This window comes from Panthera tigris, chromosome A2 (genome assembly GCF_018350195.1).
Source record: "Panthera tigris isolate Pti1 chromosome A2, P.tigris_Pti1_mat1.1, whole genome shotgun sequence".
NCBI lineage: Eukaryota > Metazoa > Chordata > Mammalia > Carnivora > Felidae > Panthera > Panthera tigris.
Window position 1 is genome coordinate 121,238,291 of NC_056661.1, and position 70,878 is coordinate 121,309,168.

The window sequence follows — 70,878 nt, forward strand, 5'->3', positions numbered from 1 at the left end:
AGCAAGAGGGACCAAGAAATGTCCCTGCTGGGTGGGCACACATGTGCCAGCTAAAACTCTGTCTCAGTGGAGGGAGATAGGGGGAGACAGTCGTCCCCTGCAGAGGGGAAAGCCATCCAGACCATTCTGGTAGTCTGATGGGGGCCTGAGCCGGTGTGTTCCCACTGTGTCCCCAGAGCCTAGCACTGAGTAGGAGCCCAGCAGGTGTTTGTTTGATAGAAGAATAAAGAATGCATGGACAAAGGCGGGGGGTGGGTTACCCTTGGAGACTGAGAGCCTTGCTACAGGTAAGGGGGGGGTGTCAAGAGGAAGGGCTGTCCCTGCCCCTCCTCTGCCACTGGACCCACGGGACTCATGCCTTCCTTTCTCTCTAGCCTGTAGACACCTTGGGGCTGCCCAGCGCTGCTCTGAGTAGGAGGCGAGCAGTGCTGGCCTGAGCCTCCTTCCGGATTGACAAGCGTCATGGCCAGCATCTTGCAGGCCTCTCTGGCTGCCTTCCTCCTGCTGCCTGTGGTAAGAGCCCAGGACCCTCCCCTCTGTGATCATTTGAAGCCCCAGGCTCATCTGAACCCTCATCCCAGAGAAGAAGCTGCGTCTTTTGTATGCCCTTAGCCAAGCTCAGTTCACCTGGCTGGTATCTCTGCCTGAACCCCCACTGGGCCATTCAGTGCCTTTGTGTGAATTACAAAGGGTGCCCCTTCCTCAAGACCCTGTACTCATTTGGCCAGAAATTGTGACACAATTTATAAATCTATTATGTTGGTGACATGTGTGGCAACCTTTAGGGTTGTGAAGTGTACAACCTGCTTGACTGTATGCAGGGGCCCTAGTCACAGCGGCAGAAAGTATTTTGATCCCAGTCCCCAGCCCATGAGTCTCTGCTAGGTTAGAGCTCAGAAGCCTGCTCTTTGCTCATGCCTCTTCCTGAACACGGGAAGGGTCAGGGAGGAAGGTTCCTAGGCATTGGCTTCTGCCTCTCAACCTGGGAATTTAGACCAGCAGTGGATGTGCTGTTTTCGGAGCCCTGGATGCCAGTCCTGCCTCTTTCCTGCCTTACTGCGTGACCACGGAGAAACTTGCCTCTCTCCCTGGAAGCCTGCACATCTGTGAATAGTCAAGACTAGACTGGATCCCTCAACATGTCTTGTGCCTGCCTCCGTATTTGCAGACATCCTTTTGAAGAACCATCCCTGCCCCAGAGTTTTAAGTTAAAGTGATAGCATTAGAACACAGCTGTCATGATAGTAATGCATGGGCTTTGAAGTTACTTGGTCCTATGCTTAAATGTAGTACCTGCCGTTAGCTGGCTGTGTGACCTTGGGCAGGAACTTTTTAATATTCTGAGTCTTGGTTTCTGCTTTTGTAAAATGTGGGCAGGACTAAATGAGAGCAGCTAGTCGGTCCTGCTGAATGCAACCACTGCTCCCTTGCCTGCCGCCCCTGGGAGTGCACTTCCTTTCTGAGTCCCCAGAGGAGAGAGAGGATGAGCTTTCTAAGCCCCTTCTGTGTCCCACCCCCTACTTGCTTCCCTAAGGCACACCAATAGCCTCGTGGTCTCTGGAGCCAGACTGCTCTAGGTTCAGAGCCTTGCTGTATGGTCTACTAAGCTGTGTGACTTCGAAAAAGTTACTTAATGTCTCTGTGCTTAGATTCACATCTGTCAAATGGAGAATGATGAAAATAGTACCTACTCTGTAGTGTTCTTGAGGTGTACGTGCATATGACAGAATAACGCATGTGAATAATATAGTGTTATATGTGTGTTTGCTAATATTATTATAACACATGGAAACTGAGACCCAGGGTGGGGTGGAGTCCACTGAAGGCCACACATTGAATTGGTGAAGAAGAGCCTCAGGGAATCTGTGGTAAAGTGGAGTCCGGGGCCCCTGCTGCCTGGAAATCTTTCTGGCACTATTCCTGCTTCTGCTTCCCATCCATCACACACTGCCCCTGGGGCTTAGGTAAAAGGGCTTGTACATGAACCTCCCAGCTCGCTCCTACCGTCCATCCCATGTGTCCCTCACAGGTCACTGCCATGCACTCTGACTGCATCTTCAAGAAGGAGCAAGCCATGTGCCTGGAGAAGATCCAGAGGGTGAACGACCTGATGGGCTTGAATGACTCCTTCCCAGGTGAGTAGGGTGGTGAGGAAGGCCTGGTGTCCCCAGTGTATCCAGCCCAACCTTTGGAAACTGGCGTCCCAGCCTCTGGCCATTCTGTAGAGAATTGTGGAAGGTTCAGGTACCTGGGTCCTTCTGAAAACCCTTCGGGGCGAGGTGTCCTGGATCTGCTCTGGGCAGGACCCTCAGGTTTCCCTCCTCGGAGACAGCCTGCCCTGGATGTCTCATTCTGGAGGAGGCTGTTCTGGGTGGCTGGCTGTGGCCACTTCTTTCCCATGGGGGCTGGTGTCTGAGCTGGGAAGCTGCCGTTAGAGAGCTCATTAGCAAGCAGCCCGGGCCTGGTGGCAGCAGGGACACAGCTGTTGCCAGTGGCCGAGCCAGAGAGCACCTGGGCAGCCCAGGGCAGGCAATGTGGGGTCATTTCCCTCTTCCTCTGCTCACTCCATCAGAAGCCAGAGAACAAGGCTGCAGGAGGAACCCCACTCCTGGCTGCAGTCCTTCTCCTGGGGCTGCCGTTAGCATTGTGGCGGGGCGGGGGTGGGGGGGGTGGGTACTGCTTTCTGGTGCTGGATGGGGCTGTGCGCTGCGGGACGCTTAGCAGCCAGAGCTCTCTCCGTTAGATGCCAGTGACAACCCAAAATCCCTTGCACCTTTTCCAAGTGTCCTGAGGGCGTGGCATGACCCCTGGCTGAGAACCAGGGGTCTGTGTAACCCTCCCTTCCCGACTCCCCATTGCAGATGGGACACTGAGGCCCATGGGGCCGAGGCACCCTCAGCTTCCTGAGTCCCAGTGGGGCCAGGAAGAGGGTCTGTGTGGGAGCTTGGGGATTTGGGGGTGGGGGCATCCCTGGAGGTCTTGCCGGCCTCACTTGCACCTCACTTGCTGGAGGCTGGGCTCTCTGCCCAGGCTAGAGGGCTCCACTTTTCCCTCTGGATGCTCCCCATTTATGAGGAGCTCTTCTGAGCACCATCTGTTTAAATACTTGATTAATCGGCAGCCCAGTTAAATGTAACGGTCCCTCTGGGCTGAGCTCCCTGTACAGTCAGTGAACATTAACTGGTAATGAAGCTGCTCCTGGCCATGCTGGCCTTTCCCTCCGGGCTGGGCTCTGGCTGAGCCCTAACCAAGGCCGAAAGTGGATTCTAGGCCCCGCCATCCAGGGAGGCTGAAGCAGGGGTCCCAGACGGGCACAACAGTTGCAGGAAACCAAATGAATATCTGGTCCAAGCCTTTAGTCTAGGAGATGGGAGGTGGGGAGCCCTGGGGGCAGGGACTCTTTAGACCACACAGGGGTGGGAGTGGGTATCAGGCTGAGGTGCCCTGCTTCCCAGCCCAGGGCCGGTCTCAGATACACTTGGGGTTGAACAATGAGAAGCATCCAGGAGGGAAGAGTAGAGGTGGAGGGTGGGGTGCAGGTTAATTGTACAGCAATTTGGGGAGCCCTGGGTTAGGAAAGGACATGAAGGCCTGCCCACAGGGGTGTTCTTGAAGAAGAAGCATGAGTGAGACAGATGTAGCGATGGACTCCCTCCCCAGGGGGAGTGGGGGGAGGGGGTCTCGCTGTCCCCTACACCGTGCTGCTCAGAAGAGGGGGAAAGGAGTTCTCTGTGGGGAAGATAGGGAAGGATTTATGGAAAAGGGGGTATTTAAACCAGATTCTTGGTTCTCAAACCTTGCTGCACATCAGAATCACCAGGAGCTTTTAGAAAAATGTACCCAAGCCACAATCCAAACCAATTAAATCAGAACCACAGCTCATTATAGTCATGATTTTTAAAGGCTCCTCAGGTGATTCCTGAGGTTGAAACCCGTAAGCTAGGCTTAGGGAGGAGCAGACACGTGATGGCAGGTGAAAGCCCAGGGATGGATGAGTGGCAAGAACATTCTAGGCTGAGGGGACCCCAGCAGCAAGAGGAGGGGGAGGGGAATTGGTAACTTCCTGTATCTGGAACCCTGAATTGGAGGGGTGGGCTACAGAGAGGGGGTGGCTGGGGGTGGGCTACAGAGAGGGTCTGGCTGAGAGTCCTAGGGGCCCTGTGAGTCAGGACTCACCACAGGTCACCCTCAAAACTGGACTTGGGTGAGGGACCCCAGGTCTGTGGAAGAAATTCACTCATCCACCCACACACTCATTCATTGACTCATTCATTCATTCCTTCACTTGCTCATTCATTTGTTCATTCATTCATTCATTCATTCACTCACCCATTCTCTTATTCAGGCAGTTACTCATTTGCTCACTTATTTGCTTACTCATTCATTCACTTATTTGTTCACTCATTCATTCACTCACTCATTCACTCACTCGTTCACTCTCAGTCACTCTCGTTTATTTCGTTCACCCACTCATTCACTCACTCATTCTTTCAACTCACATGATAAGCTGAAACCTTATTAAGCAAAGTCAAAAGGCAGCCAACAGGTGGAAAAGAAAAGGAGGCTGAGGGCCCAGCCGGACCACCACCTCTGTGGCCCTTTCTTTCTCTGTGGCTTAGAACATTCTCTATTAAAATGTGGGGGTGGGATGGATCATGTTAATAGTCAATATTTACAAAGACTTACCGTGTGTTGGTCACTGTGGTAGTGCTTTTCTTCTCCCTCTGCAGCAACGTAGGAGGTAGGGCCTATTATTACCCCTATTTTATAGATGAGAAAACTGAGGCACAAGGAGGTTTTATACCTTGCTTAGAGACAGTTCAATAAGATGCAGAAGTGAAACTTGTATCCAGGCATTCTGTGCCCTCAACCACTGGGATACACTGCCTCGGAAGAAGGATAGGATACCCTGAGGCCTTAGTCCCCATCACCAGCCAAGTGACCTTGTGAAGGGCACTTAACACCTTCATTTTTCAGTCTGCAAAATGGAGGGGAAAATAATATCTATCAAATAAGATTATTGCACTTAGTGCCAATCGTGGAAAGTGCTAAGGGTGACATGTGACATTTGCTGAGTACTCGTCAGAGATGTTATAGTTACTTAGAGTTGTCATCTTACAGTGTGGACTACCTCTAGGGTGTCCCTCCCATCTTCTGCTAGATCTGAGTTCTGGGGAAGTGTGGAAGTCTCTGCAGGAAGCAGAGCAGTACATTTTGGAACAATCTGGAAAGGTTTTCTTTTTTTTTTAATTTTTTTTTTTAATGTTTATTTATTTTTGAGACAGAGAGAGACAGAGCATGAACGGGGGAGGGGCAGAGAGAGAGGGAGACACAGAATCGGAAGCAGACTCCAGGCTCTGAGCCATCAGCCCAGAGCCCGACGCAGGGCTCGAACTCACAGACCGCGAGATCATGACCTGGGCTGAAGTCGGACGCTTAACCGACTGAGCCACCCAGGCGCCCCTGGAAAGGTTTTCTGGAAGACCAGAGGAGGGGCTGGGAACCAGATCCAGGCTGCAGAAGGCCGATGGAGAAGCATGGGAAGGGGAGAGAGACCTCCAGGAGGGGGATGACCCGATAAAGGTAGGAAGGGAACAGTGAGTAGGGTGGGTGGGGACCGTAACAGCTGGCACTTAAATACCAGGGGCAGCTTCTGAATCTTCCCACGCACATCGTTGCATGGTGTGGCTCACGTAACCTCAGCCACCCATGGGCTGGGCAGAGTTTTCCCTCCCATTTTACAGCTGAGGCTCCGCAGACTCACAGAAGTGAGCTTGTTAGCCCGTTACCTGGTAAGTCCCGCAGCCAGGGAAGGAGGGGCCGGCATGTGCCTTTGGTAGTTCTGGAGTCCTTGCTGTTAACCTCTACATTGTTCTGTGGCTCAGAGGAGGTGCGGAACCACACCCTCCTGCCTTGTGCAGTGAAATATCACTTGGCAAGAGGAAGTTGCAATGAAGCTGGAGAGAGAGGTAGGTAGGTGAGGAGGGCCTTCAACGTGCCCCCAGAGGCCTGTACTTCACTTGGCTACAAAAAGGCTAAAGGGCATTTGTGTTTCTAGGGGCCAGGATAGCATGAGGCCTCAGCTTCCAGTGACCCGCTTGGCCGGGTTGCCCAGGCCCCAGCGCCAGGGCCGTGGAAGGAGAGACCCAGGAGAGTCCAGCCCGGTTCACTGCAGGCCCGTGGTCAGCAGGGGTTTTCCCCTACAAGCTGAGGTTGGAAGAACCCCTCCTCAGGGGGCTTCAGAGCATGTGGCCTCTGGGCATCTTTCTAGTGTCGAAGTTCTGGGAGAGCACCGGTCTTGCTGTCAGCAGACAGGGGAGAGTTTGCTGGCCCCTTCATTTCCCCCGTGTGTTCCATTTGAGCCTCAGGTCCTTGTGGCATCCTTGTTGCTGTGCAGCCGAGCCAGGCTGCTGGACCTTCCGATTCAGCCTGCTTGTGAAATACAGGCAGCAGTTCGTCTCTGTGCTGTGTGCAGTGCGTTAGAAACCCGGGGGGGCACTTAAAGATGCTGATATCCAGGCCCTTCCCGGGCCCATGTGATCAGCATTTGGGGGCAGGGAGGGGGAGGGAGGTTATTAAAAGTATGTGTTAAAAGCCTTCAGATGATTCTACAGGATATCCGAGTTTGAGAACCATTGGTGTGGGCAGAGGATAGCATCCACGGGGTGCCCATGTCGTCTTGGATGAGGGAACAGGTCCCAGAGCACAAGCAAGCCAGGCTGGGAGCTCATTCTTAGCCAAGAGTCAGATGTAACGGAGAATTGGCAGTTGGCATGGGGTTGCCAGTCCGTGCTTGGGTGAACTGAGAGAGGCCAGCCCTCTCGCTGCACCCCTTCTTTGCCCCTCCCCTGCCCCTTCTGTCCCTAAGCGCACGATGCACTTGCAAATGGAAAAAGATCTGTCGGCTTGTTCCAGTAACTGTGAGTTGTGAACTCACAGTAATGCACTGACCTGTTTTAGAAATATATTTATATGTATTTCGTATGTTTCCCCATCATCTTTTAAATCCAGTGAAGTGAGTGCATTGGAAGGAGGACACTGGTCTGCTGGAGGTGAGGTTGTTCCATGCTACCGTGCGTGTGTGGTTGGGGCTGTGGGCAGCTCCCACGAAGGCAGCTGTTTCTGGTCAAATCCTTGTCTGTCCCTGGGACACCCCAAAGAGGACATGGTAATGCACAGAGTGACCTTCGGAGTAGAAGCCAAGGGACAGAGAGATGTAGGGGTGGGATTGGGGTAGCGGGGAAAGGTACCGGAGCTCAGCAGACAGCTGAAGACAGGGTAGAAAATACAGGTCAGGCCACAGACCACTACGTGGTTTTGTTCACAGCGTCCTTGGTGTGTTTTAAAGATGTTTATTGAGACTGTTATTGAGGAGCTATATTTAATGGTTTTGTACCTCATCCTAAGCCCTGAAAGCTCAATGGGGCTTGAGACAGCACTGAGTCCAGCTCTGTCACGTGACACAGGGAGAGGTCGAGGCTGGAGGTGGCAGTCACTGGCTGAGTCACACAGAAGGCTGGAGCCAGCTCTGGGACAGGACCCAGGTCTGCCCTTCTAGCTGGGGGGTGCCCTTTGTGCCGCAGTGCTCTTGTGCCCAGAGAGAAGGAGAAAGGACTCCGGTGCGTGGGAACGGTGTCTCCACTCTTGACAGTCCCCGGGACCCACACAGGTCACAGGCGCAGCCTGCTGGGTTGGTGGCTTTGTTCTCCTTGCTCAGCCCAAGTGGCCTGCCCGTGCAGGGTGAGTCCAGCCAGCACCTCCCCTTTGCAGGGCTGTGGGCTTCCACAGCCTGGAGGCCCTCTCTGCATTTCAGTGGGCTTTTTGGGTGTGGTCCTCCTTGGGGGTGCCCCCTACTCTGGAAAAGATGGAAGAGGCCTACGGTGGTGGCCATGGCTGGGGCAGGAGGGAGGAGGCTTGGAGGGAAGATGAGAAAGCCTGCTTGTTGCTATTCTGATCCAGTCCCTGAGACCTGTCCTGGGTGCAGAGTGTTGTGTCCCAGCCCCCACCTCCACTCTCACCAGAAGAGGAGAGGCCCGGAGGAAGGGGGGCCACTTCAGGGCTGGGCCCAGGCTCCTCACCCCAGGAGCAAGATCAGCTTCTTGACTGCACCTCCCTGCTGCTCTGAGATTGAATGGGCCCTCAGCATGAGAAGTGGGGTCTACAGGGACCCTCACCCGGAGGAATTTACTGCCCCTGTCTGACAAAGGGTCCCGTTTCTGTCCAAACTGGTTTTTCTTTAGTCTTGTAGTTCTCACACTTGAGCCTGCATCAGAACTTCCTGGAAGGCTGTTAAAACACAGAATTACTGGACCCAGCCCCAGAATTTCTGACTCAGTGGGGCTGGGTGGGGCCTGAACATCTGTATTTCTGGCAAGTTCTCTATGGTGTTCCTGGTCTGGGGTCCCCACTTCGAGAACCACTGACTTCCAGAGGGGAGGGCTGCATCTTCAGTCCCCAACCCCCGATGCCCCTTGCACTGAGATCACAGCTGGTCCCCATTTTACGGATCAGAAATATTGGCTGTAAAGTAAATTGCAGTAAATCGAATCATTTTTTACCCTTGAATTGTGTGCTAAAATGAGGGGCTTGTTCTAACAATACCCAAGCATCCTCAAAGGGAGGACGGCGTCTTTGTCTGAGTCCCTTTGGTGCCCCTGGTCTCATGGGTTTTGAGCACTGTGGGGAACTGGACGAAATCATCACCATGACAACCTGCGATTAGCTCCTTATTTTGTTCCAGTTGAGGCTAATGGCCCTGTGTTCTCTCTCTGTTCAGTGTGCCCAAGTGGTCTTTTCCCCTCCTGCTGTTGCAAGGCACTTCCTCTCGTTGGCTGCTTTGTGCAGTGTCTTAGTGGGAGCAGCTCCCCAAGAGTGCACAGGGCTATCCCCTGGAGCAGGAAACTCGAGGTGTCTGAATTCCTCTGACCTGGTGCCATAGAGACTTTGAGTTGGGGCGGGGGGTGGGGGCGCGCAGACTGAGCCAGGAGGGCACAGGTGGACTTCGTAGAATTGGGGAACCAGAGGAAAGGTGAAGCGGGAGGCTTGGGGGCGTCAAAGCAAAGAACTCTCGCAGGGGATAGGAGCCATTCTGATTTTTGACCTCTTCTGCAGGGGGGAGGAGGGGAGGGAAGCAGTGTATGATGTACTTGACCGTGTCCTCCTTGGAGCCTGCTTTCCTGGCTGCTATGTCACTAACGTCTGGTTTTCCCTATGTTTCTGGCCACCCCTCCTCCGTCTTCTTTGCCAGCCCCTCCTCTGAATGCTGGCATGCCTTCTTCTGTTGAGGCCAGGCCCTATTGTCTTCCCTTTTCTTCTCTAATGCACACCGCCTCACGGGACCTGTCATCCATGTCCGTGGCCCTACCACGCACCCCTGTGCCAACCGCTCCCCGTTCCCTGCTTCCAGTTCCGACTTCCCCTCTGCACTGTGGACTTTTATCTAACCGCCTATTTGAAATCTACCTCCACTTGGCTCTTGGCACCACCTCAAACTGAACGCGCTCCAAACGAGACTCCTGAGCCGCAGCCCAATACCCTCCACCGTTTGCTTCTCACCCGGTTCTCTCCCCTGTGGGGAATGGCGAACCTCTCTAGCCACGCAGACCCTCAAGCCAGAAATCCAGGTAGCATCCTTGGTACCTCCTTCTCTTTCACCGCATTAGTCAAGGTAGCCTAGACTTCTTGCTGCAGTAACAAAAACCAAAAACCAACCAACCGAAAAAAAAAAAAACCTTAAAGTTGCAGAGACTCAGCACACACCAGTCTTGATTGCTTGCACACGTCATAGGCCGGTGTGATTGGCAGAGGTGGGAGGTGGGGCTTGACTCTGCACAGTCGTTCAGAGATCTGGGTTCCTTCCATCTCAGGACACTGCCCCCCTCAACGTGTGGCCTCCAAGGATGCTACAGAGAAGGGAGAGGGAGGGAAACGGCGCGGACTATGTGAGGGGAGCCTTTGAGAGCAGTTCATCACCTCCACATACTGTTGGTGAGAACTCAGCCGCATAATGTGGATGAGTGCACTTGCCAGCCGTGTCTGGCCTGTCTGTCACCAAGCCCATCCGTTCTGCCTCCCAGCTCACCTACACAGAATGCCTTTTCCATCTCCGCTGTCCTGGCTCCACATCAAGTCCTTCCGCCATCCCCTGGACTTCTGCCATATCCTAACAGACATGTCTCCATGTTTGATTTGCTTCTCTTGAAATGTATTACCTTCCCACGCAGCTGAATCAGACCATGTGACTCCTTGTCTTAAAACGCATCTGTGGGAGGCAAAACAATGCCCCCACCAATGATGTCCACGTCGTGATCCCCAAAGCCTGTGAATGTATTACCTTACATGGCAAAAGGAACTTGGCAGGTGTAATTAAGTTAGGGATCTTAAGATGGGGAGAGTTACCTGGAATATTCAGGTGGATCCAATATAATCACAAGGGTCCTTATAAGGGAAGGAAGGAGGCGGGAGGGTCAGAGAAGGAGAGATTTGAGGATGCTTTGCTACTGGCTTTGAAGATGGTGAAAGGGGCCGCAGGGCAAAGAATGTCTTGAATCTGGAAAAGACAAGGAGATGGACTCACCCTAGAGCCTCCAGAAGAAACGCAGCCCTGCAGACATCTCCATTGTAGTCCAGTGACGCCTATATTGGACTTTCTGACCTCCGGAACCGTAAGAAATTGGGGCAGTTAGGTCACTGAGTCTGCTTTGTTGCAGTAGCATAGGAAGGTAATTCATCATCTGAGCCTTCTTCTTAGCATTTAGCATAAAATGCAAAATGTTTGTCATGACCCCCAGACTATAAGCTCTGTGCAGGCAGAGACTAGGGCTGTTTTATTCACTCCTGTATTGCTCTGCAGCGTCTGACTCATAACAGACACAGAGTTTCTTGAATAAACGAGAGAATAAATGGGAGGGTGAGGGGAGAATGCAAAGAAAGAAAAGGGTAAAAGGAGGAGGGAGAAGAGAAGGAGAAAAGGTGTTTCGGTATCCCGAACAGATGGGGATAGAGAAGCTGGATATATTCTGTGGGGGTGGGAGGAAAACGAGTTGCTGTCCTTACTTAGAGAAACTCAAGGCTCTTTCCAGAGCCCAGATCCTATCCTCCTCATCTCCCCAGAAAGGGTTTCTGGGGGGGGATTCAGAGCAGGCCCCATCAGAGCCCACACCACCTCCCTCAGGGACGGGCTAAGAGGGGGAGCTGTAGAAGTGTGCATGGGCATTCTGGGAAGCCTTGATGTGGCCACTGGAGTTTCCTCCTGCCCCCAGTGGGCAGAGGTCTGTGAGCTCCCGATGGGGTCAGGGACATTGTCCCCTAAAGGAGAACTGTGTCTCTATTCAGAGCATTTCTGACATTGAATATGTGAGTTTTCCACACCAAGCAATTCTCCAGTTTTCTGTGGGACCCAGGTGGTCTCCCTACAATTTAAGTCACTTCTGATACTAACTACCTGGAGTTAGCATGGACCGTACTGGTTAAGGGTCTTAGTCTCAAGACTGCCCCCCCACCCCACCCCTGCCACTTCACACACCAATTTTGCAAATCACGAGTCCCCATGTTACACACTCTTCTGTCTGACTTGACTACAAATTGGGGGTTCCCATGACCCCCTTGTCAGGTTCAATAATTTGTGATCATGGCTCACAGAACTCAGGGAAACATGTTTACCAGTTTACTCTAAAGGATATAAATGAACAGCCAGACGAAGGGGTTCACAGAGCAAAGTCCAGAAGGATCCCAGGCGCAGGAGCTTCTGTCCCTGTGCAGTTTGGGGTGCACCACCTTCCTAGTATGTGGATGTGTTCACCAACCCAGAAACTCTTGGAACCCCATTGTTTAGGGTTTTTATGGAAGTTCTGTAATGTACGTATGATTGACTACACCCTTGGCCATTGGTGATTAGCCCCTCCTCCTCTGAGGTTGGTGGGTGCGGCTGAAATCACGTGGTTGGTTCCCCTGGCAACCAGCCACAGCAGCCAAGAGTCACCTCATTAGCATAAACTCAGGAGTTGTTGAAAGGGTCTTATGAATAACAAAAGACAGTCTCATCCTCTTGAGGAAATTCCAAGGATTTAGGAGCTCTGCCTAGGACCTGGGACGAAGACCAAACATATAGTTCTTATTATATCATGATATTACAGTCTTCTAAGTCCAGGTACTGGGATTGGGCCCAGTTTGTGGAGCGTGTCTGGCTCTGTCACTAAAATAGAGTTACGGATTTTAGTTCTAGTCTTTCCATCTGCCCTGACGCTGTAGGAATTGCTCCTAGGACCCTTAGTCCCTGGAGGGGAACCATGCTGGGAGCCTAAGGAGGCAAGAGGAGGGCTTTGATAGTGTGGCAGGCCACGGGGAAGGGTCGCACACCTTGGCAGATACCCCTTGGTAGATGTTTGTCTGGGCAATGGGGCCAGGGAGGGCAGCCCCGGACTGAGAATGCATTTCCCACCATGCCTGTGCACCTCTGGCCTCCAACCTGGGGGTCCCCTTCTCCCCTCCTGGCACCTCTGCCTGAGCCCTGTATCCTTCCCTGCCCTTCAGCCCTCAGGACTATGCTCCCTCTATTGAAAGTGGCTTGAGGGGTGCATGGGTGGCTCAGTCAGTTAGGCATTCCACTCTCGGTTTTGGCTGAGGTCATGATCTCTCGGGTTCCTGAGTTTGAGCCCTTCATTGGGCTCCTCGCACTGACAGTGCAGAGCCTGCTTGGAATTCTCTCTCTCTCTCCGCCCCTCCTGCACATGCTCGCTCTCTATCAAAATAAATAAATAAACACACACACACAGAACAAAAAGAGAAATTAGAGTGGTCTGAGACCTTGGGAATGTCAGCTGGCAGTAGCAGCTGGCACTGCCAGGGCCTAATGTTCCACATTAAGGGAACATCTGTTGGCTGGGGCTTCTAGGGCATGGGCCAGACACAGCCACACTCCACAGCCATTCCACCATCAGCATGGACCGTGGCAGCCAAAGATGTGCTGTTGGGTCTCTTTCAAGGACATGATGTCATAAGGAGCCACATGCCGGCTGGATGTCCTGCTGTGAAGGGTGGACAGGAATCGGCGATCACTGGATATTATTGGTGGTCCCAGTGAGGCCTGGGACCCTGCTCCCCTCTCACCCCAGTGTCCTTGTCTTCTTGGTTTGTTACCTTTCAGAGTTTTCTATGGTGCTTCCAGCTCCCAAGCTTGGTCATTCCAGGAGCAGGAGACTATATGCCAACGTGACTGGGTGTGAATTCCAAAATAGTCAGATCTGAATTCTGAGAGACTGGGTTTTCTGCACTTGGAAGCTTTGGGTGCCTTCTTGTCCAAACGCCTCCCATAAGTCTGTCATGGGCCCCAACAGAGAGGCTGGGAGCACATGAGGCCAGTCCTAGACCCCCTGTCCCAGCTAGTGCCTGCCCAGGCATCCTCTGTGACCTGTTGGTGGCACCCCACTGGCATTTCTCCTCACCTTGCAGGGCTCTGCTGCTTCTCCCTGCCTGGGCCTGTCTCAGGGGAATGATTCCCAGGGACACCTAATTGAAATAATGAAATTAATGACAGTAACAACGGTGAACATGCATTGAGTGAGCCTGGAGTTCTAAGAGCTTTACATGTATGAATTCATGAATTGTCACAATAGCTCTGTGGGGTGGGACACTGTGGGTCACCCACTGGCTGTCTCTTATCTGGTAGAGAAGCCCTCTCTAAAGCCCTTATTTATAGACCCCTCAGCAGGATGTGGGTCTCTTCCTGAAACTGTATTCTGCTGTCAGACCCGCCCCCCCCCCCCCCCGCCCCATGCAGCCACCTCTCTCCTCCACCTTTGTCCCCTCTTAGGAATTACATCACCACATGTACCTCTACTGCCCACCTGGTAAATGTGGGATTCCCTGGGGCTCCCTCCTCCATGCCCTTCTCGCTTCATGTCCCTTCCCTGGGTGAACTGCCAGGGGAAAAGTGAGGGGAAAGTGAGGGCCGGGCCTTGGGGGCCATATTAAGGACTTGAGGTGGGGTGGGCTGTATGACCAGGCTGGATCTTCCTTTTGGAAAGATCACTGTCACAGCTGTGTGGGGTGGAGGAGACTATGGTCCCAATGAAAGGTAGGTTGCCCCTTAACTAGGTGGGGGTAGGGGGATGGAGAATAGGGCATGGATTCCACAAATATTTGGAACTCAAACCAACAGGATATGGTGTTCAGTTAGACCTGGAACAAGAAGGAGAAGGAGACCTAGCAAGGGTGGTCTGTTACCGAAACCCAACTTCAGCTACCCTTTGCTCAAAAAGCCAATGCTCGAGATATGAATTTTGATTGGAAAGGAATATAGGCTTTGTTCAGGAAGCTGGCCACTGGGGAGAAGGCAGCCTTGTCCAAAGGCCACTGGGGAGAAGGCAGCCTTGTCCAAAGGCCAACTCTGAGGTTTCTGCCTGGCCCAGAGATTTTTTTTTTATTTTTTAAATTAATTAATTAATGTTAATGGTTATTCATTTTTGAGAGAAAATGAGTGGGGAGGGGCTGAGAGAGGGACAGAGGATCTGAGGCGGGCTCTGCACTGATAGCAGAGAGCCCGATGTGGGGCTCGAACTCGCGGAACTGTGAGATCATGACCCGAGCCGAGGTCACACACTCAACCAGCTGAGCCTCCGAGGCAACCCCCCCACCCCCACCACCAACAGGGATTTGTTTAAATGGGTATAGGGCAGTTAATCAGTTAAGGGAGTGCGGTGGTCTGTTACATTTCTTGATTACATGCCCACTCGATGGTGCCAGCTATAAAGACAACATTATGGTGCTCGGAGGTTGGCCAGGTTGGTGACATGCAGAAGGGCTCTGTTCTTTTCTAAGAAAGAATGCGTGATCTACAGATTTACAAAGAGAGATTTAGCTAATTATGCAGGCTAAGGGTGCTTGCTAAAGTTTGAAGACGACTAGGTTAGCCAGAGGGTCAACCGAGGCGACATCAAGTCTAGGTGTCTAGCTGGGGCTGAGACAGGAGATCAGGCTTTAGTAGGAGATGCTGAGTTGAGTCTTGGACATGCTGGTTTGGATTGCCCCGGACCCTTTATGCTAGGGATATCCAGCCACGGGAGGCTGCTTTCAGGGAGTGCAGGACTCGGGATGGGGAGGTTGTCTGTGTGTAGCTCTGTCCTTAAGTCCATGAACCAGTGGTCTTGTCCAAGGGGAGAGGGGAGAGGCCAGGGCCAGGGTGGCCGCCAGCACCTGCATTCACACAGGGTCAGCAGGGCAAGCCCTGCCAGGGTGACGAGGTGGGCTGTGGGCGGCTGGTGGCCCAGGCCAGAGACATTTCAGTGGAGAGGGAGGTAGAGTCAGGAAAGGGTGGAGCATGAAGGGAGGTGAGAAAGTGGCCACAGGGAGTGTGGGAGCTGGAAGGAGAGAGAGGATGCATGGTGGGCAGAGGGGCAGGAGGGTCTGCTGAGCCCCCAAATAATATCTGGTTCGTCAAATAATATCAAATTATATCAAGTTCGTCATGCTCCCAGCAGTGCATGTCCAGTGAGACCCAAATCTGGATGATTCCCAGACACCCCTCAGCCTGTCCTTGCTCCCTCCTCCCTTTCCAGCTCTCAGTATTTGCCTGAACTGGGCCCGTGTCCCCCCTGCCCCCACACTGCGTCCCTTCACAGTCCCGGGCCGTGGCCATGCAGGCCTCTGCCTGGATGCCTCTGCCCTCCTCCTTCAGGTGTCAGAGCCTCGCCATCTGGAAGGCAGGTGCGGCCCTGGAGCAGCACCCTCAGGCCAGCCAGTTCCCAGCCCTCCCCTTAGGGGCAGGGAAGGCCCACCAAGGAGGCCGAGCTGAAGCTGGCCCCCAGAGTGATAGTGGAGGCCTGGAGGACTGGGGGGAGCTGGTGCGGGATGATGGGAGGTTGCTGTAAAGACCCCCGGCCTCTCATGCTTACTGATCCCGCCCTGTCCTGTTGCTGCTCTGTTTCTCTCTTCCCTGCAGTCCTGCCAGCACCGTGGGTCTGTGGGAGATGCAAAGTCAGATGAGCGCTCCCTCCCCACCCCAGGAACTCCTAAATGTCCCAGCTCCTCTTTGAGGGGTGTTCAGGGATGAGGCTGAGCCCTGCCTCACACAGTAAGCCTCACCTTCCCTCCAGGAAACTCTTCCCTCCCACTGCAAGGGCCTGGCTCACAAGGGTGTATGTGTGCACATGTGAACCCCTGCATGTGTGCATGTGTGTGGTGCGTGTGCATGTGTGGGGCTGGGCCCCCCTCACCACGGCTCTCTTCCGCACAGGCTGCCCCGGGATGTGGGACAACCTCACGTGTTGGAAGCCTGCCCGTGTGGGGGAGATGGTCCTCGTCAGCTGCCCTGAACTCTTCCGAATCTTCAACCCAGACCAAGGTGAGTTTCCCCCTGGGACCTCTTTAGGCCTCGATTGGTCTAGTCTGCTCCCCACACTTGGGCCCCCGACCTACCTGGGACATCCTGAAGGCCGATATTCCCCACTCCAGAGCTCCCATACTGGTGGGAGGGTGAAACCACAGACCCTGGTCCACACGGGGCCACGGAGGCACCTGCAGACTGGGCCCCCAGGTCGACGTGGAGATGTGCCGTATGCGTGAGGCAACGTGCTCTCAGATGTGGGCTCCATCACTTACCCAAGTGGGGCCTGGAGCAAGGCAATTCACCCCTCTGTCCCTAGTCTGTCAAATGGGAATGTGGCATAGTGACTGGGGAATCAGTGGAGGAATGCATGTGGTAGTCACTCAGTCCAGGCCTTGACACATTTTAATGGTCAATAATGTTAGTTGGTGTTACTATCAATATACTTCATGCAGGGATGCTCAGAGGCTCAGAGAGACACCCAGATATGGACACACAACAAGACACCCTTAGGCAGCTGGATGTAAGACTCTTCGCCCATGTCCACACTCACATACCCACTTAGATACTGGGTATGTTGTCACAAAGAGCTCAGTTTGGGACATGTCTGTGTTTCAGGTCTTGGGGGGCCATTGATATGCTATGGAGATACTCAGGGGCCCCAGACCAATTTGAGAGTCCTAGGGGTGGGCAGTGGCTGAGTTGTATGACTCAAGACGTAGGGACAGGAGGGGTGCCTGGGTGGCTCAGTCGGTTAAGCATCCAACTCTTGATTTTGGCTCAGGTCATGATCTCACAGTTTGTGAATTTGAGCCCCACGTTGGGCTCTGCGCTGATAATGTGGAGCCTTCTTGGGGTTCTCTCTCTCTCTCTCTCTCTCTCTCTCTCTCTCTCTCTCTCTCTCTCCTCCCTCCCTCCCTGCCCCTCCTCTGCTCACGCTGTCTCTGTCTCTCTCAAAATAAATAAACTTAAAAAAAAAAAAGATGTAAGGACAGGAGGCAGAGGAGAGGGGCAGTGCTCTGCCTAAAGGCACAAGGCCTTAATGACTACATCTCCAAGGGCAGGGGTCTGAGGAAAAGGGGATCATGCAGATCTCTTCTTTGGGGGTGAGTCCGCTGGGCTTTCCAGGCCAGTTCCCACCTTTCAGCTAGGACCTTGTAGCTCCTAAGAAAGGCTGCTGTCCAGCCAGTCCACACTGACTCTGGGAGGGGCCTATAGCCAGACCCTGGTCCTCACCCTACTCCTTGTGGCCATCAAGGGAAGCAGGGCACCAAGGTAGTGGGGGCAGGGAGAGGAAGCAGGGCTGGACTCCAGGCAGGTGATATCCTGAGAACTGGCCCACTGACTGCTGAGCCCTGGGTTGGAACCTTGTTTAGAGGAAGATGGAGGGATTAGAGGGATCTGAGTCACTTGTGTGGTCATGCACAGGACTTTGCCACCTGGCCCTCAGCTTCCTGTTTCACCTGCCTAAGGCTTAGGCCAATGTCCTTCTAGAACTGGAGAGTTCCAAGTTCCAGTCCACTAGGGAGTCTTGCCTACCTCCGTCCCCCACCCTGTCTGTGAGAGGCAGAGGCGTATTTTCTTTTACTCTTGGGACTTTTACTCTACAACATCCCTGACCCTGCCCAGAGGGGAAGGGGCTTGCAGAAGGTGGCAGTATGTTGGGGTGCAAGGCCCCATGCAAAGACCACGGAAGCAGGGTTTAGCTACAATGCCCCACCTCCCCTCCCCCCCACTTCCCCTTGTGGAGCTTTCAGCCACACCTCCCACCTCCAGACCTGCCAGCCCAGAGGGAGGGTGGCAGTTGGGCTGTCTCATCCTGAAAACTGGGGGACTGGGCGTGACCCAGAGCAGGACAGGAAATGAATTTGAAAGAGGAGACAAACTCAGGAAGCGCTGGGGTGCGGGGTACCATGTGCATGGCGGGGCATCAGGTGTGGTGACCGCAGGTGACTCAGCCGCATCTCTGATGCGTTCCTATGGAAACCACCTTCATCACTTCCTCCGTGCATGTATTCCTCTCATTCATCGTTTACTTGAAGTTTCTTACACATCCACTTTGAGTCAGGTACCATGGCAAGACTGCTGCTTTTCAACAACAAAAAAGGCAACATGAATCAGCAGTAAATTAAGATTTTAAGATTTAAGACCTTCGTACTATATCCCTCCCTCTGGCAATTGCATGATGAATGTGTTATTTACACCTGATTCTTAATGGCTCATTAAGGCAGGGCCTTTTAGCATCTCTGTTCACAAAGCTGGATCAGTGAGATTTGCCTTAAATAGTTAGAAAGTTGAGAATGGCATTTCTCCTTTTGTTTTGCGGTTTCCAAGGCTGAATCTGTTCGCTGTAGTAGTTGTTGCTTTGCAGGTTATTGAAGATACAAGAGCACTGATCTCTCTCCTCCTCTCATTTCTCCTTAACTGGGTCCCGTGTCTGGCCCACCCCCAGCCTGTAGTCCTCATGGCCTTGGGTCCCCAGCAGAGTCTGGGAGTAGGGAGCAGGAGAGGGAGGAAATCGACAGGACCCAGTGAGAGCAGACTCACCATTAGCCCCCTTGTTCACCTCTGTGTTGTCTCTCTTTCTCTGTTTCAGTGTGGGAGATGGAAACCATTGGTAAGAGGAACCTTGGAGAAGACAGGCTGCTGATCATCTATCTGTCCATCTGTCCATCCAGCGAGAGCCCAGTTCTGACTGCTGGGAATGGGTGGGGGCGGAAGCAGAGGCTTATCAGAGACCAGGTTCTCCCCACACCAGCCACCTTTGGCATCCGGGAGGTGGGGGACACAGGCAGATGGAAGGCACAGGTGCCTTGGTGTTGGGTGCTCACGGGCTGATTTGGGAGTATGAGACACACGCATGGAGGGGTTGGAAAACGAGCCTACCCGTGTGCCCAAGCATACATACAGGCCTGAATGTGTGTGTGAGCCCACGTAGATACTGACATCCTTGGTGGCTGTGAAGTTGAAATGTAGGGCAGGCTTGAGAGCATGGGAGACCTCGCTATGCAGTATGCAGGCGGGATAATGAGTAGGTCCGGAGAGGCTTCCTGGAGAGGGTGGCATGTCAGCTACGTGTTAAAAGCAGGACTTTGAGAAGTGGAAAGGAAACGAGGGTTCATTGCCAGCAGGGGATTCTTGATAAGAAAGGATGGAGGTGAGAATAAAGAGTCAGGAGAAAGAAAAAAAAAATGTCTGAGGATGAAGTCCTGGGCTCATCCAGGATGAGATAGGTTTGGGGCTGAGATGGAGGCTTGCAGACCAAAGAAGAGACCCAAGGCCGGGACCCATATTGCTGCTCCTTGCCTTTTTCTGGAAAAGGGCCAGTCATCCTTTTCCATTCCCCTCCCAGTCCAGAGGCCCTCCCACCTTCCTGACAATATCCCGTTTCCACTTCCTGTTGCCCAGTGGGGAGAACTGAGTCATGGGCCATCATTAGCATCACAGAAATACAAAGCAAATGAGATCGATGCTAGAAGGCATGGTGTGTCAGAGCAGTGTGTGGCTGCCATGTGCGCTGAGGCCTTTTGGCCAAGACCCCACCTCTGGCGTCTGGACCAGGGATGGCCTTGGGCTACCAGGGTGGAGAGTATACCCTGCATGGCCCCACACGTGGATGGCTGTGTGTGCTGACTCATGCCCACTTTTGTGCTTTGCAGGAGAGTTCGATTTCCCTGACAGTAACTCCTTGGATCTCTCAGGTGAGGTTATGGGTAAGCTGGGGCCAACCAGGGGCTGGCTGGAGGGAGGGCACCTGCTGACACGTGAACTTGGGGGCCCCTATTCCAGGGCAGTCAGTGCCTTTCTGTGGCTGTGTGATCTTTGACAGGTCGCTCTCCTTCTCTGAAAAAGCTGTGGATTTTCTCCAGGGAAACTTGCACTCGTGTGCTCAGATAGAACATTGTGCATATAATTTCCGGGAGTGCAGATGTCTCAAAGCTTCATTGTGGACTCCCAAGTACAGATCCCCTAGATCAGAAGGCCCCTGATAGTTTGGAACTTCCAAAGGTGCAGTGGTGGTTCTCGAACTTTCACTGTGATCTGTCACTTAGTGAGCTTATTAAAACTCAGATTTCGGGACGCCACCCCCAGAGTCTCTGATTTAGTAGGCCTGGGGTGAGGCCTGAGAATGTTCATTTCTAGCCAGTCTCCCAGTTGCTGCTTGATGGGCTGGTCTGGGAAGGGTGCCCACTTTGAGAACTACTGCCCTAAAATTCTGTGCTCCTATGAAATTGCTGGGGCAAAATAGCCTAGTGAAGTAGGCACAGCCACTACAAGTTTTTGACATTCTGGAGAGTACTCCATCTTCTGGAGATTTCCATCAGAACAATAGAGTGGCAAATTCGTGGAATAGTTCTGAACAAAATGGTTTACACGCTTCTGTGCCCACACTGTCTTATAAAAAGAAACAGAGAAAGAAGGAAAATAAAAGAAAGGAAATGGCTTCTACCTCTAGGACACTTTTACAAAATTGCTTTTCAAAGCAGCTTCCCTTTCCTCTTCCCACCACCCTGATGTGGGCAAAGCAGAGAGGAGATGAGGTCCAGAAATGAGAAGGGACTTGGCCAAGGCCCTGATTCCCCCAGGACATGCAGACTTTCAGTGGGACTTGGAAGGAGGTCGCCAGCCAGTAACAGCCTGACATGGATTTGCTGGAAGAAAGAATTTGGCATCAAAATGTGGGACAGAAGTGACTCCTTCTTTCCCTGGGCCTGGCAGACGTCCTCCTCATCCTGTGTCACAGGACTCCAAACGCGAGAAGCAATGGAAACCAGTAATCCCCCACTCGGGGCAGAGCTGTCTTCTATGGAAGGGGTCACCCACCCTCTGCTGCTTCCCAGAGTCCCAGGAAGTATGTTTCTGACTCTCTTGGTAAAAAAGAATTGGCCCCAGCTCTTCCAACTCAACTGGCAAGGACATGAGGTTGGAAAAGTGCGGAGGGGTTTCTGGTCTTGGTCTCTGCCCTTTCCTCCTTCCTGAGCTCCCCAGAGGTGGCCTTGGCCACAGCAGGGGGATCCTTCCAGAAACATGGGTTCTGGAGGCCCCTTTTCCATAGATGTTACCTGTTGTACACAATTTTCTGGCCCCTGAATCCTGTAAAAGAAAAAAACATTCCCATGTGTCCTAATACACCAGGTAAGCTCCCAGAAAGCCAGTCTGGGGACAGGGGACAGCCTGGGGCCACACTCAAGTGCAGGGATGGAGGCGGAGGGGGCTGCTTGCCTTCTCCCCTCCATGGGGTATCTGTGGTTCACCCTTACAGTCAGGAGAGGCGAGGATGAAATGAGCAATCATTAAAGGCTAAAAGGCCCCAGGCAGGGCAAAAACCAATCTAGATTCCACTCTGTAGACAGGAAATGACTCCCTCTGCTTTGGTGTCCTGCAAAATGGCCTTTAAAGTCTATCAAAAGAAAATTAAAGCGCATTAGTGACAGAAAACAGACCTCTAAACCTGGGAAGACAAAAGTTTTTTTTTTTTTTTTTTTTTTAAACTTAAATACATATCTTAATAAGATCTGGCGCTAGGTTAATGGAGGTCTGGTCCTTGTTAATTAAGCAAGCCGTGTGTCCCCTTTGTGCAGATATTGCTGCTGGAAGGCTCGCAGCTCCCCATGTATGACAGGAGCTCCTACATCACAGACACCTGAGGTGGTTACTGGACCAGAATCTGGGGGTTGGAACACAGCAGGGTTTGCAATGATGACCTCACATCATTCTTTTCTGCCCATTGCAATTTGACAAGTGCTGACGCAGGGCCTAGGCAAGGGGCTCAGGCCTTTCCCGGGTGAGCATTTGCTAGTTCCAGAAGAGGAGGAAGCTGGACTCAGCCTGGCTCGGTCCCCTTACCGCTTGTTAAGAGATCTGCAGTGCCTGGTCCTCCCCAGTGTCCTTTGTGTAAAGGCTTAAGGGCACCAGCAATCACTATTTTCCCTCAGACAGTGGAAGATTTTGTGAACCTTCAGTCACCATGCTTCCCGGATGGGCATATGGGTTTCCAGAAATTGCCACTGAAGAAGTAATTTTCAAGTGAGAATTTCAGGGTCCTTTTAAATCATTTCCATGCCTCACTGAGTTTTTGTTCTACTGCAGACATGAGGGTGGTGAGCCGGAACTGCACTGAGGATGGATGGTCGGAGCCGTTCCCTCATTATGTGGATGCTTGTGGGTTCGATGAATATGAATCAGAGACCGGGGACCAGGTGAGTATCTGTCCCCACCTGGAGGTGGTGGGGGTGGAGCCGAGGAGGCCCGTGGCAGGGTGTTCCCAGCAAAGGCCTTGGCTCCTATTGGGACTCCAGGAAGCTCAGGTCCCCAGGCAGTCCACGAGCACCTGCTGTGTACCCAAGGCAGATACACAGAGGGCAAGACTTTTATTCATTCATTCTGGGCCAAGAAGCATCTGGTTTGCTGTCTGAGTTCCTCCAGCCCCCACCACATGTCCCCTACCTCTCTGGCTACTCTGCTAGGGTGCTCATCCTTCCTGTGGCCCGACAACTGAAAGGTTGATGCTGGGCTCAGCAGGGGGCCTCCTGGACACTTCTCCAGGCTAAGGCTATTCTGATTGGTTGGTGCCCCTCTATTTAGCCAACGTTTACTGAATGTCAGAAGAATACAGACACTGCAGAGGGGAGTAAAAAACTCATGGGGGATGGGGTGAGGGGCAGAGTAGTAGAGGGAGAGGAGGAGGCAAGAAAGAAAGGAGGAGCTGGGTAGTGGTCCCCGAGGTGGGAAAGCCCTGGCCTGAGGGGGCTGAGGGATTGGGGCAAGCCCTGTGTGGAACGCTGAGTATTTTGTGCTTTGCTCCAGGACTATTACTACCTGTCGGTCAAGGCCCTGTACACAGTTGGCTACAGCACATCCCTTGTCACCCTCACCACTGCCATGGTCATCCTGTGTCGTTTCCGGTAAGACCCTCCCCCAGCAGTGTTTGAGCTAGTGCAGCCCACCGTAGCTCAGAGCCCTTTCTCTGTCCCACCCACCCCCCACCCCTGCCCCTGGATATCAGCCCTGGAGGTCCCTTAGAGGGCAAGGACATTTCCTCCACCCCTAGGCTAACAGATGGGAAACTTGACCCCAGAGACAGCCACTGACGTGTCCAGGGCCACCAACAAGGTAGACCTATGTTCCTCACTTTTATCCTAGATAGACAGAGCTCACAGGAGGGGAAAGTCTGGCCTCTCGGAATAGTGGAGCCAGGCAACAAAGGCCTGGCAGTGAATGAGGCTTTAGAGAGGTGGGAAGGAGGTGGCAAGGTGGGGACCCCCTGAGACAAAACCGTGGAGTTGGCCCAAAGCAGACCACAGAGTGGATGGGTGGAACAGGTTCCTTGCTTCAAGGCCTCTTCCTCCCCTGGCTTGCTGGCGTAGGAAGCTGCACTGCACCCGCAATTTCATCCACATGAACCTGTTCGTGTCATTCATGCTGAGGGCCATCTCCGTTTTCATCAAAGACTGGATCCTCTATGCAGAGCAGGACAGCAACCACTGCTTCATCTCCACCGTGAGTGAGCCGGGCCCTGGCAGGAAGGCCTCCTGCCCTCCCAGGACTCCCTTCCCTGCGACACCCGGTCATCCAGGTGTTTTTCTGCAGGTTAAGGCATTGTCCCCAGTGAATGCAGAAATCCGGGAATGACCGTGAGGTTGCTAGTAGCCAATGAGATCCCCGTATGATGTCGTTTCCTGTCCCTCTCTCTGTACATGTACTTGGCAGAACAGATGTGGAAGGGAGAGTGGAAATGCCAAGTCCCACTTGCCCAAGAAGGAAACTAGGTTCAGAGAGAGGGCTGGCCTGGCCCCTGGGCATTTAACTAACCCGTGACAGAGCCAAGGGGCTGCTTGGCTTGGATTTTCTCCAGACTACCTCCCCAATTGTCATACCTTTTGGAGGTAAGCAGAAAATACAGGCTTTGATGGAATAAGATGGAAAGAACATCCCAGAGCATAGGGTCTTGACCCAGGAGGGCATACTTGGAGCCGGGGGTGGGGGGGCGGTGTCTCTCTGAGATTTCTGGGGGCCAAGAGCATTCCCCCTTGATGTCCAAAACCTTTATTTTACCAAGGAGCCTCCTGCAGGGTCCTCTGTATCCACCTTACCTGGAGGGGCTGGAGAAAGAGCAGGAAAGACCTGGGAGAATGAGCCTGGGGAGGGGAGAGAGTCCTGTGCTCGCCCCCGGCCCAACTCTTTTCTGGCATGTGTAGAGTTGCCTCCATGGGCAGCTTCGACCCAGAATCATAGGATGCTACATTTTTAACTCTTCAAATCCAGGAATGTTGAGTCTTTCAGCCCCATGGGGTGTTTGAATCCCAGCATGTCAGAGCTGTAGGGCCTTCAGGATTCTACCCGGTCCTGTTGGGCTGGATTTCCAGGGCTGGGTGGGGGCCAGCAGTGGGAGCTTCATGCCTCCCTCACCCTCCCTGCCCTCTTTGCAGGTGGAATGCAAGGCCATAATGGTTTTCTTCCACTACTGTGTCGTGTCCAACTACTTCTGGCTGTTCATCGAGGGCCTATACCTCTTCACCCTGCTGGTGGAGACCTTCTTCCCTGAGAGGAGATACTTCTACTGGTACACCATTATAGGCTGGGGTAGGTCACTGGCTGTGGCCTGGACAGGCTCAGGCCTCATGGCCAGGTACGTCCTTGGTCCCGCAGTCAGGGTGTGTTAGGTCAGAGGAGGGAGGCGCTGTCCTGCCCTGCAGCTGATGGTGTGCTTCTGGTTCTTGGACCCTTTCTTGCTCTTCCTGCCTATAGAAACCCACCATCAGAAAGAGGTGATAGGCTCAGGAGTCCTTCTGAGAAGTGAGATAGCCCAGGGTCTTACGGGTACATGAACCCCCAGGAGGCACTTAGGGTCCCCAAGACTCCAGATCTAAAAGGGAGACCTGCCCCATGGGTCAGAACCCCCTGTCTGAGTGGGGACAGCGTCTTCTGGGAGCCTCAAATCTGAGGGGAACCCAGGGCCCGTGGGTTTTCCTGTTATCACCGAGCTTCTTTTCTTACTCTCCCAGGGACCCCAACTGTGTGTGTGTCTGTGTGGGCTGTGCTGAGGCTCTACCTCGACAACACAGGGTGAGTACATACCCGAGGGCCAGGGCGAGAGCCCCGACGGGCCTCAGTGGCTGCTCTGACCTAACATTGACTGCCCACCCCCACACCCTGACCCTACCACAGGTGGACCACATGGTCACATCTCAGCCAGAACCTAGTGAGAATGTGCAGGGCTTCGGAGTCCCTCTCTACTTTTGGGCCCAGCTCTGAGTGTCTTTTTTCCTTTCAGGGAGATGAGGAAGAGTGTTGGGGGTGAGATCACCCCTCCACAAGCCCTGGGCCTGAAGGGGGAACACGGCCCTTGCCCAGGAGCCCATTGGTGACTCCAACTCTTGTGCTCCACTTCCTGCCTTGACAGGGAGCAGAGGGAAGGCCTGGGGCACTAGAAGAACCAGAACTGGGCTCGGGTCTGCAGCATGCCTGAGCACTTTCTTTCCAGCCAGCCCCTCCTCAGAGAGCTGTAGGGGAAAAGTGCCACAGTGGGGCCAGGGGCATTGTCCTGTGGGCATCCCAGCCCTGAGCTTAATCTCTCTTCTTTCTCTCTGTCTCTCAGCTGCTGGGATATGAATGACAACACAGCTCTGTGGTGGGTGATCAAAGGCCCTGTGGTTGGTTCCATAATGGTGAGTATCCTTGAGACAAGGAGGGGGGAAGAGACAGGGCCTGGGCAGAAAACAGGAGAAGAGGAGAAATACAGAGGTCGCTTTACAAACCATCCTCTTTCCTTTTCATGGCTACATTATATTCTGGAACATGGATACACAAGTTGTTTAGCTATCCCACTAGTGTTGGACGTTTGTATTATCTCATTTTTCCTCATAACAAAATATGCTACTTGGAGCAGTTGTGTGCATAATTTTGAGCATGAGTATTTCTTTAGAATAAATCTCTAGAAATGGAATTGCTGGGTCGGAACGAGTACCTCTTATCATTGTCTGCACTTAAAATATCAAACATTTACATTTTTGCATACTCTTCTGGGGAATAATGGTAGCTCATCGTTTTAACGTGAATCTCTCCACATTGCTGGTGCAGTGAAGTATTTTTTTTGCAAGCACTCATTGAAAATTTGTTTTTATTCTGGTCATTACCTGTTTATTTCTTTTGCTCGTTTTTCTTTTACTTGCTTTGATCACTTGTCTTTCTAACTGTTTGAAAGATAGTAATGCTTTGTCGGTTAAACACGTTGTAAGTGTGTTTACAAGACTGCATAATTTTATTACAGTCAAACTATCAGGTTTTGTCTTCATGAATTCTGAAACTTATTTCTTGTTTGTGGAAGTCTTTTCCCATCCTAGGATATAAAAGTATTTTTAACTGTTTTATAACAATTTTATGGGTTGGATTATTATATATATGTCCTTAATTTAGCTAATTTTTTAAAGTTTATTTATTTTGAGAGAGAGAGAGAGAGCGCACAAGTGGGGGAGGGGCAGAGAGAGAGAGAGAGAGAGAGAGAGAGAGAGAGAGAGAGAGAGAATCCAAGCAGGCTTCATGCTGTCAGCACAGAGCTTGACGTTAGCCTATGAAACTGTGAGGTCATGATCTCAGCCATGATCAGGAGTCGGACACTCAACGGACTGAGCCACTGAGGCACCCCAGTCAAGCTAAATTTTTATTTCTTTGTCTAATCTGAAATGATATCTAATCTTCCTTAGTTTTTTTCCCCCAGTTGGATAGACATTCCATCCTTTTAATTTTTTTTATTAAATAGACCATCATTTCTCTATTATGTTAAAATGTTACTTTTATCATGAACATTCAATACATTCTTCTTGTATTTAGTTCCAGACTTTCTATGTTATATTACTAATCTATTAGGCTATTTCCATGGTGAATGCCCTCTTGTGTTTGTTATTATTAACCTGGTAGCAGGTTTTGAGATCTGGTATGTTAATATCCCTTTCTTTATTCTTTTTTCCTTCAAAATTTTCTTGCACACGTACTTGTTCAAGTGAACTTTCAAATATCCTTGTCAAATTGCAAAAAAAAAAAAAAGAGTCTGGTCAAGAGTTTTAGAGAAATTGCATTGAATTTATAAATTAATTTGGAGAAGTGATTTTCTTAAAAATATGGAATCTTCCTCTCCAAGAACATGACATGATTCTCCATTTATTCAGCCTTTCTCATAGAGTCATTTGTATGCTTTTTAGTTGTCTTGTCCAATTTACCTGCAAGGTATTTTCCATTCTGTGCTTGTATTGAATCTGGGACTCATTCTGTCATTGTGTGTTCTAATGGGTTACTAATAGGGAAACTATTAGTTATTGTGTATTTTTTGTTACCTTTTCTTGGTTACCTTTTTAAACTTTCTTATTAGTTCCTGTCTCTTTTCAGTTGGTTTTCATGGGTTTTCTAGGTAGAACATTACATAATCTGTAAATGAAAATAATTTTACTCTTTCTAGTATTTATATCATTTATTCCTAGGTTTTGATGAGGATGGTGTTTGCTATATAGTTTTGGGAAGTTATTCTTCATTGAACTAGGAAAGTTCCTATTCCTGGCTTGTTTTAGTGTGTATTTTTTAAAAATCAGGAAATTCAATATGTTTTGGAAACATTTTCTGGAGTGATCCCTTCCCTTCGTGATGGACGTTTATAATATTCCAATTTGTCTTCCTAATAAACAATGCTACAATGGATATATTTGTGTGTATCTTTGAATATGTGTGAATATATCTTTTAGAATTAATCTCTAGGAGTGGAATTTCTGGGACAAAGGGTACGTACATTTAACATTTTCATAGATATCAAATGAACAGAATACAAGAGTGCTCATTTCTCATGTCTTTGTTGATGTTTTGATTACTGAACTATTCACCAATCTTATGGGGGATAAGGGTAGTTTATTGTTTTAATCTGTTAATGTAACAAATATTAGTAGATTTGTTTTTTTCCCTTGAACTTCCAGTGTAAAACCTTTATGGCCACGATCTGTTTGTTCTTTTAATACACTGCTAAATTCTATTTGTTAACATTTTGTTTGTAGTTTTTGCATTGTTCTTTGTATGTTCTCTAGTGTGTGGTGTGTGGTGTGTGTGTGTGTGTGTGTGTGTGTGTGTGTATTCATATGCTTTCTTCATTGTCCGGGATTTGGAGTAGAGTTTTGTTAGCCTAATAAGTAATTTGTGAGGTTTTCTTTTTATTTGCTTTTAAACAAAAGCAAATGAGGTAGTTTGTAAGTTACATCTTCCCTGAAGGTATTAAGAAACTGGTCTGTAAAGTTATCTGCATTTTAATGCCTTTTAATGCATCCATCTTTGATTAGTTTATTTAAATTTCTCCTAAGGACATTGCTCTACTCAGATTTTCCACATCTTCTTTTAACTTTTTTTAAGTTTATTTATTGAGAGAGAGAGAGCAGAGGAGGGGCAGAGAGAGAGGGAGAAAGAGAATCCCATGCAGGCTCCATGCCACCAGCACAGGGCCCCACACAAGGCTCAAATTCATGAACCACGAGATCATGACCTGAGCAGAAACTTGAATCAGACCCTCAATTGACTGAGCCACTCGGGCACCCTCTATATCTTCTTGATTCGATTTTGTTAATTTCTGGTTTCCCATTTTGTTTGATTTTTCCCTTGTGATTTAAAATATTCTGTACATCTGTTGTCTTGTCCTCCTTCTGATCCCTAAATTTGTTTAGTTGTATTTTCTCCTTTTGGATTGACTAACATTGGCAGTGAACAGTGTTCTGTGCTGAATTCCAGGTACTGTGTAGACACTGGGCTTGTAGTGGAGATCATTGAGAGAACCCTGACGTCATAGAGCATGTTTTATCATTCTAATTGATCTGTGGAAACAAACAAACAAAAAAGCAAAGCCCCCAAATAAAGTTTTTATTGATCGTCTACCTTTTTCCTATTTCTTTATAATGCATTTTTATCTTTATTAATTTCCTTCTTGTGTAAGTTAAAATTGTGGCACTTTCCCCCTAGCTTTTGATTTGAATGCTTCATTATATTATTGTCGATATTTACTACGTTTTAGTAAGTTAGTGTCACGTTCTGCCTTTTTCTTTTCTCCAGGCACTGCTTTGGCTCCATCCAGATGATGTCACTGTATGGTCCTTTCATTGCACCTTGTTTCTATTAGTTTGCTCCCTGTCCTCCCCTTTCTGTTTACAGAGATTTTGTCCCTGATCTTCATCTGAAGGTAAATGCTGTCATTGTCGTTCCCAGGCAGCTTTTTAATTAATAATACTTATGGTTGTCCTTTCTGGTTCCCCATGTTCAGTTACTCTGAGCTTGGAGTTTCTCCAGAGGACAGCTCTCACCTCGGCAGGAGCCTCTTCTCTGTCTGTTTGGCATTGTTTTCCATCACCCCGACCCGATTTGCTTTCTCTTCTAGAAATTGCCTACTTTTCTGGCTCAGTCATGAGCCAGAAATACTCAGTTTTTCTCAGTACTCTTATGAAACTCTTTTTCTTCTATCTCTTCTGTCATTTCAGCAATAGTAAATGGGAGGTAAACAAGTGTTCTCACGTTGCCATCCTGGATTCTAAGTCTAGATGGGATTTTGACTGATCAGAGAGGGTCCTCCTGGGTCAGCAACAGTCCATGCAGAGGCAAGAGCTCTGACAAGTCTTTGCCCAGAATCATTTCTGTCTTTTCTTTGCTCTTCAGGTTAACTTTGTGCTCTTCATTGGCATCATCGTCATCCTCGTGCAGAAACTTCAGTCTCCAGACATGGGAGGCAACGAGTCCAGCATCTACTTGTAAGTACCATTGTGTGAATGCCATAGTCACTTCCAACAGCTATGTGGGCCCTGCACTGAGGTCACAGGAGAAGGCCTAGGTTTTGCTGACAGGGTAAACCAGCAGTGGCATTTGCAAGACTTCTTTCTGATCAAAGTGCCTTTAAAATGTAGTTGCCTTGCCTATCCTTTAGCCAGCCCAGGAGCTAATCCACATGGTGATTACATGGAAGGGAAGAGAGAGAGAGAGGAAGAGATGGTCAGACCCTGTGTCACACGAGGAAAAGCAATATGGAAGACACCAGATTCCTTAGGGTAGTTAGGGTCTTAGTTGTTTCGCAGTTGGATTTCCTTTGGGGATCTTGGTTCTGTGGGAAGTTCATGAATGCCACTGGATGCACTCTTGCCTGATGTCCCCACCCCAGCCCAGTGGGGCTGAGCAAGTTGCTCAGCCCCGACTAGCGAACCAGGTGGACATTCTTGCTGGCTATTGGAAGAGGGGATTCTTTCTCTTCTCCACCTTCTTTCAGGGAAGCTCTATCTTCGGGCCTGGTCTTCCTCCTATAACTCCCTCCTCCATGACCAGAGGGACAGCTGATATGTTTGACATAGCTGGGGTTCCCCAGGCAACACTTACCATTGAGTGTAGGGCTTTCTCCACCTCCATGGCTGTTTGGCTTTGCTTCCTACAAATCTTTTTGCAGTCACGTCCCTAACAGCTTGCCCTACTTGCTCTGCCACCCCTCTCCCAGCCTTCCACTTATTCTGAATCAGACCGGGAAGCTTCCATTTCACCCTTCTTGCCTCATGATCTGGAGAATGACCAGCTGGGTGTGTGGGGTGTGGGGACACTGCTGCTGCTGGGGGTGGGGGGAGATCGAACCCCTGTGGTTGGCTGGTGGGGTCAGATGGGCACAGAAAGTCTGAGGGCATTCTCTGGGGTCTGTCCATGGGCAAGGTGGAAGCCATATGTATTGCCTCTTTAGTTTTTAAAGAAAAGAGCAGATTAGAAGGAGCTGAGGTATTCTCATGGCGTCAGTGGGGGCTTGGTCCTGTTTTCATTGGAGACTCCAACCCAATGGGGCTCAGAACCTTGAAGGCTGCCAGTGGACAAGTAGAGCAGCAGAGAGACCCCACCAGAGGGTTCTCCCCACCAGCCATTCTCCTGGATAGACGGTGTGGCAGGAACTACCCAGAGACCCATCCCAGATCCTTAGGGCTTCCCCAGAGATGCAGAACTTGCCCTGGGTCTGTGTGGTCAGCTTGGGCGCCTGCCTTGTAGAAGTCCTTCCCGTGGGGCTGGGGGATCTGCATAGGGCCTGGCTTGGTCAGCCTTGTTTCCCCTGCATTTGAGGATGATTACATTTCATTGGAAAAGACCCCCTACCTTTTTTTTTTTTTTTTTTTTTTTGGTGTCCATTTACTATCTTTTTTTTTTTTCATGTTTTTGCAAGTGTTTTTTGTTTTTGTTTTTTTACCAACCCTTGCTTATCTGTATGTGTTTATGTAGTCAAAAATTTGTCGTGCATATAAGTCATAAAGTCTCTAAGGCCTTGCACTGGGGGACCAGTGGGACTGGCTCCCTGTGACTGACTAACTTCCCTAGAGGGATCATTCCTACCTTAGTCTCTAGCACCCACAAAACAGAGCCCTGCCGCTCCCTTCACCTCCCTGTCTGGCGTCAGCTCTCATGTCCTATGTCTAGCCACACGGGGGACTGCTCTAGGGCCGAATGCCTCCCATGCAGTTGCTTCTGACATCTGAAGCTACTGGTAGCTAAATTGGCCTTTTCTTTCCTTTGAGCTCCAGCCTTGGTCCCCCTACTCTCTGCTTGCTGCTGGGAAGGGTTTCTTCTTCTGGGGTTTCTGGGATCTCTTCTCTGGGAGGCTCCCCCTTCCTTCCCTCCCACAGGGACACACACAGGGGTCCAACTGCAACCTAATAAGGACACTCTGCTGACCCCAACGCACCTTCACCAGCTAAGACATCTTGTGGTAGGCAGCCAGAAGCTCCCCAGGTCTGGTGGGAGGGAAGTGTGAGGTCAGGGTTTCCGAAATATTCCCAAACTGGGAGCTGTAGGATCCTGTCCGGCCTTCCTAATGCATAGACAACCATTTGTAAGAATGATTTATACATTTAAGTACATTTAAGAACCAGCTGGTTGGTTTGCTTCTGCTGTGGACCAAAAAAAAATCCCCTTGCAATCTCAGAGAATCGTCTTTGGTGCTAGTCTCAAGCCCCAAAGACAAAAAACTCAGGTGCGGTTGGCAAGCCAGGTGGGAGGGCTAACACAGGATGCGGGGCCCTTGATCCCCTGACATTTAGCAACCTACATGAGTGTTTCCAGGGTCAAGGAGACCCTGTTGGTGGAAGGTGAGGGATAATCAAGGAGATGGTGCTGCTGAGGACTGCAGGCTTTTTGCCAACACTTGCAACTCCGTCCACGCACATTTAGTGCCCACGAACACCCAGTGATCTGGTGGGCTGAGTAAGCATCCCTTTTTACAGCTGAGGGAACTAGTTGTCAGTGTAGTGCAATGAATCCAGTAGGAGCAAGTGAAGCCATAGCTGTGGTGCCGCCAGCCCTTGGCTCTAAGCTTGACTACACCATCTTTCCTGTCCTCGAGGAAATGACAGATGAGAGATGGTGTTCAATAAGTGTATAAGCAAGGCTTCCTGGAACAAACGGCCCCAATGGGATCCAGCCTTGTAGAGAACTGCCCCCCTCCCAGAGTGCTTTGGGCTGGGAGGTGTCTGCTGTGGGGGGAGGGGAGGCTATCGGGGGGATGGGAAGGGGCAGGACCTGGTGGGAGAGGAGATTTCAGGGCTGTGCCTGAGTCCCCTTGGGCCACCAGAGTTATGTGTGGGGCGGAGGGGCCCCTTCAGATCTGCCCACAACAGCTTTCCGATTTTTTCCTCTGTTTCCAGAACAAATTTAAGCCTGGGAGTCCCCAAGAAAGCCCGAGAGGACCCCCTGCCTGTGCCCTCAGACCAGCATTCACTCCCTTTCCTGTAGGTTGGTTCCAGCTGCTTAGATGATAAGGGTTTGAGATGGCGCTTCTGTTGGAGGCTTGGACCCCCGCAGGGGGTGGTAGCACTGAGCCACCCACACTCTTTCACCTGGTGCTCCTGATGAAATGAGTCGCTGGCACCAGGACTTGGGCAGGGGCCAGGCGTGGAGTGTGGGCCTGGGTCAGGGCTTGGCATGTGCTCTGGCTCATTGTGGTCTGGGGTGGGGGTTAGGGCTCAGCCTGAGGCTGGGATCAGGGTTAGTCTGCTCTTTCCTGCCCTTAGCTTTGCGAGAAGCCGGCTGGCTCAGAAAAGGGAGGGTGAGTTCCCACACAGACGTGGACTGTGCTGAGACCGTCTCCAGGAGCTGGCTTTACTCCCAGCTGTCTCTCCATTACAGGATGGGCATTGGAAGCTGGGTCTGGGCTCGGGGAGAGAACCCCCATCTGTATTTCCCTCAGGGACCTTGCAGAGCAGGTCTGCACAGCCCCTTGGGTGAAGGAAGGAGATGAGAGCAGATACCATGATGTAGATAGCAGGGCTGTGACATACCCAGCGTCTGAAGGATGACCTCGACTCCACAGACAGGCTCTGTACTGGCAGAAATGCAGCCAGGAAGCCATCAGTCCAGGAACTCAGCCCACAGCCTAAGGCTTCCAGTTCACATGGGGCTCCATTTTCCACTTCCAAAGCACCCCTCCTCTGTCTAGGACGGCCCCGTCCTCACAACTCCTGTTAGGGATCAGCAGCGGGGGAATGGTTACTCCTATTTTGCAGATGAAGAAACTGAGTCCCAGAGAAGGAAAGTGACCCCACCTGAGACCACCCAGCAAGTCAGTGTCTAGACAAAGCCTTGAGCTCAGGTGCCCTGACCCCCCAGGGCTGGGGAGGGGGCACAGAAGGTGAGCTTGTCCTCAGTGGTGGGGGAGGAGGGAGAGGTGGGCAGAGAAGCTCCAAGATCTGCTGAGCTGAGCTGAGCTTCCGACCAGAGTACCAGCATGGTGTGCAGCGCTTGCCTGGGGGCTGGGCCAGGGTTCTGGGGCTTTACAGCATCTTGCCATCATGAGTGACCCTATGGAGAATGTTCGGTTCAGACTGAGACCTTCTGTAGGCCTGCCAACTATCTCAGTGCTTCAGTGATCACTAGGAACAAGGTGAAATAGACAGGGGTGCTGCCTCAAAGCCGCCCCACCACCACAGGATGGGGGTCTAACATTCTGTCGGGCATTTCCTGGGGCTACAGCAGGTTTGCACACAAAGGTCACCAAAGCTCCAAAGCTTCCATGGAGTTTAGCCTGTGACCGAAACAGGGGTCGAAGAAACCATGTGCTGCCTCCCTGGGTTACAGACTGAAGTGCTGAGACCTGGAAGTGGCTTTGACCTTCCTGAAGATACACAGCAAAGCCTTGGCAGAACCAGGCCTGGGAGCCAGGGCTTCCTGGTTTCCAAATGCAGCCGTGGGCCCTGCACCTGCCTTGGGGATCTCCAGCCTTCTGATTCAGTTCCCACCCAGCACCCTTGTCTGAATGTCTTATCCTCCCTTGGGTCCAAATCAGAACTGAGTTCACCAGCCAGTCTGGGTTTATGTCTTCCTTTTGATTAAATTCCTTTCACTAATTGTAGTGACTTTTTAGAGGTCATGACATCTCTTCCTTTCTCACATCTATATCTGGCTTTTCTGCCCCTCTCTTGTGTCATTTCAGTGGGTCCCTTTGCACAGAGCCATTGAAGGTTTGGGAGAAGTGGAGTATTTGGGAAGAAGGCCACTTACCTCTTTCCCCAGATCCTTCTCCCAAGAGGCCTCCCGGGCATCAGGTCCCCCCACTTTGTTTACCCTTCCCCGTCCGAGACCCACATCTTTACGAGGGGTCTGATCTCCCAGCTAACTAAGTGGCCTCTAAGGAAATCAGAGGAGTCTATATTTACTGTGTCCAGGGCCCAGGAAGGTCAGGGACAACAACTTGGGAGCTCAGAGACAGAACAGTCTCAGAAGAGAGTAGCTGAAGCTTTAGAATTCAGGGTGAGGGCTTAAGCCTGGTGGGGACGGGGTGGCATCTGAGGTTTGGGTTCCTGGGCCCTCAGCCAGGCCATGGTTGAGGGATCAGGCCACTGGCTGTAGGAGAAAGTAGCCAGCCATTCAATCTGGACCAGGTAGAGAATAAATTTAGAGGCTACAATGGTTCCCATTCCCGAATACCCAATTAAGTTGTTTTAATTTGTGAGAAAAAGCATACTTATGTGTCCATCTGTCTCTTCGTATGTGTATGAAACAGACCTTTGACATTCACTGAGGACACATGAAGAAACTTCTCAAATACGGGACTTCCTCATGACAGTGTGTCTAGAGCTTCGAGTTGTATGTGGATCACCTAGGGACCTTGTTAAAATGCAGATCCGGAGCCAGCAGGGCTGGGGCGGCACCTAAGATTCTGCATCTCTAAGAAGCTCTCAGGTGGTACTGATGCCGCTGATCTGGATAGCAGAGCCTCACGCAGGACCTCACATCCCATGTCTGTAAAGTGGGCCAGTAGTGCCCTCACAGAGGGGTGTGAGCTGAGAGGTGCCATTTGTTAAGTGGGAACACCACGCTTGACGGTGGCAAGGGTCCTGGGTGGACCTCGGCTTGCCTCCTCTTTGAAGTGTGTGATTCACATGCGTGCCTCAGCAAAATGACGTGTCTCCACATGTCAAGGACCTTCAGACTTCCTCTCAAAGATCGGGAATCACAGATTACAAATCAGTGAATGCCCAAGGTCTGGTCTCTTCATGTGTATTTGTTCTCATGTGTATCAGATCCCTGCAGATAGATCCGTTCACCAGCAGGTGCCAGGAGCTCGGTACCTCATGGTGCCTGAGGAGGGTTCGTGAGGGAGGCTGCTCTTTTGAGGTCTGATGAGAGAACACAGCTCTTCATCCATGTCTTACATGCTTATCAGAGAAGGAGAAGAAGTGTCTGTGTCTTGTCCCCACCCATGCAGAAGCAGGACCATGATAAGCTAGAACAGACGGAAATTCCGCCTGACCTCTCTGAGGGGGTGGAATTTCTCAGTGCCTCACCCAGGCTAGTAGGGCTAACCCGGGGCTCACCTGTGGATGCCTCGGTGTTTCTGCAGGCAGTGGGGCGGTACCCAAAAGGTGCCCTTCTCAGCCTTCAGCCCCTGCCCTTTGAACTTCAGAAAGTCTAGCCCAGCGCTGTGCTGTAGACCTCTCAGCAGGGACAGCAGTGCCCTAGCCTGTGCTCTCCAGTATGGGAGCCACTAGCTGCACGTGGCCGTTGAGTCCTGGCAAGGTGGCTAGGGGAACGGAGGAAAGCGGATTTCTAATTTGATTTAATTTTCATTCCAATAGCTGCCGATGGGTAGTGGCTGTCCTATTGGACAGTGCAGATCGAGACCAATTAACAATCTCTTCCAGCCATCCCGCCTCTTTTCCCCCCACCCCGTATGCCCGCACTGAACTGCCTGGGGGCTCAGAGAGGACGAGGTGCAGGCAGAAGAGTGAGAGGTATAGAGGAGAAAGACCAGTGGACACCCAAGCCCAGGACTGGCCTGATTCAGGCTGGGTGGGCCCGGGCTAGGCAGCACGAGGTCCACGGGATGTGTTTCCGGCTGCCCACCTGGCTGAGTGACCTCCGACAAGGCCATGCTTTGAGCCTGGACCTGACTCAGCCAATTTCTGGGGCCCCTGCTTGAGACCCAGCCCCGCCCCCACCTTCAGAACACACGTTCCCGCCAGCTCCCCTTACCTGTCTGTGGACCCAGCGTGAGCGCTCGTTGCGTGCACGTGTGTTCGTGCACACACCTGTACACGTATGGGCATGCATTTCTGTGTCCAGAGCTGACCATGTCTTGGCCCCTGGCTTCCTCATCCTCTTCCATGTCACTGCCCCAGCCCTGTCTCCATCCCTGGGCTCCTCTGCCCTCCCCTGAGCCTTGTCGCTCCAGGTCCACCTCAGTTTCTTCATTGCCCGAAGCCCCCAGCTGACAGAAGTGCTGATCTTGTCACACCCAGCAGCTGCGTGCAGAAATGCTACTGCAAGCCACAGCGGGCTCAGCAGCACCCTTGCAAGATGTCAGAACTGTCCACCATAACTCTGTAAGTGTGCGTGGCGTGGCTGTGGCCGGGAGGCCCGGAGGGGAGGGGGCCGCATGCTGCTGCCGCTGCCCGGAGCTTGCATCCCGCCGGCTGGACGAGAGCGGAGAGCGAGCCTACGCCTCCAGCCCGGCCCTTTCTGCACTGTTGCATGTTGTTGTCTGTGTGTCTTGTGAGTTCTCTGCAGCCTTGAGGCCCTCGGGGCGGGGTGGGGTGGGGTGGGGGGAGGTCGTGGGGACGGAGTGGCAGGGCTGAGGCCTGGAAGCCTCTCCTGCAACCGCCCCGATGTGTGGTCTTCCCAGAATCCCCAACTTCCCTGGGCTCGTCTTTGCAGCTGCCAAATCAAGTTCTAAGACCCTTAGAGCTTGAGTTCTCAGAGACTGTCCCCCTGCACGGGACAGGACCCTCACCCTGAGGAACCTCACTCACGCTTCATGTGCCAAGTGGCTTAATCCCCACACTGACCCTATGAGATGGGTTCTTGTAGAAACGCCATTTTACAGATAAGAAAACTGAACGCAGAGAGGTGAAGTACTCACTCAAGGTCACATAATTGGCGTCTCTAAGTGAAGCTCAGTCTTAACTTGGAAATTGCTTGAAGTGGAGGAGCCCACTGTAATTTGGGCAGCTCTGACCAAATTGGAAGGTCTTCTTGGTATTTTTTAGGCTCTCTGCCCATTCATGCCTCTTTTGGACAGGACAGAGGCCGAGGCCTGTGTCACTGTCTCTGTGGCTTAACCAGATCATAGGGTGATTCTGTGACTGACCTCCAAGGGGTCCCAAGGCTCACACCATATGTCCCTATTCCATGGCCTCTGGTCAGCTCTGAAGTAGAGAGGTCCCAGAAGTATGGGCCCTAGTGGCCTCCTCATCTGCCCTCTCTGCCCTGTCTACCAAAGGGGTCACCGGGATGCCCTGGGTGCCTGACAGAAGTCCCCGTCCATTCCAGGGGACGGCTACAGGGCCACCAGGGAGGAAAAGTGTTGCCCTTGCTGCCATTTGCCACATGGCCAGGAAGTTGGAAGGACCTGAGCTCGTGTCTGAAAGGGCCCTGCTTCTCACACGATGGGCCCATCCATCCACTGCCACCATGAAAGCTGGAGAGGCTTGGCCTTTTGGTTTCCAAGACACTTTGGAACTGTAGGGTCAAGTCCCTGCAAACAGGCCCACGTGTGTAGAGGAGGCAGGGAAGGAGGAGGGCAGGGACAACAGGCACGCCCCAGGGCTGCCTTCCCTCCTGAGCCCCTTCAATTAAGCTTCACTTGTAAAGTAACCCCTTTAGGCAGGGTTGCAGAGTGGTTCCCCAGGCGCCCACATACCTCAGTTCCAGGCCACTTGCCTCTCCTTTTTGGACCTTCATTTTTCAGCCATCACTCCCTGTTGCCTCTGGTGCTAACCACTGGATGCACAGAGATGAATAGGACCCGAGCCCCGGGTCGTGGTCAGGTTTCAGAGCTCTGAGGCTTTCGTACGGTCTGGACGTTCGTTTACCCTTTCACGGGCAGGCAGGTGCCTTCTGAGCGGGAAGCTCCCAGCCTGGCATGTGCTGGGTGCTGGCCAGGGAAGGTAACTGATAAGCACCATGCCTACCTCCAAGGAGCCACAGTCTGAGAGAGGATAGACCACTCAAGAACCACACCTGGGCTCAGAGTGGGACCTCCTCACATCCTGTTGGCTCCAGCTCTGGTTCTGGGGCACCTGGGTCCTACAGAATGGGCTGCCTGTGAGCAGGGACGGAAGGCATGGGCACTGGCTCTCTGGGGGGCTTCTTCCTTCCAGGGCTGAGTGGTGGTCCACCTGAAGGTCTTCTTAGGCTACCCCTCCTCTTTCCTTTGTGTTGCCTTCTCTGCTTTTCTTTTTTCCCTTCCCCCTCCCTCCTTTCTTCCCTCTCATTTGAAACTGGGAAGCCAAGGGCCTCACTCAGACTTCACCTTCTTCTAAAATCTGGAGCCCCTACATGCAACAGAACATTCTCTCTCACAAAGGCTGGGATGGGGAAGAGGACAGGGTACATATGTAACTGCCCCAACTCAAAGGGCCATCCCACACCCGGCTGTCCATCCCTGTGGACAATAACTGAGAGGGAGGGGAGCCAAACCTCCCACTTATCCCCAACTCCGATGGCCCAGGGGGCAGACTGCACCTGCAGGGCAGGGCAGGGCTGGCTCTTCCAGAAGATCCAGAGGGAGCCAGTACACTGGGGTGGGCGAAGGTGGGGTGCTACTCTTGGAGACTCCCTGGGAATACCCCTTCTGATAGAAGAGGACCCACAAGGATATGCAATATTTACCCTCCAGATGTCATACCATGGCTCTGTGACCCCGCCCATCAGAGCAGAGCCCCACCCACTGGGCTTAGCAGCCAATGGCCAGCAGCCTCAGGGGGCATGAAAGTCCCTTTGGTCCTGTCTCTCTTTAACCCACAAGCTCCGAGCAGATAGCCTCCTCTCTCTTGACTGTTTCCCTGGTGGCAGGTTCCTCTGGCTTAGTTGGTGCTTGTTTATTCCCAGTGTCAGTAAATCCTTCCTAAGATCCCTCCTAGGTCTCACCCACTGAGCACCGCACCTCTCCCCCCGACCCCCCCCCCCCGCCCCACCCTGGGCTGCACTTCCCCATCACTCTCCATGAGTGTCCTGGCAACCCCAGACTCAGAAAAGCCCACTGCCTCTGTGGCCCCTTAGGGGGTTGTCTTTTTAGGCACGTGGAACTTCCTTCCAGAGCAGGAGAGGGTTTGCTTTGCTTGAGGGTCCATGATGTCATTCAAGCCTTCTGAATCCAATCCCTCTATTTGCACTGACTTCACTTTTCCCAGGGGGTTTGCGCCTCCCACAAGGGGTGTCTGTCAATCACACACTCCCGTGTGCATTTTTAGTGACTTTACAGGATACGGACATGGCCTAGAGGGATGGGATGTCCCCCGAGAACCTCCCAGGGAGTTCTGGAAGGCCTGCTCTGTTGGCCACCATTCGTCCCAGGCCCCATTCTTTCTAGGAAAGATTGCAAGAGGGTCTTGGACAGCAGCCCCAGCCCTAGGGGAGAGCAGGGAGCTGGGACCGGCGTCTCTGCCCTCCCTGGTTCCAGCATCAAGACTTGGCGGTTCCCCAGAACAATATCTTGTTCTCTCCCGACAGACGGCTAGCCCGGTCCACCCTGCTGCTCATCCCGCTATTTGGAATCCACTACACGGTATTCGCCTTCTCCCCGGAGAACGTCAGCAAGAGGGAGAGGCTTGTGTTTGAGCTGGGGCTGGGCTCCTTCCAGGTAGGTGTGGCAGAAATGGCAGGTGGAACTCGTGGAGAGCCAGGGAGGGCCCTGGCCCCTGACCTGCCAGCGCTTCTGACTTCTTTAACCCAGTCTCAGCCTCGTGTTTCTGTCTCTGAAATGAGTGCTAGAAGAGAGGGGAGCTGGGCGAGCCCCTTCTGCCGTGTACCCTGTGGGCTCCCGAGAGAACACACACTGATGTCTTGTTGCCGCATCTGGGCGTTCTGAGCAAGGCCTCCCTTGGGTGCCCATCCCTCACCTTCAGCCTGGGACGTGAGCAGAGTGCTCTCCAGAGACCTCTGTGTCCACAGCCTGACTGCAGTCTACAGACCATGTCTCTTCTGAGCGCTGGAGCTCGGTCTTACCCCGGTTGGGGTCCCCAGCACAGGACCTGGCCACAGAGAGAGGAATGAGCTGAACAGGTAGATGAGCAAAGAGATGCATAAATGATCCAGGGACTAGCAAGTGGGGAGCCATGAATCCATGCATGGAGGCATAGGTAGGTGGGGTTTTCAGTATGTGAGGGAAGGAGTGAGTGAGTTGGTATGAGAATGCACAGTGACTGCATTAACAGATGGCAGCCCAGGTGGCCAGGGAAAGTAGCAGTGGCAACCTTGGGTCCCCAGGATGGAGCACCTCTCCCTAAGCCAGCTGTTGAACCCAGCTTCTTGATGGTCAGAAGGTTACTCTGTGTATCTGACTTAATCTCTTGCCCCACCCCGCCCCCATTTTAACCCAAGGCCATTTCACCTCTTAGAGTTCTTAGCCTGGTGAGGCTGGGAGTTGTACAGACACAGCCCCAGCTTGGGAGTCAGAACCCAGGGCTTCTGTCTTAGCACAGAAAATTCTAAATGCAAAGAATATGCGTAAAGGTAGGAAGAATAGACAGCTGCCTGCTCTGTGCCAGGCATTTACTCGTGTGTGTTGTGTGTGCTGTGTACAAGAGGATCTGGCCAAAGTGGGGTGGGATGGGGAGGTATCAGGGATAGAGACATAGGTCTGTTCTATCCTGGAGTAGTGCCATCCTCAGGGTCCTGCAAACTGGTTAGGGGGCCCAGAGAACATCCAACGGACATCTAGGACAAGCTTCTTGTAGAAAGTAGGATAGAGCTGGCCCTTGGGAATGGGAAGGATCTGACCTAGGAAATGTGAGATCCAAAGTCGGGGTGTAGCCATTTGGCCTCATGGGGACGGCCATCTTGGTTCAGCAGAACTTTACCCATCTTACTGCAGGTTCCTGGGCAGGTGGCCTCCTATCCAGTTCATTATATTTTTCTGCCTTCTAGGGTCATTCCCCTTTTCCTCCACCTCCTATACTCCCAGTGCACAAGGTCCCTTGCTAGCATTCTCAGGTTATTTTTGCTCTTTCTCCCTAGGGTTTTGTGGTGGCTGTTCTCTACTGTTTTCTGAATGGGGAGGTAAGACTCTGGCCCTCTGACTTCTTAACAGTGGAGGTGGGGATTGCCAGGGAGCAGGCAGGTAGGGACATCGCCTGCTGCCTACCAGAGCTGATTCCCTAGATCAGGGCAATGCCAGGCTCCCAGCACCTGGACGAGGGGGAAGGCAGTGGTTCTAGGGTCCCCTGACAGCCTCCACCCCGTGCCAGAATCTCTCCCACTTTGCCTACTGTGCAAGGCATCAGCTGTGCCTGGAAAGGCATTGCCTGCTGAGCACAGCCCTTCCTGGCAAGGCTTGCATAGTAAGACTACCTTAGTAAAGAAAAATGGAAAGTGAGGAAGGGTGAGGTACAGACAATGGGACCTATAGTTTATGAGGCTGTGATGAGCAGGGCTGCTGAGGAGGGACTCTGGGGACTTGGAAGAGACCCCGGGAGAGGCCTAGAACCTTCTTGTATTGTTCCATTCCCAGGATGATGCTTTTGAATAGAGCCCATAACAGAGGTGCTGGGATAGGGATGGGGACTGAATGGGTGGGATGGGTTTAGAGAGTGGGCAGGAATCATTGCATCTGTGCTGGCATCTTGCTTGCATGACCTCAGCAGGCTCCCCCTCTTTTTGCATGTGAGAAACCAGAAGGTAGGGTTCAATGATTGCCAAGACAGTCTATGGGAAGGTCAGATGAGGATAGATAAGGAGACAGAGCCCTGCAGGGGGTGGCTGGGGGGACAGGAAGTGGGAGTGTGTGGAGCTTACCAGGAGCCTGTGGGGGAGGTGGGGGCTGGAATTGGAGGGCTGGATGCTGGTACCACTCACTTCTAGTCGTGCAGTTCATGCACTAAGCAAACGTGCTGGACTGAGGGGGCATATGGAGGCTGAAACTGGCCATGCCCTGTACTTAACCATGCTAAGAGCAACATGGGGGGTGTGTTCAGCCAGAGAGTGCATTATTTAGTGGTCCTCAACCCTGACTGCATATTGGAATCCACTGGGAAGCTTTACAACCTATGGATGCCTTACCGCAGAGATTCTGATGTAATTGTTCTGGGATATGATATGGGCATCTGGACTTTTAAAGCTCTCCAGGTAATTCCAATCTGCGGCCCACTGTTAATGGTCTGAGAGAGTGGGGCTCCTTGCCCTGATCTGTCTGACCCAAGGGCCTGCTTTTTAAAGATCCTGTGAGCTGGTCTCTGACTATGGAGCACCAAGGCCCAGGAACAGAGGCCCACAGAGAACAAGAAGCCACTGGAGGGTCTTGCTCAGTGACTTGGGAAAGGGGCTGAGGTCAGCCCCTCAGAGGCCTTCTTTCCCATTGGTGGCCTTGAGGGCTACAAGTGCCATTTGGGGGTTGCTGGGTACTGCAGGAGGCGGCAGGGCCAGCCTGGGAGGGGTCCCGGGCAGAGCATTCAGGTGGATGAGGCTAGAGAAGGTGTCTGTCTGGAAGTGACCGTCCAAGTTGCTCCCTGCAGGTACAGGCGGAGATCAAGCGTAAATGGCGGAGCTGGAAGGTGAACCGCTACTTTGCCGTGGACTTCAAACACCGGCACCCATCCCTGGCCAGCAGCGGGGTGAACGGGGGCACCCAGCTCTCCATCCTGAGCAAGAGCAGCTCCCAGATCCGCATGTCCGGCCTCCCAGCTGACAACCTGGCCACCTGAGCCCGCGCTCCCCTCCTCCTCTCCTCCACACGCAGGCTGGGTTTGTGGGCAGGCGCCGGCCCACGCATGTTGTGCTTCTTCTCTCACTTCGGGCGGGCCTGAGGCTGGAGGCTGGGCTCCCTGAGGTGGGAGAAGGATGCAGGGCGCAGATGGGTTATTTCCTCTCCCCGTTTGGCGCTGGCCCCACCCACCGTGGGCCGCTGGGCCCTGATCCAGACATGTAAATACGCCACAAATTTTGAAAAGTTGTCTCATTCCCTACCCCTTCGCCCACTGTCCCTGCTCACCTCAAGCAAGTCCCCAGCTTTACCCTGCCCTGTTTCCACCAGCCTCAGTGATCTCCTTGACCTTGTCAGTGAGGCCCTGTCAACTGAGGCTGATGACCTTGCTTTGGGGGCTTGGGGTGGGCATGTCCAACAGCCACCCCCCCCCACCAAGTGTCTGACTTTCAGCGTGGACTCCTTGAATCTTCTTGCCACCTGAGGCCCTTCTCAGACCTGGCCCAGTGTCTGAGGCCTGCCAGAGGTCCAACTTGGGCTCCCAGAGCATCCTTTAGTGCAGGCGAGACCTGAGTCGAGACTCCTTCATACCCTCCCCCAGCATCTTGGTGTCTAGGTGCCCAGCTCCTGGGTACAAGGGCAGTGGGATAGCTCCAGAGTTTTTCCATTCAGAGACTTCATTTTGGATGTGGGGCTAAGGGTCCCAGAATGTTCTGGTGCTCTTCATTTGGTAGAAGAAAAATTGCCAAGAGCCAGAAATGTGGATGTGATTGGAAAGGAGATGGAAAGAGTTTGGGGCTCCCATGGAAGAAGACCTTCACTGGCTCCATTATTTTACCCCCAACTCAAGGTGAGAGGGGGTTCATCTGGTAGCCTCCCTTCTGCCCCTCCCATCCCCAGGCATCAGCTGCGGACTGTGAGAGATGGATGCCTCAGAGACACTGCTCCCTACCCATGCCTAAGCCTTCCCCCTCCTCATTTCTCCTTAAGTTAAAGCCATGATTAGGATGAACCAGCCGCCTTCCTGTGATGTCAGTGAATCCTGAAACACCTTATGCCTCCATGTGCCCGAGTCCAGGGCCTAGATTTCCCCCTCACCCCACCCCCATGGACAATGAGGATCCCAGCCACCAGCTCTTTCAGCTTGGGCTCAGCTACTGAAATATCTCCGAGACCTTTGCAAAGACTTCCCTCTGTGTATTCTTGACGTTGAATCACCACGGACGCTAGAGTGTCCTAGAGTGTTGGGAGGGGAAGCCACACGTGCCATGCCTGTTAGCAGAAGCTGCAAATGGGAGTGATGGCAGATCCCCAATGCCTATTATGGTTCTCCAGATGCAAATTGCTTGGCCACAGTCTAGGAATTCAAGATGGGGTGCAACTGGGTTGGGGGAAGATGGACAGAAGTGCTAGAGTGCCATGGCCCGTGTGGGGGGCCCATTTCATTCTATGTCAACTTTTGGTGGTGTTCCTGTCCAAGTGTGTTTGTGGACTTGTTTCATGATCATGTTCTGGAATGCTTGGGGAATTTGCGTGGAGAGGAAATACTGCTTAGCTTGGTTTTATAAAGAGGAAGGGGCTTGGGGGTCTGTTTTTGGAGAGGTCTTCAAAGTTACTGGAGAAGGACTTAGTTGCTTTGTTTGGAGACAAGCCCTGTGTCCGCGGCCAGTGAAGCACTGTGGGTCCCTGGGTCTTTGGCAAACTTAGAATCTGCCCTAGTTGGGCTCAGACTACTGATATTGTGGACATGCAGCTCCCTGTTCTGGGCCTTGGTTTCTCCATTTGTGGGATGCAGGGACTTCTAAAGCTTCTCTAGGCTCTGTACTTCAGTAATTCTCCAGTTCAAAAGTAAGCAGATAAAAGGGCATGCGTCATTGTTATGTGTATCATCTAAGGTTTTGAAGTGTACATGTTTGTGTATATGTGGAGGGAAGGGACGATGCTGTTTATTTTCTCTTTCTTAGAAAGGAAACATCTGTTTCTTCCACTGGGACACCCCAGTGGAAGCTGGTGGGCCAGAGGGAAAGGTCATGACAGGGACAATTGGACAGGTGCCTTGGGCGTGATGTGCTGATCCAGCCGTGTGCCTAGCCAGGGCAGGGTGCCATGGCTGCTTGGATAGTAGCCACCTCCAGATCCTAGGAGCAGTCCCTTAACTGGACCCCATTTCTTCACCCCTGTCCCCACCAGCAGATCTGCTTCACTGTGGAAAAAGAGACTTTGATTTTATATACACATACATACACACACACACACACACACACACACACACACACACATGTCATCACAAAACATGTCATCACAAAACAGCAAAAACATCATCAGGCCTGAATTCCATGTGCTGTGCTGTCACCTGAGCCCTGGGTTGCATCCTTGTAGAGGTTCCAGGTTCCCGTTGGTCTGTGGTTTGTTTTTCTGTCTGAATGAGTTATTGCCAGTCTTGTGAACTAGATGTACCCAATGTATTTCGAATGTTCCAGGAGGTTAGGCAGCTGGCTTAAAGGTCCCTGGCAGTGGGTGAGAAGCATAAGGTTTGGGTAAAAACCTTCCCTCTCTAGTCTTGGTTTTCAAATCTGTAAAATGGGAAGTAAGACTAGATGATTGGTGTAGCCCAGTGCATGTTTGGAATTCTCTGTCTAAATACCAGCCATCTAGTTGCTGGGAATGGGCCCCAGGCAGGGATTGTGGTATTTGCCTGACTGGAAAGGATAAGAAATCCTGTGCAGCCAGCAGGGGTTTGAGGGCCTTGGGAATGGTTAGGTTGGAGAAGAGCAGAGGTATCCAACTCCTTGACTCTAGAAGATCATTACCAGGAAGGGTTTTTTTTTTTTTTCTTGTTTTATGCAATCCTAAAGGGCAACCATCACCCAGGGGAGGCTGAATTCTCCTTGGAATGAAGCGATTTTTCAACCTCTTCCATGAATGTCCCGCCATGGGAAAGGCCGTGTTAGGAGAGAGTCTCCAGCCCTAGGGGAAATGGGATTTCAAGTCAGGGATGCTGAGGCTGTCAGGGAATCTGAGAGGGAAGTGTGTGTGATTTGGGCAGGGGGGAGGGGTTCAGTGGCTTTTTGGTGGTACCCAGCACTGTGGGCTTCTTAACCCCCTACTAGAGGCTGGGCTACTTTTCCTGTCTCGGTGGGTAGCTCTGTGGCCCTCCTTGACATATCCAGTGGCCTGCAGTGATTCCTTCTCTGACCCTTACCCCTCCCCAAACCAGCTTCTCTGGGGATCAGGGCCAGGCAGCTGGAGCTGGGCCCAAGGCTCGAAGTACACATCATCACTCACCAAGTGTGCTCATTCACCTCCTTCATCTGACCCTTTCCCTTCCTGGAAGGAAAGCTAGAAGAGGCTTTCTTTGTGATTCTGTGAGTACCCTTGACCCCTTCAAGGTCACTCCAAAGTGAAAGCAGTGAGTGCTTTGTCATCGTAAATTCCTGCCTGAGCCCAGTGACCATGGAAGCCTGCCAGAAGAGCTCAGAGCAGGGAGCGGGGAACCCAGGCTTCTCCCAGCTTTGCCACTGACCTGGCCTTGACCCCATCCCCATATATCTTCAGGGAGACTCACGAAGCACTAGATCTGGGAAAGAAAATGGAGATCTACAGGTCAAACCTCCCCGTTGGGCTGATGAGAAATCACTTACCAGCAGGCCTAGCACAGTGCCTGTATTGTGTCGGGATCGAATATGCTTTACAAACCTGAGTGAGAAAATGGGCCCACCAGCATGTGCCCAGCCCTGCACGTGAGCCAGAATAAAGTGTCCGTACGGAAAACATTCAGCCTTGCACAAGAGAGGGGCTCTGGCTACAGAAGTTGTTAGGACTCCATATTGCAGGAGGAACAATGGCGTCAGTGTGGCATGGGGACACCTGTGTTGTAGCTCAAGCCTTACCACCTGCTCTGTCCTCCAAGGTTTAGCCTCTTTGAGCCTCTGCTTCCTAATATGAGACATGGGAGGACATGATTTGCAGCCTGCTCCTCAGGCCAGGGATAAGGTTGAAATGAGACATTCTTGTGTGTAAAAGGGCTTTGGAAACTACGCAGGTAGGGGCTGGTTTCTGGGGTGAAGATCCCTGAAAGGGATCCCATGCTGTTTGTCAACTACTTTGAGCCCTCCTGGGTTAACCTTTGCCCCACTTGTAAAACCACCAGCACCGGGGGTAAGGGGAAGGCCAGTGGGCTCTGACAGATACAGAATTCCAGGCTTATCTCTGCCAACAACTGAATAGTTTGTTCCTGGCGTTAGGATGGGAGAATTTCATGTGGGTGGTGATTTCCATGTCACTTGCATGGGAATCCTTCAAGGATCTGGGATATCCCTGAAGTGGGCTATGTGACCCTTTCTTCTTTCCCTAAATGTGAAGTCCTGGGATGCGTCTGTGCTTGGCCATTTGTGTCTTGTCTTATGTCCGTGTTTTATAGTTTGCCCTGTGAGGGCTGAAGTGGGGCAGTCCCCAGCATCCCAGACGTGGCTCCAGGCTTGCTTGTGGAACCAGGCTCACCTGTGTTTCATCTCCCACAATAAAGATAAACCCCGCAGACCTCACTGCTACTGCTGCCGCCATTAATGCTGTGCTCACAACCTTGTCCTGGATTTTAAGGATGTCAACCTGCTGTAGATAACTCAATAAATGTATTATCATTTTTCCTGGTGGCTGTAACTTGGCAGAAGTGGAGGGCAGGGAGGAGAGGAGGTAAGGAGGGGAGGAAATCTGATCATCCAGAGTAATCTGGTTTACACAGTCCTGTGGCCTTCTGGATTCTAAGGGAGAGGTGTGAGAACAAGCATAAATGAGCTTAGGTTGGGCTTGGAAGAGTCAGGTCCTAGGATCATGCAAACTGAATGGAATGAAGGTGTCTTGGATGTTTTGGGTTCCTAGAAATGGAAGTAACTCACCCCATGGTCTCTGATGCCTCGTGGCCTTCATATTGTTTTATCAGCATGGCTACCAGATCCCTCAAATCTTGCCTACAGTGAGCATTTCATTCCAGGTAAGCACAGGTGCATCATTGGCTGCCAGAGTCCCTCCCCCTAATCTGGATATTCAGAACCATCATCCCAGGCCAGTCCAGTTAATGAATTCCAGGTAACCTCCGTTTCCTTGAATTTCTACCGATCGTCACAACTTCCAGTGCCCGTTTTTATATGAGTCAGAATTTACAGTTGCCGGCAACAGAAGATAATTTTGATAATTCAGAAAAGGGGTTTAGGAGAAAGATGTTGGGCACCTCCTAGAACTCTCTTGAGGCTGGAGAAAAACAGCAAAGGTGTTTCAAGCTGGAGCATGCCATGGACCTGGTGACAAAGCTGCTGCTTCCAGCCCAGAAGCCTCTTCTGTACCAGCGACCCCCCTCATCATAGTTACCAGTTCTGAGCAGGGAGCTTTGCTGCCATCCTCACCAGCAAATCAGATTCCACGTGCAGCCTCTTAAGTCTCTCACTTCTGAATTGAAGCCTCACATGAGTCCATTAGATTGGCTGTGTTCCAGCTGCAAAGGAGGCTGGAAATTTGACTTTTCTGGATTCTACCTTAGGTAAGTCAGCCTCCCCAGTCTAGGAATTTCCTAAAAGCCCTGAAATAGCGAATGCCCATTACAGCAGGCCTGAGGTCTACAGCTATGGCAGAAAGCCCTAGAACCCTGTAGCGATTGGGTGGGCCACTCTGAAGAAGTCAATGACAAGATAAATCCCAACCGGATAACATGTGAGCCCCACAAGGAGAGAGGCCTCTTGCCAAATGCACCAGGTATCTAGTGGGGGTGTTCCCCAGCTATTTCTGCTTCCTAGGATTGCCCCTCTTTTTTCCTCTCCAGGTCTTCCTCTTCTTGAACCCTAAAAAATATTACCAGGCTTATGTCTTATAACCCACTTAGCAGATATCTTGAGCTGCTTTCAAAATGGAACCTACCCTCAATGGGTGAAAATCAATCTCTGCATGTCAGACTCTGTTGACCACTCAGAACACTTCTCTAGTGCCTAGAAGTCTAGTGTCACTGATGTGACCCTGATAACATGAGGTTCCGTATGTTTCGTTCTTGGAGGTCACATTCCAGAAGCAAAGATAAGGAGCCAGAAGTAACTGGAACCTTGAATTCTGTGTTAGACTTGAATTTCTTGGCAACCGTGAAGATCATCAAACTACTAAATCCTGTCCTATCCATTTCACCAAATCTATCAACTATTCCAGACCTCTTTTCTGCCAAGCCCTTAAAAGAATGCCTTCAACTCCGGTTATTCCTGATGATGTTCTTTGCTACTGGTAGTATGAGAAATTCCTCTTGGGTACCCAGTGGTTCTCAAGCATTAGCATGTATCAGAATCACCTGAAGTATTGTGAAAATGCATACTGCTGGACCTAAATTTCTCATCCAGCAGGTATGAAGTAGGGCCTACCTCATATTCTGCATTTCTAAAAAGTTTCCAGGTGCAGGTGCTGCTTTGGTCTGGAGACTATGCTTTAGGAAGCACTGTTCTAGACACTCTACCAAGGACACCAGCTGGACATCACAGTCCCTTTTTGTGAACCTTAGGCCTGGACAATGATCAATTTCCCAAGGTGGGGAGGACAAATGCAGATGTCAGCAGCATAAGCTTTAGTCAACTTTTCTTCCCAGGCCACTGTCTTAGGGAAAGGAGGCAGAAAGTTCCAAGAGGAAATCAGCCCATAGATGTACTTTTAGTCTCAAAGGGTAAGATCATCTCTGAACCAACTAGGATGGATTTCAGTGGGCTATAAAATAAAAACATAAAAATAAAATATGTGGTTTAACAAAGATAGAAGTTAATTTTTACCACGTTAAAGAAGTCCAGTGGTAAACACTCCAAAGTTGGTGTGGTGGTGGTATGGTCTCTCTGAGGACTCAAACTTCCCTCTTTCTGCTCCTGCGTTCTTAGCGTGTGATTTCCAGTCTCAAGGTCACATGATTCAAGATGGCTCCTGGAGGTCTGGACATCACCAGATTCAGGGGCAGTCAGAGTAGGCAAGATGCCCCTCCTCCTAATTTGTTCATTTTGTTTTAAGAAGCCTCACATCTGCTTATATCTTTTTGGCCAACAATTAATCACATGGCCATAGTTTACTGCAAGGCAGGCAGTATTATGCACCCCTAAGAAAATTGGAAGCAGAGAATAGATACTGTCTGGCAAACAGTAATTTGTGTGCTAGTCTCAGACTCCCATAGGTGGTGGTCACTGAATTCATCCACACCTGTGAAAAACCAGAGGCTGAATGATCCCACTGATGTCCCACTCTCCAACAGTGGGAACAAAGTGAGGGATGCAGTCTCCAACCTTGTCCATAGAAGGACTCTGGAGGGCCCCACTCATAATTGAGGGAACTTTTTATGCCCACGTATAGGAAGCTCTGGTGTGAGGCGTGAGGGCATGTCTGCATTGTTTCTGGTTTTCTCCACCCTGCTTGCTCTCTCATGACTACATTTCCTGAGTGGATCTGCTCTGCCATGGATTCTACATTATATATCTATATTACATATCATCAGAGTAGTGATGTAGTTATATAGTTCACTTTTTTTTTTGTCTTTGAATTTTTGTCAGTCGCTCTCTAGTGAACTCAAGTGAGGTACCTCTGAGCTTCCCAACTTTGTTGGACTGCACCCTGGTGATGCCCATTGCCGCTGTTCTGGTCTGGGTGTGCAGATGGCTTATTCCCCCCTGTTCTGGGTGCAAGATTATGATTTTGATGTGTGAAACTCAGTCACAAAGAGCTCTTCTAATTTTTAGAATACTATCTTGTAAATGCTCATGTAAAGATAGTTTTTCCTTGGCCTCTGAAATAATTGTTTCCTAAATTTCTATATGGGAGAGCTTATGGGTATCAATGTTTTTAGAAGACGGATGATGGCAGTAGGATATGTGCCTTTCATTTGTTTAGTTAACAAATACTTGTTGAGTATCTAACTCCTCATTTAGCAAATATCACCTCAGTGCTTACTGTGTGCCGGGAACTGTTCTGTCACTGGTAATCATCACAGATGAGGGCCCTGCTCTCCAAGATCTTACATTCTAAATAAGGAAAGAGAGAGATGAGGTGACTTCAGATAGAGAGAAAGTGTTATAAAGAAAACAGCTATTGATAAGTAGAGAGTACTGGGATCAGCCAGCCAGGGGAGACCTATTTAGGATGCAGACATTAAGTACCTGAACATTCTGCCCCTCTCAGACTCGTTAACCCATCCCCTGTGGATCTCTGCAAACACCAAAGGGAAAAGCATTCCATGTAGAGAAACCAGCAAGAGAAAATGCACCAAAGTGTGAAATGCATATTCAAAGAAGGGCATCTACTTTCCTAGGGCTGTTGTAACAAATTACCATAAACAAGTCACTTAAAACAACAGAAATTAATTCTTTCACAGTTCTGGAGGCCAGCAGGCTGAAATTAAGGTGTCAGCAGGGTACCCAAATGCTCTAAAGGCCCTGAAGGCTCTACAGGAGGATCTGTTCTGTACCCTTCTCTTAGCTTCCTGTCTTGCTGGCAATTCTTGTATTCCTTGGCCTGGAGAGGCAGCACTCCAGCCTTTTCTCAGTTATCACATGGCTTTCTCCCTGTATGTCTGTGTATCTGTGTCTTCCACTCTTACAGGGATACCAGTCATATTGGGTTTAGAACCCACCCTAATCTAATATAACCTCATATTAACTAATTACATCTGCAAAGACCCTATTGTCACATAAGGGCACATTGACAGGTATCTGGAATTAGGATTTCAATGTGTCTTTTGAGGGGACATGTTTCAATGCACAGCAAAGGGCAAGAAAGTTTGAACCTTCACTGGTTAAGCTAATTCACTGCTTTGACTTTGATAATTTGGCACAGGTAGCGATTGATGATGGAAATGTGGGGCAAAGGTGGGTGTCACAGCCTCCTCTCATCCACAGTTACCCTTCAGCACCACTAATGCATTCGAGTAAAAAAACAAAACAAAACAAAACAAAAACATGCATCAGCCCTGGCCCACCCAGTCCTGGTCTGGTCTTTTGCTGAGAATTTCTCATGTTTCCCATGGAAATTGACTGACTCCTCAGATTCCGTTGCCAGATCACAACCCCCACAGCAGCATCAAAACGCTTAGGGGGCCCAGTCTCAGCAGGTGAAGCTGGATGAAATTCATTCAGGAAGGCTAGACACTGACCTTGTGTCACTGTCCAAATAACCCCAGCTTTCAAAGAAGTTGAGTGCCCATTCCAAAGCAGAAGCAAAAGCAAACTGAAAAAATGACAGTCAGCTACACATACTCATGGATGCCAGACTTGTTTAAAACCATCATTTACATATATTCCAACTCATACAGACTTTCACATGGAGATTTAGGAGTGAAGTCCCACCACGTCAATGGGAATGATCTTTGTTTTGGCCCTCGGGCTTACTCTCAGGCTACCCCTCTCAGTCATTCTCTCTCGTTCCCCTTCAAGACGGTCCGTGCCCCCAGTCTATTACAATCTCTTTACTTACTTTCTCACACCCTGGGTCCCTCCTCTCTGCCTTTAATCTAGATTCAGGTATGGGCTGGTGGTCAACATTTTCCTTGAGATAATACCCTTTTTGTGTCCCTGTGTTTTGGGTTTCCTGATATTTGAGAGTCATCTGTGATTTTCTCCACAACCCTCTTCTTCTTAGACACTCTCTCCATGGGCGAAAACTTTCACTTTTATTAATTAACCATGACCTCAGTTGGTCATGAAGAGTTGAACCCCAACTCTTCATCTCCAGGCACAATCTATTGGCAAAGGCAGGGGTTTGTGCCATAAGTACTATGGAGAGAGTTGAGTGAACTTCAGGTCCAGCACCACAGACAGTTCCAACATACTATAAGTACTTGAGAGTCAAATCTTTTTGTGGCTAATTTATCCAACTTGTTCAAAGGCAAATCTGGGATTTATAGAGCCTGAAATACATATAATTGGGGGGAGGCTCTTTAATAAAAAACGCAAAATTTAAATTCAAATTTAGTTATAACAATGAGATGTTCTTTTTTAGAATGAGAAAATTTGACAACTGTCACAAATATTTTAAAATCCCCCAAAATGTATAATATTTATATTAATTGCTCTATGACACTTTTGTCTACTTTTTGGGCTATACACTCTTTGGTTATATCTTATTTTGGATAATAATTTTTAAATCATTCTCTATACAGATAATTGAAATCTAATTTAGTCACACGATTAATAAAATATGTAGTTTACTATTGATAATTTGGTCTCAGTACCAGTAAGAACAGAATCCTCCACTTAAAATGTTACATATCTGGTGATTGGATGATTATTTTCACAGACCAGTGCCTGGCCCCATATATGCCAAACTTTGTTTCTCCGCAAACAATGGAGTCACAATGCCAGACACTGTAGGACACTTTCACATTTTGATATGATCTCTAGCCCTCTGTTTTTATATGTAATGCTGAATGAAATATAATAGTATTCCTAGAAGGCTTAGTAATCATCTAACTATATAATGAAGCAATAGTACATTTCTTAATTGTAACCCAAACTGGATGTATCTCTAACGCTACTCAACATGTGACATGGTGCTGCATTTTTAGTCTCTTGAAACATGTAGTATTTTGACTGTTAGAGACACCTGCTAATAGCTGGGGAAGGGGTTTGGTAAGTCAACTTTTCCAGGAGAATTTTTTTTAAGTCTGAGTATTAATGAACAAATGGATAAGAAGAGAGGAAAGAAATACCATTAAAAGCAGCAAAAGTAGTATGAGCAAAGACTTACTGACTTTCTTCTGAAAAGCTTTCCATGATCCCAAATCTGGCTAAATCCTCTCTGATATTTTCTCCTAGAATTCTGTACTGAAGTCCTACTGAATGCGAGCATTCATGCAAAAAATATTAACGGCATGTCTATTAAGTTCTATATGTTTTAGATGCCTGGGATAAAACCATGAGTTAAGGATAAGATTTTTTTTTTCTTGTAGGGAATACATTCTAATCAGAAAAGCAGAAAAAATATAGGTAAATAATAACATAGTTTCAGGTTGTGCTATATGTAGTACTACACAATAGGGTAATGGGATAGAGCAGATTTCAATAGGGTGCTCTGGACAAGCCTCTCAAGAAGGTGACATTTGAGTTGAGTGCTAAAAGACAAGGGTATGGCCATTCAAAGATCAAAAGGGCAATGATCTGAAGAGTGCAAAGATCCTGAGGTAGGTACAGACTTCGTGGTGTTCCTAGAAACAGAAAAATGACCAGTGTGGCTAGAATGTCTGATGAACAAGGCTGGTAAGCAAACTTTAGTTTCAAATACATAGAAATTATGGGTGAAGAGTGATACGTATACATATGTACATGTTTAGAAATATAGCAGAACGAATGCAAGAAAGGGAAATCTCCAGGGGATGGAAAAAAGGAGAGTGGAAATAAGCAATGAGTGCAGCAAGTCCTGGGGAAGGTCGTAATGTTTGAGAAGCAGGCAGTGACCGGGTCATGTAGTGCCTTGTAGGCCATGATAAGAAATCTGGAATATTTCTCAAGGGCGGTAGAAAGTCTTGGGAGCGTTTTAAGCTAGAAAGTGAGGTCATGCACTTTATATGTTCAAATCACTCTGGCAGCCTTGTAGAGAATGGACTGTAGGCTCGTCCAGAGGCAGCTACCATTGTCCAGATGAGAAAGAGGATCTCTCAGCTTGGAGTCGAGCTGTAGCAGTGGACATGGTGAGAAACTACTGGATCAGGGGCATTTGGAGCTCAAGCCAGTGGGAGTTGCTCTTGGGTTGGGCATGGTAAGGGAAAGATGATGATCAAGTTCTTGAACAATGGCTGGGGTGGGGGTGCCATTAGTGTAGATGAAGAGGAGGAGGGTAGACTGTGGGGGAGACTCGAAGAGTTCTGTTACAGAAGGGTCAACTTCTAATGTCACTGGCTTTATCAGTCAGGAGTCAGGAAAAAAGAAGCCATTCTGGGTATTCCAAGTATGAGGAGTTTTAATAGGGGGAATTAGAGGCTCAGAGAACAATTGGACAGGCTGAAGGAGTGAGACTCAGCCTGCACTGAATCCCCCGCCCCCAGCAGCACCAGGACCTGAGGCTGGGCCTTGGCCCACAAAGCAGGCACCATGGAAACACAGAGAGTGCAGAAGACCGGTGTCCTGGTCTCTGCAAGTGGCCTAGTGAGTGGACCTGCCTCCTCATTCATCTGCATCACGAGCAGGGAAATACTTAAAACAGGTCACGACCCAACCTGTCATTTAAGCTGAACGAGCAAGTGAGGAAAGAGCAAACATAAAAAGCCCAGGAACTGAGAACCCATTTGTCCCCCAGTCAATACATCTAGAGGCACGTTTCTGATCTTGAGTTCTTTGGGAGGAAAATTAGTGCATGGGTCTGCACTGCCCCCTTCTGGTCACTTAGTTATCAACAAGGCAGCGCCACGCTCCTTTCTAGAAATCGCAGGAGCCCTTCCCAGCACGGATTTCTCTGCCAACCCGACTTGTTTTTACACAATGACTCATAAATGAGATAATGAAGGGCAAAAGCAAGTTAAAATATTTACTATAATTAACATCGGGATGAAAAACTTACATCTTAAATTGCCTGCGGAGAGACTGTGGCCTAGAGAGGATTTTGCATTGGGTTTAACCCTCTGCATTTTTGGTTGGCAAGAATACACTTACGTTTTTTTTCTCATCATACAGAAAGTTGATTTCTGAAGACCACAGAAATATAACAAACATATGTTCAGTGTCATTTAGGAGGTAGATATGTGCCTAAGAGTTTTCACACTCAGTTGTAAACATGAATATACGCGTTTATTCATTCATTCGTTCCTCAGATTTCCACTGAGGTGTCTGCTGTGTCCTGCCTCCCATGCTGTGGGAGACACGGAGGTGAAAGAGGTAAGGACTCTGATCTTGAGGAGCTTGCTGTTTGTAAGGAAGTAAATAACTAAGAAGGCAAACCGGGAGATGTGCCTTAACAGACACTATTGGTACCCACCCAGGTCCAGATGCTGCAGGTGTGGGCTGCTGATGGTGTCCCTGCCCCCTTCTCCAGATGGTCGCTGAGGGATGCCCAAGGGGTGATATCACCCTCCCTCCATACTTCCCATCGGGTGAAGCCTGTGTCCAGGGACTGACGGATGGAGGGATAGAACAGCCCAGTCCCTTGCCTCTGTGTGGCACTGTGCAGGGGCAGGAGGGGGCTGATTCTGCTGAAATGACATCTCTGCCCATCCCTTTCCTCCGTCCCTCCCTGTTTTCCTCATTCCACGACAGTTTCTCCCAAGGGCACCCCTCTCCGTAAGTTACTTGCTCAAGATTCTCCGTTTCAGGCTCTGCTTCTACAGAATCCAGATAAAAACATGTGCCATTGAAAAGGCTCAGGAAAGACCATATCTAGTTTTAGGATCAGGAAAATGTGCCTGGAAGGTTAGGTTAGATTTGAGCACTTTAGACATGATCGTTCATTCCACAAACACATATTGACGGAGTGCCTTCTACGAACTGGGCAGGCTTCCAGGCCTTGGGGACCCAGCAGCAAATATGGTAAAGTCTTATTATCACTGGCATTTGCAGTCTAGTGGGAAGGGAAAGAAACAAGAAAACAAGTGATGGACAATTAGATACATTGAAGTAAGTTCTGTAGTGAAAATAAAATATGCCAACTAGTTAATGTCACCAAGTTTCTTTCCTACAATTTTCCAAAAACTTGCCCATGGGGACAAATGTGCTAATTCTTTTCATCCAGTGGTTGAGGTCTCAGTCAGTGTCAACTCCCAGAATTCCTGCTATGGATGGTTAGTTTAAACCATGGCATTGACCACTGAGCGTTTTCCACACCGTTTCAAACAAGCACTGTATTTGGTTTCTTGGAACATTCTCTAGGCTTTCCACATTTAAGGCATTGAAGTCTTTCATTTAGTCTCTGGATTCAGAGCCAAGAGTCCCTCTAAAGGACCAGGGATGGTGTAAACCAGTAGGAGACAAGTCTCTGCCATTTCTGGTAGTGAATGCCTCTGGTCACCTGATGAATGGCCCTGGTGACAAAGGCAGGTGGCCTTTGTGACCTAGTGGACCTTGGGTCCTTCTGGGAGCCCAGGCTGTCCTCGTTCTGCATGGCTATCAGTTCCATTCTCCATGTCAGTGTCCTGAGAATACTGTCAGGAGACAGCTGTCCTTTGATCTAATAAGCCTTCCGAAGACCTGTGGCCTTAAGACCTAAAACTTCTCACTGGTCTGTAAGCTCTCGCAGTAGGGGTGTGTTTTATTCATCTTTCTTTACTGCACAGGAGTTAACGAGTGATGTTTGTGGAAGTGAGTGACTTCCAGGATGCTTTTTAATCCCCATTTGCTTGCCTTATTCATGATCCCCAAAGGCCAGGCCACAGTCCTCTCTCCATTGGACAAGCCTCATGCCCTTTCCAGCCTTTGCTGCCTTTTCTCAGCCTGTTCTCCTGCTCAGTGGCTGTGTGGGGAATTTAAAGAAACCCCTGGGCTTTTGAGATAGCTAGCCTGCAGTGGAATCCCAAAGTCTGTGACTTAGAGCAAATGGCTTCTAAGCATACAGTCTCCCACTCCTGCCTGTACAGAGTAGCTGCTCAACGTATTTCGTTCCCCAGCTCCCATCTTCCACCCCCTTCACTTCTGAAATAGTCTGTGTTCCCAGTAACAAAAGGACTCACCTTTCCAATCTCACCTCTTCCACAAAGGCTGTCATGATCACTGGGATGGAAGAGTGACCTTAGAGCCAAGGATTTTTTCTTTTTTTCTTTTCTATAATTTGTGTAGGATAGGATCTTCCTAATGCAGCGGTTATCAATCCTATGAAACATTTCTTTCTCATTACACTTTGAGTGGCTGTTAGGGCTTTTCTAAATATTTTGAACCTTCTCTTTATGGGCACACAATTGGATGGCATACACCCTAGTCCTTGAAGTTGGGTATGGCCACGTGACATGGACTAGCCAATGAACCGTGAACAGAAGTGAGCTGGGCCGCTTTGCTATCGAAGCATTCAAGAGCCATGTGAGATCTGTCATGTTCTTGTTCCCTCTGCTGGAGCAAAGATCAAGGCGGAAATGCCATTTGTGCCAGACATAAGCTTTGGCTGTTTTAAATCACAGAGATTAACACAGAGTTCTTAATTTCTGCAGCATAATTAGCTCATTATGATTGATGCATCCATTATACTTTCCTAAAATGAAATTCACATAGTATATATGTGTGTGTATGTGTCTATATGTGTAGGCATATGTACTTATTAAAATTTTTAAAAAGCAATATAATGGTCTAACTGCAATATAAAAAAGAATGGGGGCATTAAACTGTAATGATATTTATTCAATAAGTACATGACGTTTGATTCTCTGAATTTTTACTTCCTAGACTTTTTTTTTTAGTTCATTTGAGAGTGAGAGGGAGAGAGAGAGGGGAGAGTGCGTGTGTGATCGGGGGAGGGCGAGAGGAGAGACAGAATCCCAAGCAGGCTCTGAGCTCTCAGTGAGGAGCCCGACGCGGGGCATGACCTGAGCTGAAATCAAGAGTCCCACACTTAACTGATTGAGCCCCCCAGGTGCCTCATTGACTTCCTAGACCTTCTTAACAAGGCTGAATCCTGTTTCCATTCTCATTTTGCATAGGCCAGCTTGAACCAAACCATATAGCTTTCAAGAAGAAACTTACTAGATAGAAAGAAACAGGAGGGGCTAAACTATAGTGTTTATGGATATACACTGGTATAAGAAAACTTTAAAGAAGTCAAGGAAATGATTACTATAAAAGTCAAGATAGTCATTAATTTGGGGAGCAGGGACAGGACTGTGATTGGAATGCCATAGGGAGGAGCTTCTGAAGGAGCTAATGAAAGTTCTGGGTGCTGGCTATGAGGGTTTTACCTAATAACTTATTAAAACTATACATTTTTGTATAATTTCTTTATCTGTATTTATCGTACAATGAAAAGTTAGATTAAACAATTCCATCAAAAGGTAGAGATTATCAGATTGCATTAAAAAACACGATCCAGCTACATTCTGGCTACAGGAGATGCACTTTAGATTCTAAGTGACAAGTAGGTGGGAAATAAAAGGATGAGCAAAGGTATATCAGGTGAACAGCAACCACAGGAAAGCTGGAGGGGCTATGCTGATATCAGACACATAGACATAAATATTGTATGATGATAAAGAGGTCCATCAGTCAGGAAGATGTAATGATTACATACGTATATGCATCGAATAATAGAGCACTAAAGTACATGAAGTAAAACTGACAGAAATGCAGGGGGAAATAGTTCAATAGCCATAGTCTTGAAAATATTCATAGCCTTGAATAACACTGTAAACCAAAGACCTAACATGTGTGGAACCCTCTTCCCCACAAGAAAATACACATTCTTCCCAGGTACACATGGAACATTCTCCAGGACAGACCATGTGCTAAGCCATAAAGTAAACCTCAATAAATTTAAAAGGATAGAAATAATACGGAGCATGCTCTCCAGTCACAACGGAATGAAATAAGAAATCAACAGCAGGAAAATAATTGGGAAATTCACAGACTTGTGGAAATTCAACAACATACTCCTGAATAACCTGCGGGTTGAAGAAGAAATCAAAAGAAGTGAGAAACTACTTTGAAATGAGTGAAAACAATGATACAACATACCAAAAACTTATATTATGCAGCTAAAGCAGAGCTTAGAGGAGAATTTATAGCTATACATTTCTATAGTGAGAACGAATAAAGATTAAAGAAACCCTTATACAAGAATGTTTCTGCAGCATTATTCATAATACCCAAAAGGTAGAAACCACCCAAATGTCTATCAACTGATCAATAGATAAACAAATGTGGTACAGCCATACAACAGAATATTATTTGGCTTTACAACGGCATGAAGTACTGACACAGGCTACAACAGGGATGGGCCTTGAAAATATTATGCCAAGTGAAAGAAGCCAGTCACAAAAGGCCATAGATTACATGGCTTTTCATATGAAATGCCCAGAACAGAGAAATCTATGGAGACAGGAGGTAGGTTTGTGCTTAGGGCTAGGGCAGGACTGTGAATACAGAGGGATGATAGTGAAAAGGTTTTGTGTGTGTGTGTGTGTGTGTGTGTGTGTGTGTGTGTGTGTTTTGAAATGATGAAAATGTTTTAAAATTGTGGAGATGGTTGCATATATTATTTGAATTATTGAATCGTACACTTTAAATAGGCGAATTGTACAATAAAAATTATTGAATTGTACACTTTAAATAGGTGAATTGCTTGGTATGTGCATTGTATCTCAATAAAACTGTTAAAAAGTTAAAAAATGAAACGCTACTAGAGAAGAGAAATGCTGATGTAAGTAGCTTTGAATAATTTGATCAGACATGCATGGGAGGATCTGTAAATTGAGCCTTACCTAATAATAATAATAATAATAATAATAATAAATGTAAATAGTACAAGTTGAGTTTTTCTTCTCTTTAGCCAACTTAAATTGTGCTTGTTTTATGTAAATGAATACTATCATGGATTCTCTCTTTTATACTTCATCTGCCTTCAGTATTTTTTTATGTTTCACTTAAGCTTTTGTGATTAGCTATTTTAAAAGGCTGTGCACAATTTTAAGGTGTAAATGGGCTGCAGGTTAGGCCATAACTTCTCCCTACTGTCTGTAAGAAATTGTCTGTTTTTCAAAGGGGCTGTGCCATTTTACATCTCCACCAGCAACGTATGAGAGTTCCAGTTTCTCTGAAACCTCACCAGCACCTGATATTGGTAGTTTTTTAAAAAGCCTTTCTAATAGGTGTGTAATGACATCCCTTGCAGTTTTAATCTGCATTTTCCTAGTGAATTATACTGCTGAATATTTTTTCATCTGTTTATTTGCCACTCACATCATCCCCTTGGTTAAATATCTGCTCATATAACCCATTTTTCAAAACAACTGGGATATTTGTTTCCTTGTTATTGAGTTGTGAGCGTTTCTCGAAAAAAATCTTCATACAAGTTTTTCATCAGAGATGTGTTTTACAAATATTTTCTCCTAGTCTGTGGCTTGTCCTCATTTTCTTAACAGCATTTTTGGAAGAACAGACTTCTGAAATTTTTATGAAGTCTCATGTATCAATTTAAAAAAAAAATTAAAAGAGACCTGCTTATGCAACAGGAAATAGATTTTAAAACATTTTGAGGAGGGGAGCAACATATAGAAAAAGACATTAAAAAACACTTGGTCCGATTGTAGACAACAATATAAATTGGAATAGAAATAAATTTAGTATAAGAAAAATCAGCTGCTACAATAAATTCCATGTGAAATAAATGAGGATTTCGGCAAACGTGGTAACGACAGGAACAGCAGCTTATTAAAATTTCATGTCTGCTTAACTAGAATGTACCAATGAGGAACAGAGTTAGTTTCAGCTGGGGTTAGATAGCCCAGAAGGAAATCATGAGTCCTCTGACTGGCAACACGAGAAGGGCCAACATCCTTATTTCCAACTGGCTTATCCCTCAAATGTGCTCCTCCCCCCTTTTTTTGTATCCCGATTTCCTATGCAGTCAGGAAATACACATTTTCTATATGCAGTTTAGCCATAATGCTTGTATCACAAACCACCTCCAAACCTCCATTTTGTTTAGCTCGTGATGATTCTGAAGACCAGCAATCTGGGCTGGGATCAGCTGGGTAGAGCTTGCAGTTTCTGCTGGGTCCTCTCATGCATCTGTGGATGGCTTTGCTGGTCTTGGTTGGGCTCTCCCGCATGTCCTAGCGCCTTGCTACAATGGCGTGTCTCTGCCCTGTATGTTCTTGCATGTTCCACGAGGCTGGTTTGGGGTTGTTCACTTGGCAGCTGTCAGGGTTCCAAGAGATTGGGCTGAAGTGTGTAAGGGATCAGAATTGGTAAGTGTTTCCCACTGCATTTTATTAGACAAAACAAATCAAATTCATCCCAGGTTCAAGGACTAAATACAGAGAAGGGAGTAATTGTGGCCATTTTATTACAAACAATCTATTTCAGGGTCTATCTTATGACCTGATCTAAGGTCATTTTTGTGAACTTTTTTGGAAAGAGAGGCATTTTTAGAAGCCCTTCTTCTGAGAGTTGATGGTGGAGGGATTATTTCTAAGACAAACTTTCATGAGGCTCATTATTGCAAAATCTGGGGCCCTTACAAGTGAGCCAGAATTACCATCTAAAGTGGAAATCCCAATTCTGATTATTTGCCTCCCATAAGGATAAGAAACAGCCTCATTATTAAGTGCTGTGCTTTGCTACAAATATTAACTAACAACAATTGACCCTCTCTGGGATTTTCCATTTAGTTATTTACTGGAAGCTGTTCCTGTAATTTTCAACAGTGTTGGTATCTGTGAGATTGTCTTTCTTTTAACTGTGCTGGGTTTTCAGATGCATTAATACAGCTTAATATCTCTTCCTGTTGCTTCTCTAATTAAAAGCGTGTTGGATTTCCAAATAAGAAATACTATATCCAGGCACTCGTACTAAAGACTGCTAATAATTAGGAGAAAAACGTCAGCAAGGGACGGCATCAACCAGACGTGAGGGGTCTTCTGGTCAAGCAAAGAAAAGGGACCAGGGATCTGGAGACAATCGTAGGGCGATGATGTGGCTCTGAGAAGCCAGCCTCCCGGGAGAGGGGTTGCTGAAGATGGAGGACAGTCAACGGGCAGCCTGAATGCAGTTCAGGTGCCCTGTTCCAAGCTGGATGTGTGAATCCTGGGTCCCAGAAGAACAGCTTATATGTGACTTTTCAATGATTACCTCTCGCCTTCCCTACTTTCCTAACTCCCTTACTCTTCCTCCACCCCACCGGCTGCCTTTTCTGGCTTTGGTCCTCACCGCAGACCACAGTTCCACTCCTTATAAGAATCAGCCACTAGATGGCGCCCGCTGTTCAGATTACAACGCTTTCCTTCGGGAGCTCCAAGGGTCCTTGCTGAGAAGGCAGGGTCTGAAGTTGGCTTCTCCGCTCTGCCACCCTCTATCTCAGTCTCTCAACTTCTCTCCCCGTTTTCTCGCCCTATCCTTACCCCATTTAAAAATTTGCCTTCTTCCAGCAGCACGTTTGCATGCGTGATTTTGAAGCAGAGGAATCAAGTGCGTATGCGCGTGTGTGCGTGCGTGCGTGCGTGCGTGTTTGGTATGGAAAGGCGGTGAGCCGGGAGGGAGAGGGACTTTGCAGGTACCACCAGAACTTTGGCTGGCCTCTCTAAAGGCACGGATTTAACTCCGGGCAAGAAAGAAGGTACAACAGGGGCGCCTGGGTGGCTGGATGGGTTGGGCCTCCGACTTCCGCTCGGCTCAGGTCGATTTCATGGTTGGTGGGTTCCAGCCCGGAGTCCAGCTCTGTGCTGACCGACAGCTCAGAGCCTGGAACCTACTTTGGATTCTGTCTCCCTCTCTGACCCTCCCCTGCTAATGCTCTGTTTCTCTCTCTCTCCAAAAAATAAACAAACATTAATTTTCTTAAAAAATTATATATATATATGAAGAAAGTACAACTGTTTCCTGTTCTCTCACCAGCGTCCCCACAGGGCTGTCCCACAGGTACCTCGGCCTACCGTTTCAGAGTCTGAACCCATTGCTTCCTTCTTTCCGTCCTGTTGCACCCCAATCGATTTTTTTTGTAGCTCCCTCCTCGTTCCTTACAACCTTATAACCCAATCATTTCACCGACAAGCCGTCCAATTTCCTATATAACTCTCACCCTCCCACCCAACCTGCTACCACTTAATGTGGCCTCCCTTCACCTCTGCCTGTTCAGTCCTATTCTTGTCCCGGTGTGCTGAATGCTGCTGCTGTTTGCTTCGTTACCTATGTGTTTGAATATAGCAGCGGTACTAACGCTGGGGATACAACAGAAGCATTTAAGCTGAAATCTTAAGGATGAGTTGGAGGTGGCCAGGTAAACGGGGTAAAGGCCTTCTCCATAAAGCAGTGGTTCCTAACCAGGCACCCCTAGATTTTGCAATGTCTGTAGACATTACAAGCAGGAGTAGGTGCTACTGGCATCCGGTGGGCAGAGGCCAGGGATACCGATAAACATCCAGCAACACACAGGACAGCCCCCACCACAAAGAATTATTCCGCCCCCAAATGTCAATAGTGCGGGAGTTGAGGGGCGCCTGGGTGGCTCAGTCATGATCTCACGGTTCGTGAGTTCCAGCCCCGTGTCAGGCTCTGTGCTGATGATGGCTTGGAGCCCGGAGCCTGCTTCGGATTCTTTGTGTGTGTATTTCTCTCTCTCTCTCTGCCCCCTCTCCCACTCATGCTCTGTCCCTGTCTCTCTCTCAAAATAATAAATAAATATTAAAAATAAAAAACAGTGCTGGGGTTGAGAAACCTTGTGACAGAGGAAGCAGCATGGGGTGAGGGAACATGGCTTTTTGAGGACCTAGGTGAGTTTTGTTATGGTGGGAAGGCGTGGTAGGGGGATGTGGCTGGAGACTTGAGTGTGCAGAGTTGCACTCAGGAGTTTAGACTCTGTCCTCAGGCCAACAGAGAGTATTTGCAGCCACTGGAGCCATTGGACACTTTGTTCTAAGGGTCATCGAGAGCCACTGGGGCCTTGGAAATAGTGAATGAAAAGGCACAATTTCAGTCCCGGGTGTCAACCAGGCATCCTTGTCCAGACCTCTGTAGAATAAATATTGCTGTGCCATGATCCTTCTGAAATACATTGTAAGTAATCATATTCATTTTTTTTTCACTAAACAAATGAACAGATTAATTGGAATTCTGTATTAAAGCACTTTTCTAAGCTGTTCATAAAGATTTTTACTTTTATCCCCCCAACACCCTCATACAATAGGATCTTTAAAATTTTGTTTTTATTTTTATTTTTCCTTTTTAAAGTTTATTTTAGAGAGCGAGTGTGAGCTGGAGAGAGGGGCGAAGGGAGAGGGAGAGAGGATTTTAAGCAGGCTCCATGCTCAGTGCTGAGCTGAGCCGGGGCTCCTGGGATCATGACCCGAGCCAAAATCAAGAGTTGGACGCTTAACCGACTGAGCCACCCAGGGACCCCTAATTTTGTTTTTAAATCTTGCTTTTTTTTCAGATAAGGACACAGAAGCTGTGAGAGGATAAGTCATCTCCCAAATATCATATTGCAGGTAAGTAGTAAGGTCAAGATTTTAACCCTGAGCTATAAGACACAGCTCAAGTTCTTAACCATAAGCTAGACTGTCACCATACTATTTTGCCATATTTCCAAAGAGTAGTGGGAAATCAGTAATCATCCACCTTTTGTATATTTCCATTAGCCTTGAAAACAGAACATGGATTTCATGTCCTTTCTTGGAAAACTTTGCCATATGTGTATTTATTCTTAAATAGTACAATGCAATAATATTTTGAAAGAATTTGAAAAAAAATCCACACACCCCAAACACTTATGGTCATAAAAAATAAATGATGAAAACAAATGAATTAAGCATTGTTTCAAAAACTAGGAAGCAATAAAATACACCCAAGAAAAGCAGAAAAAAAGAATTAAAAGCAGAGATCAATAAATTGGATGACAAATTTTTTGGAAATTCTAAATAAACCCATGTGTTCCTTATTTGAAAAATTAGAAAAGTAGATAAACTATTGCACAATCTAATTTTTAAAAAGGGAAAACACAAACTCACATATTCCAAAAGGTAAGATAGAACTAATTACAAAACCAGAGGAGATTCAAAGAATCAGAAAAATACCATCTTTGCTCAATATTGTGAAGATGCATTTGAGTTAGAAAATATATAGGCCAAGTATAATAGAAGGAATAGAGAAATTTGCCAAAAAGCTACCGTCAGTTCCCACAAAAGGCTCCAGACCCAGATGGTTTCATGGAAATATCTTATGGTACCTTTGATGGTCTTGCAAGTCCAATGTTGTTTAAATGTCTTGAGCAGAGAATAAGACAAAAAATCTCCTACATTTATTTTATGGTGTGAAAAGCTTTAATATCAACCCTGTCAAAGATGAAAGTGAAGTAGAATATTCCATACCAATCTTTATTTTGAATATTGATGTGCAAAATGGTAAACGGAATCCAGGAGCAGATTGATGCAAATAATATTCCACAGCTATTGCATGTTTATTCTGCAAATGTTAGAGTGTTTCACAATTAGGAAGTGTGATGATTAATTTTATGTGTCACTTTGGCTGGAGTACAGTGTGCAGCTGGTCATAAGGTATATATATGTTAAGTTTTAGGACATACTGCCAAATGCTTATCCAAAGATGCTGTGTGTACAACTTACGTTTCCCCCAACGGTGTAAGAAACTGAATAGTGCTTTATTTCCTCACTGATGCTTGCTACTATCAATATTTTAAAGTTGAAGTTATTCTTGTAGGTATATAACTATATTTCATTATGGTTTCAATATTTATTCCTCTATTAAATAATGACATTGAGCATCTTATATGCTTACTTGGACATTTGGATGTTCTCTTTTGTCAAGTGCCTGCTCAAAGCTCTTGTCTGTTTTTCTATTGAGTTGACGGTCTTTTTTGTATTGATTTGGAAGTGCTTAAAATATTTTCTGGATACAGATCTCTTGAGAGTTATTATGTTTTGTAATATCTTCTTCCATTACATGACTGCCAATTTCATTCTTGTGATATAGTCTTTTCATGAATAGGAGTCCTTAATGTTAATGTAGCCCAACTTACCAGACTTTTCTCTTATGGTTAGTGCTGTTGACGTTCTAGTTAAAAAATCTTAGTCCATCTCAAGTTCATGAATATGTTTCCCTATGTTATCTTTTCGATGTTCTTTTAAAAATCATTTATGTGTAAGTTTCGTGACTTTTGATTTATCTCAAGATTATGCTTGTGTATAATGTGAAGTCAAGGCCTATATTCGTTTTTCTCCATATGGCTATTCAATTGACCTGGCAACATTTATTGACAAGACCACCCTTATCCCCACATTCCATGGCACCCCTGTATTAGTTTCCTATGGCTACTGTAACAAATTCCCACAAAGTTGGTGAGTTAAGACACCAAGAGAGAAATTTATTCTCTCACAGCTCTGGAGGCCAGAAGTTCAAAATCAGTGTCACTGGGCTGAAATCAAGGTGCTGGCAGGGACACACTCGCTCCACAGGCTCTAGGGGAGAATCCGTTCCTTGCCTTTTCTAGCTTCTGGCGGCTGCCAGCATTCCTGTTTGTAGGGACATCATTGCAGTTGTTGCCTCCATCTTCGTGTGACCTTCTATGTGTGTGTAATTTCCCTTTGCCTGTCTCTTCTAAGGACACTTGTGATGGCTTTTGGGGCCCATCTGGATGATTCAGGATAATCTCCTCATTTCATTGTTAATAATCACATCTGTAAGAACTTTACCATGTAAAGTAATGTTCACAGGTTCTAGGGATTAAGACTTGGTATCTTTGGGGGAGCATTTTTTAGCCTACTACAGTCACTAACCGTCATATATCAAGAGTCCATATATATGTGTCCAGACTTTCTATTTCATTCCATTGATCTGTTTGTCTTTGTGCTGTTATCATATTACTGTGATTTTATTTCATAGTGATTTTATTATATATTTTGATATCTAGTGATGTAAGTCTTTCGGTAATTCTTTTTATTTTTTCAGGATTGTCTTGACTTCTTTCCCCCTTTTGCTTTTCTTTATAAATTCTAGAATCAGTTGTCAAAGCTGATTGAATGAATTTCCTTTGTATCTATAAATCCATGTGTGGGGTAACTGGCATTTTCAACAATATCATCTTCTAGTCAATGAACATGGTGATATTAATCCATTTTTTAAGTTTATTTTGAGAGAGAGAAAGAAAGAGAGAGAGAGACAGTACACACATGCAGGCATGAGTAGGGGAGGGGCAGAGAGAGAGAGAGGGAGAGAGAATCCCAAACAGACTCTGCACCATCAGTGCAGAGCCCCATGTGGGCCTTGAACTCACGAACTGTGAGATCATGACCTGAGCCGAAAGCAAGAGTCGGACACTTAACAGACCTAGCCGTCCAGGCACCCCTCACCCATTTGTTTTTTAAGAAATATTTTTCAGTAATGTTTTATAGTTTCCTGTGAAGAGAGAACATTTTTTAAAATGTTATTTCTGGTATTTAACTTTTGGATAGTTTTTGAGAATATTTAAAAATTTTATTTTCCAGTTTTTGTTGATTGTTTAAAGAAATAGAGTTAATTTTTGCATAAAACAACCTTGTTAAATGTATTTATTAAGCATTATAAATTATCTGTAGTTTAAAAAAATTTTCTGCACATAATTATGTTGTCTGCAAATTCTGACTTACTAAAAGGCAACATACATCAGTACTTTTACTACTCTTCTGTTAATGCAAAAACCATAGAATTATATATTTTGATTTTACATACCTATTAATCTCGATCAGGTTATTATTTTTATATAATCAGTACTTATTTAGATTCACTCTCATATGGACCTTTCTTTTGCTCTTTATCTTTTTCCTACATTACCATGATAAATCTGGGATGGTTTTCCATATGTCTTTGGCATTCCATTTATTGTAGGTTTACTGAATTTTCTGTTTTTCATTTTTGTTTTTAAATATTTTTTCTGGGAAAGAATTCAAGTTTAACAGTTATTTTCTTTCAAGTGCTTGAAGACATTCCATTGTCTTCTGTATTCCATTATTTAAATGGAGAAGTAAGCTGTAATTCTTATTTTGCTTCTCTGAAGGAAATGTCTTCTTTTTCCTCTGTTACTTTCAACACATTTTATTGTCTATTTATATTTTTTCAGCAGTTTTACTGTGATAAATTTACTGTGTTTTATCTCTATATTTTCCTGCTTGGGGTTTCATATTTCTCAAAACTGTGGCTTGATGTCTTTCATCAGTTTTAGAGACTTTCTGTCTGGTATTACTTCAAATATTGCTTCAGTCCCATTTGTTTTCTACATTTTCTCCTAGACTACAATTCTACATATTAGACTTTTTTTTCCCCATGTCTTTCATGTCTCTGACTCCATTTCTTCCTTCTTTTTCAAGCTTTACTTTTGATATTTCCTTCTTGTTTATTGCCAGTTAACTAATTTTCTCTCCTTTCCCCATCTGTATCTCCATCTATCTATTATTAGATACAGATTTATATATACACACACACATATATATATATACATATAATATATATATGTGTGTGTGTATATTGCTGTTAGACACATCAGTTAAGTTTTTAATTTTAGTTTTGCATTTTAAATTCTATTTTTCTTTTTGGGGGGGGCAGAGGGAAGGAGAAAGAGAAAATCTTAAGAAAGCTCCACACGCAGGGCAGGGCTTGAGGCGGGGCTCGATCTCACAACTGTGAGATCATTACCTGAGCCAAAATCAAGAATCAGAAGCTTAACCACCTGGGCCACCCAGGTACCCCTTAAATTTGCGTTTTCTATTGTACAGCTTATATTCTCTAATGAAACCTACCGTCTTGTCATCTAATTTCTTGAACAACAGTAATCACTTATTTTAAAGACCATATCTTAGGGTGATGAGGGGCTCCATGATGAGTGTGGAGCCTGCTGAAGATTCTCTCTCTCTCCCTCTGCCCCTCTCCCCTATGCACACACTTTCTCTCTCAAATTTAAAAAAAAAAAAAAAAAAAAGGCCATATCTGATGAAGTCAATATTGAATCACCTGTGGCTCTGGGTGTGTTATCGCCGCCCCCCCCCCCCAAGATTTAAACCATCTGTTGTGTTTTTTTTTAATGTTTATTTATTTTTGAGAGAGACAGACACACACACACAGAATGTGAGGGTAGGAGGGTCAGAGAGAGAGAGGGAGGCACAGAATCTGAAGCAGGCTCCAGGCTCTGAGCTGTCAGCACAGACCCCAGTGCGGAGCTTGAACCCACAAACCATGAGATTGTGATCAGAGCTGAAGTTGGCTACTGAACCGACTGCACACCCAGGCACCCCTAAACCATCTGGTTTTATTTCCTGATATAAGAGTCATTTTTTATTCTAATCCCTTCATTGAGCATGAAAACACTTTGGAGATGCTCTGGTTGGTGGTATCTATGCCTAGGGTTTGTTTTGTCTCTGGTAGAAAGTTAGGGTGGAATACAATCACTTCAATCCAATCAGATGTTGAGTTAATTTGAAGTTGGGCTTCAGTCTTTGTAAGGAATGTTTTATTTCCTTTAAAAAAATTTTTTTTTCTTAACGTTTATGTATTATTGAGAGACAGAGAGAGAGCACAAGCAGGGGAGAGGCAGAGAGAGGAGGAGACACAGAATCCGAAGCAAGTTCTAGGCTCCGAGCTGTCAGCACAGAGCCTGATGTGGGGCTTGAACTCACAAACCATGAGATCATGACCTCAGCCAAAGTCGGACGCTCAACCGACTGAGCCACCCAGGCTCCCCAGGGATGCTTTATTTCTGATTCATTCCTATTCCTGCAGTATAGGTTGTTGAGGGCTCTTAAAAG

The 70,878-nt window shown here is 48.5% G+C and overlaps 1 protein-coding gene across 2 annotated transcripts; it reads left to right on the plus strand.

The window, feature by feature from the left end:
* The first annotated feature begins 226 nt into the window (after positions 1–226).
* ADCYAP1R1 (ADCYAP receptor type I) lies at positions 227–45,689 on the plus strand. 2 transcript variants are annotated; one of them, XM_042969382.1, is made up of 17 exons: positions 227–513; positions 2,030–2,135; positions 16,232–16,339; positions 18,918–18,938; positions 19,981–20,022; positions 22,412–22,521; positions 23,129–23,226; positions 23,689–23,821; positions 24,751–24,904; positions 25,327–25,387; positions 25,920–25,989; positions 29,993–30,084; positions 32,992–33,075; positions 37,084–37,167; positions 40,295–40,424; positions 41,801–41,842; positions 43,294–45,689. In XM_042969382.1, the coding sequence occupies exons 1-17, from the start codon at positions 463–465 to the stop codon at positions 43,480–43,482; spliced, it is 1,575 nt and encodes a 524-aa protein (XP_042825316.1). In that variant the 5' UTR covers positions 227–462; the 3' UTR covers positions 43,483–45,689. The 2 variants fall into 2 exon arrangements, with proteins under 2 accessions (XP_042825316.1, XP_042825310.1); XM_042969376.1 differs by lacking the exons at positions 32,992–33,075; positions 37,084–37,167.
* The last annotated feature ends 25,189 nt before the right edge of the window (positions 45,690–70,878 follow it).

Coding starts and splice junctions, on each gene's coding strand:
- ADCYAP1R1 (XM_042969382.1), top strand. CDS start 463: ATGGCCAGCATCTTGCAGGCCTCTCTGGCTGCCTTCCTCCTGCTGCCT. Junction 23,227..23,688: donor GTCATCCTGTGTCGTTTCCG/GTAAGACCCTCC, acceptor TTGCTGGCGTAG/GAAGCTGCACTGCACCCGCA. Junction 25,388..25,919: donor CTCTACCTCGACAACACAGG/GTGAGTACATAC, acceptor TCTGTCTCTCAG/CTGCTGGGATATGAATGACA.